This window comes from Heterodontus francisci, chromosome 34 (genome assembly GCF_036365525.1).
Source record: "Heterodontus francisci isolate sHetFra1 chromosome 34, sHetFra1.hap1, whole genome shotgun sequence".
Lineage (NCBI taxonomy): Eukaryota > Metazoa > Chordata > Chondrichthyes > Heterodontiformes > Heterodontidae > Heterodontus > Heterodontus francisci.
Window position 1 is genome coordinate 4,330,280 of NC_090404.1, and position 72,089 is coordinate 4,402,368.

Sequence of the window (72,089 nt, forward strand, 5' to 3'; positions counted from 1 at the left end):
GAAAGATGCTGTTCTACAACCACATCATTGTGATTGACTATTCCTAACAGGAAGCCGCCTCTTTATATCATTTGCATTACTTTGACGCCTTCCAGTTCTTCCTGATTTTCTGGATCATTTCAATCCCTCGGATATCCAGAAGTAACGAGATCAATTCACAAAAAGCCTGGTGATATCCCTGCGGTATCTCTACTAATGGGGCACATTTATCACAAAGATATAAAGGGAGAATATGACTGGGTTATGAAGGGACGATTGTAATATTTCTGAACATGTGGTCCTTTCATGTACATCAAAGCACTCAACTCGAATTACTTCAAACACATCAGCAATATAGAAAATCATTGGATACATTTTCCACTTCTCTCTGTAAATACTTATTCCTCTGATATACTCGTCCATTCACGCCATTCTAAAGAACACAGATAAAAGGAGAATAAACTGTAACTTTCTTCACCGCCATATATTCATTGTAAGTCATTGGCCACAGTGAAATATAACATGTGGGTAGAGCACACTGTGGTCCCAAATTCAAATGTCCTTAACTCCTTCAGCCACATTTCCCAGAGCCTCTCCATTTAGTCCATTCATGCACTATTGTTCACGAGTTCAGTACATCAGTGAGATTTACTGAGGCTGATGGTATCGGGTCACTGTGATAAGAACATAAGAAATAGAGGCAGGAGTAGGCCATTCAGCTCCTCAAGTCTGTTCCGCCATTTAAGAAGATCATGGCTGATCTTGTTGTGGCCTTAACACCACTTTCTTGCTTGCCCCGAAACCCTGCCCCACCAATCCCCGATAACCCTTGATTCCCTTGTCGATCAAAAATGGGTGACCATGATATCATTGTCGATTGTTGTGAAGACCCATCTGATGCACTATTGTCATTTAGGGAAGGAAATGTGCTGTCCTTATCTGGTCTGGACTACATGTGACTCCAGACCCACGCCGATGTGGTTGACTCTTAACTGTCCTCTGAAATGGACCAGACAGCCACTCAGTTCAAGGGCAATTAGGGATGGGCAATAAATACTGGCCTATCCAGCGACGCCCACATCACAGGAACAAATTAAAAATTGGTTGAATATTACAGTGCAATTCCCAGAATGGCAGAGTTATTCTCGTGTTGGATTCAAGGTCACACCCACAGACAGTGACTGTACTAACTATAACAAAAACAAAAAGTGCTGGAAAAGCTCAGCAGATCTGGCAGCATCTGTGGAGAGAGAAGCAAAGTTCACGTTTCAGGTCTGTGACCTTTCATCAAAACTGGCAAAGTTTAGAAAAGAATTTCCTCCTGCACTATGTACTGACTACCTGCCGTTCTGTCCCATATGGGGGAATGACCTGAGAGGTCCGGACTCTGCCTGACTTCACACAGTATCTATAATGGAAGTTTAACTGTTGAATGCCTGGAGTTCCATTTACTTATTGATTTTTATTTATCTATATCTATATTTTAATGAGCAATGACCCTTGATCATCAGCCGTGGCTTTGTTGGTACCACTCTCCGCTCTGAGTTTGCAGGTCCAAGTTTCATGTTCTACTCTTGGACCTGAGCACAAAAATTACACTGGAACTACAGTGGAATGCTGCACTGTCAGAGGTATCGTCTTTCGGATGGGACAAGAACCCAAGGCGCTGTCTGCTCTCTCAGGTGTGAAGAATCCCATGGCACTATTTTGAACAAGTGCCGGCGAGTTCTACCAGGTGTTCTGATCAGTATTTCTCCCTCAACCGACCTCACAAAAACAGATTATCTGGTCATTATCGTATTGCTGTTATTGGAGGGGCCGAGTGGCCTGCTGCTGCTCCCAATTCGCATGTTCGTATGTTTGCTGTGTGCAAATTGACTGCTGCATTTCCTACATTCCATCAGTGACGGTAGTTCACAAGTAGTTCATTAGTTGCAACGTTTTTCAGACGTCCTGTGGTCGTGAAAGGCCCGAGAGAAATGCAACAATTTTTGGTCTTTTTTACTAATGATAGTTGTAAAAAGGAGTGATGGATTGAGCAAGTAAATCATGCACTGCTCGAATGATAAAGCTGAGAAGGAGGCTATTCAGCCTTTCAGGACTGCACCAGCTCTTTGACAAACTATCCAATTATTCCACTCCCCCCTGTTATTTCGCCAAAACCGTGCATTCTTTTTCCATTTGAAATATCTATGAAATTCCCTTTCAAAAGTTATTGTTCAATCTACTTCCCCCCTTTCAGGAACTGCATTCCAGATCATAACAATTTCCTCTGTCATTTGTCTTCCCCCTCATATCGCCGAGAGTCATAGAATTAGAGAGTCATTTACGGCACAGACGGAGGCCATTCGGCCCATTGAGTACATGCTGGCTCTCCACAGAGCTTTTCAGTCAGTGCCCCACTGCCCCACTCGATCCTCGTAGCCCTGCAAGTCTATTTCCTTCAAATGACCATCCAATTTCCTTTTGAAGTCATTTATTGTCTCTGCTTCCACCACCTTTGTGGACAGCAATTTCCAAGTCATTACCACCCGCTGTGTTACAGCGTTCCTCTTCATATTCCCCTTGCATCTATTGCCCAAAGCCTTCATTCTGTGTCCCCTAGTCCTTGTACCATTAGTTAATGTGAATGACTTTTCCGCCTCTAATATAAAATAAAACAAGAAATGCTGGAAATACTCAGCAGTATTTATACTCAGAACGGTATGTTAATGCCTTTGTTCCATGACCTTCTGGTCAGTTGTTCTCTGTGATCCTATCTTATCAACACCTTCACCTTTGTTATCTCTTGCCCCACCCCCGCTTTACTTGCTTAAAACCTTTTACATTTCTAATATTTGTTAGTTCTGATGAAGGGTCACTGACCTGAAACAATAACTCTGTTTATCTCTGCACAGATGCTGCCAGACCTGCTGAGTACATCCAGCATTTCTCGTTTTTATTTCAGATTTCCAGCATCTGCAGTATTTTGCTTTTATTTTCCACCTCTAACTTGCCGAAATCTGTCATAATCTTGTACATGTCTATTAATCTCCCCTCAACCTCTTTTGTTTGAAGAAGAATAAGCTCAGTTTTTCCAACTTATCCTTGTCATGAAAATCCTCCATCCCCAGAACTATTCTAATAAATCTCTCTCAAGGACTCTCACATGCTTCCAAAAGTGTGGTGACCAGAACTGGACGCAATACTCCAGTATTGGCCTGACCAGAGCCTGACCAGGGCGGCATAGTAGCGCAGTGGTTTGCACCGCAGCCTCACAGCTCCAGGAACCCGGGTTCGATTCCGAGTACTGCCTGTGTGGAGTTTGCAAGTTTTCCGTGTGTCTGCGTGGGTTTTTTCCGGGTGCTCCGGTTTCCTCCCACAAGCCAAAAGACTTGCAGGTTGATCGGTAAATTGGCCATTATAAATTGTCACTAGTATAGGTAGGTGGTAGGGAAATATTGGAACAGGTGGGTATGTTTGCTAGGAATATGGTATTAGTGCAGGATTAGTATAAATGGGTGGCTGATGTTCGGCACAGACTCGGTGGGCTGCAGGGCCTGTTTCAGTGCTGTTTCTCTCATCTAATCTTACAAATGTTCAGCTTAACGTCCCTGCTTTTGTATTCAATACCTGTGTTTATGAAACCCAAGATCCCATATGCTTGCCTCACCACTCTCTCAAGATGTTGTGCCACCTTCAAAGATCAATGCACATGCATCCCAATGTCCCCCTGTTCCTGTACACTCTTTAGAACTATGCCATTAAGTAAATTCTGCCTCTCCCTTTTCCTTCTGCCAAAATGCATCACCCGCGACTTGTCTGTCCACACTGCTGACCTTCTATGACCTGTTGCAGTGGTTATATATCATCCTCACTATTTGCCATACCTCCAAGATTGGTGTCATCTGCAAATTTGGAGATTCTACTCCATATTCCAAGATCCAAGTCCACGTAGCTTTTGGTTATTTTGCTATTTACCTTGAATTTTTGTCCTCTCGTTATCAACCGTTCTACCACTGGAAATATTTTCAATTTACATATTCGATCAAACGCACCAAGGCTCCTCAGACAGCACCTTCCAAACCCACAACCTCTACCACCTCGAAGGACAAGAGTACTAGATGGTACTAAGGCAGCTTCACAGCTCCAGTGACCCGGCTTCAATTCAAGGTACTGCCAGTGTGGAGTTTGCAAGTTCTCCCACATCCAAAAGTCTTGCAGGTTAATAGGTAAATTGGCCATTATAAATTGCCCCTAGTATAGGTAAGTGGTAGGGGAATACAGAGATAGGTGAGGATGTGGTAGGAATATGGGATTAGTGTTGGAATGGTAGAAATGGGTGGTAAATGGTCGGCACAGACTTGGTGGGCCGAAAGGCCTGTTTCAGTGCTGTATATCAAAATCAAATCACCACCTGCAAGTTCCCATACAAATCACACACCATCCTGACTTGGAACTATATCGCTGTTCCTTCACTGTCGCTGGGTCAAAATCCTGGAACTCCCTTCCTAACAGCACTGTGGGTGCAGCTACCTCACATGAACTGCAGTGGTTCAAGAAGGCAGCTCATCACCACCTTTTCAATGGCAATTAGGGATGGGCAATAAATGCTGGCCAAGCCAGGGATGCCCACATCACATGAATAAAAGAAAATCAAAACACCTCTATGAAATCTCCTTTTAACCTTTTCTTCTCTCAGCAGAACAAACTTTGCTGCTTCAGTCTCTCCATCTAACAGAAATCTTTATCCTTGGTACCATTTTAGAACATTTTTCTGGACCATCTCCAAGGCCTTGATGTCTTTCTGAAAAAGTGGTACCCAGAAATGAACACAATACTCCAGCTGAAGCCTACTGGTGTTTTGTAAAAGTTTAGCATAATCATAATTTTTCTGCTGGAGTCGTCTATGACTTGGTGCAATGAGAACTGAGGTAAGGGCTAATGTAATATAAACAGATGGATGGTGCGGTGTAGTAATAACTGAGACAGGATCTAGTGCAATATAAATTGACACATTGTGCAATGCAAGAATAAAAGAGATATTGTCCAGCGTAATATAGATGGATATGTGACATTGAGTAATATAAACAGCGGAATCATTTTGTGTAATAGGTTTAGAGCCATGCTTAAATATATTACATGATCTGCAATTACGTTTTGAATAGAAGGAAATAAAATGCTAAAATATAATTTGTGAAGGTAATTATCCATCTTTGTTGAATCCATTGAGAAGTATTAATAATGATGTGCTTTCTACACAAACGCACACATTTTACATATACACATATACAATTACACATACATGTACACTTACATGTGTGTTTGTGTGTGCTCGATTAGTTTTCAGTTGTCCCCATCTAGCAGCTGAGAGCTATGGAATTAGGTTAAAGTTACACTAGACTCTGCCTCCTTCGTTACTGCACTAGACACTGCTGCAGTTCATATTACAGTAGACATTATCTCAGTTGGCATTGCATTAGACATCTCTTTGTTTATTTTGCACACGACTCATTCTAGTTTACTGCTGCACTAGACCATGCTTCGACTTATATTACACAAGGCCATGCCTCAGTTGTTTCTGCAATGCACCATATTTCTGTTTATATTACACTGGACTCTGTCCCAGCATACTACATTAGACCATGTGCAGTTATTACTGCAGGAGACCATTTGTCTGTTTATAATACATAGGCTTTGCTCAGATGTTACTACTACACAGTGGCACAGTGGTGAGCACTGCAGCCTCACAGCTCCAGGGACCCGGGTTCGATTCCGGGTACTGCCTGTGTGGAGTTTGCAAGTTCTCCCGGTTTCTGCGTGGGTTTTCTCCGGGTGCTCCGGTTTCCTCCCACAAGCCAAAAGACTTGCAGGTTGATCGGTAAATTGGCCATTATAAATTGTCACTAGTATAGGTAGGTGGCAGGGAAATATAGGGACAGGTGGGGATGTTTGGTAGGAATATGGGATTAGTATAAATGGGTGGTTGATGTTCGGCACAGACTCGGTGGGCCGAAGGGCCTGTTTCAGTGCTGTATCTCTAATCTAATCTAGATCATGTCCCACTTCTATTACACGAAATCCCATCCCACCAATATTATACTAGACCATGTTGCTTTTGATATTATGCTCGGTCTTGTCCCAGTTATTAATGCGGCAGCCCATAGGGTTGTGTTGTGTGGTCACGGTTCCAGACTCTGTCTGACACCGTCATTAGGTCAGACGAAACCTAAGTAGAAAATCCTGCAGGGGAAACAATTCTTAACAATAGAAAGGAATTGTGAAAATTATCACATTACAACACAAGTGATGGATTCGTAAACTTCAATACAACAGAATTTGTCAGTAAGCAGTGTAAATTGCTTAATTTTAGTCCTATCCCTCAACCCAGTTCATCTCTGGGAGATTGTTACAAGATTCGCCCCATCCTTTCAACAATAATATTGGTCATGTCTCACCAACTTAATAGAATTCTTTGAGGAAGTGACAAAGTTGATTGATGAGGGAAGGGCTGTCGATGTCATTTACATGGACTTCAGTAAGGCGTTTGATAAGGTTCCCCATGGTCGGCAGATGGAGAAAGTGAAGTCGCATGGGGTCCAGTGTGTACTAGCTAGATGGATAAAGAACTGGCTGGGCAACAGGAGACAGAGAGTCGGAGTGGAAGGGAGTTTCTCAAAATGGAGACGTGTGACCAGTGGTGTTCCACACTGATCCGTGCTGGGACCACTGTTGTTTGTGATATACATAAATGATTTGGAGGAAAGTATAGGTGGTCTGATTAGCAAGTTTGCAGACGACACTAAGATTGGTGGAGTTGCAGATAGTGAAGGGGACTGTCAGATAATACAGCACAATATAGATAGATTGGAGACTTGGGCAGAGAAATGGCAGATGGAGTTCAATCAAGGCAAATGCGAGGTGATGCATTTTGGAAGATCCAATTCAACAGTGAACTATACAGTAAATGGAAAAGTGCTGGGGAACATTGATGTACAGAGAGATTTGGGTGTTCAGGTCCATTGTTCCCTGAAGGTGGCAACGCAGGTCAATAGAGTGGTCAAGAAGGCATACGGCATGCTTTCCTTCATCGGACGGGGTATTGAGTACAAGAGTTGGCAGGTCATGTTGCAGTTGTATAAGACTTTGGTTCGGCCACATTTGGAATACTGCGTGCAGTTCTGGTCGCCACATTACCAAAAGGATGTGGATGCTTTGGAGAGGGTGCAGAGGAGGTTCACCAGGATGTTGCCTGGTATGGAGGGCACTCGCTATGAAGAGAGGTTGAGTAGATTAGGATTATTTTCATTAGAAAGACGGAGGTTGAGGGGGGACCTGATTGAGGTGTACAAAATCATAAGAGGTATAAACAGGGTGGATAGCAAGAAGCTTTTTCCCAGAGTGGGGGATTCAATTATTAGGGGTCGCGAGTTCAAAGTGAGAGGGGAAAAGTATAGGGGGGATATGCGTGGAAAGTTCTTTATGCAGGGGGTGGTGGGTGCCTGGAACGCGTTGCCAGCGGAGGTGGTAGACGCGGGCATGAAAGCTTCTTTTATGATGTATCGAGACGGATACATGAAGGAGCAGGAAGCAAAGAGATACTGACCCTTAGAAAATAGGCTTTAGATAGAGGATCTGGATCGGCGCAGGCTTGGATGGCCGAAGGGCCTGTCCCTGTGCTGTAATTTTCCTTGTTCTTTCTTTGTTCTTTGTATTACCCACAGAATACCAGAGCAATTAGAAATTGCACACCACTGCTTATCGCTTTGAATAAGATTAAACGTATTCTTACAACCAAAAATGATTGCACCACACACAGACATATATTTTCATTTATATTCCTATCCATCTATCTATATAACAGTTAAATGGTCTGGTGCCATAAAATAACCGAGACACGGCCTCGTATAAACAAAAGACAAAGACATGGTTTAATGTAATTAAACAGAGTTATGGTTTAATGCGATATTCAATTCAATTCAATACCATTTTATTGATGATAAGTTGAATTGGAGAGAACAGTGTGGAGATGTGCTGGCCAAGTGACATACACCAATATACTACTCAGAAAATTAAAATCCTTTCGAGCAGAACCCGTAATCATGAAACTCTTCTATACAGTTGTTGTTTTGGGTGCTGTCCTTTTTGAATGTCTTTCCTGGTACTGTTGTCTTCGGAATGTAGATACTTTCAGGGTACAGAGATTTCTGAACCAAGCAGGAATGGTAGTGATGAGCAGATATTTCTTGACAACATCTGCTCTCAAAGAATTTGTACAAAAGAACATTATGAACAGTAAGAATCGCCCCTTGTCTCAATATTACTTTTCAAAGCGTTCAGGGAAAAGGCTACAATCCCTTAAATGTAGGACAAATCGGTTCTTGAACTCGTTCGTGCTTTTCTCTGAAATAACTTTTAACGGGAGATTGATAAATGGATGACCATATCCATTCATTAAGGGACTCATTGATTATTTTCATGCATTGAAATTAGTTTTAAACATCTATTTTAATCAACTTTGACTTTGTGTGATCGGGTAATTTTCTTTCTTTTTATTGCTATTGTCCATATGCAATTTTAAAGTGTGCAATGTTATTCCGATCGAGCAGCTGAGAGTTATGGCATTAGCTGGATTTTAGCATCCTGCACCAGCCCATCTGGCGGTGCTGTGTGGTCACGGTTCCAGACCCTGGCTGACACAGTCAGTTGGTCAGATGAAAGCTAAACAGAATATCCTGCAGGAAAAACATCCCTCAGCAATAAAAGGAATTTGTGAGCAATTTTCACAGTACAACACAACAGTGAATTCGTAAACTTTAACACAAAGTTTATCACGAAGTAGTGCAAAGTTCATTACACCTTTAGTCTGTTCCCTCAATCCCAGTTGATCGCTGGGAGATGGTTACATTACGCCAGTTGACGCTGACCATTGTTTGTAAAATTTAGCGACATCATTATTTTTCTACTCGTCATCTACGGCCTCGTGAAATGAGAACTGAAACATGGCCTATTTTAAATATAAACAGATACATGGTCCGGTAGTACACATTACATGACACTCGGCCCTGTTTACATTACATTTGGCCCTATTTCTGTTGATGTTACTGTGGTCTTGTCTCAGTTTTAAATGCAGAAACGTTTGCCTCTTAGTATAGCAAACAAGATTCTGTTTCAGTCATTGCAGCACGAGGCCAACTCCCTCTCTCTCTCCCTCTCTGTTTATAATGCACCACCTCCTCTCCCAGTTACGAAACCATGTCTCTATTTCCATTGCACCAGACCCTGTCTCTGTTATTACTCAACTAAATTAATTCTGCTGATATTTCACTGTCCCAGTTTATGTTACTAGAGATGCTGCCTCCTTTATTGGTGCACTAGACTACGCTTCTACTCACATTTCACAAGGCCCTGTCTCACATATTACTACACTGGGCCATATCTCTGTTTCTATTAAGCAAAGCCCTGTCTCAGCTTACAACATAAGACCATGTGCTGTTATTAGTGCAGGAGACCAATTCTCTGTTTATAATACATTCGGCCTTGCTCCGTTATCACTGCACTAAATCATGTCCCACCTTTATTACATTTCCTTTGTTCTGAGGAGAATACCTCAAGTCTTAAATTATATTTTAGAATTTTATTTCCTTCCACCCAAAACGTAATTGCAGATCATTTAATACAATTGGCCAAGGCTCGAGATTTATTGAACACATCGATTTCGTTGTTTATATTACATTAGACCATGTTGTTTGTTTCTATTCTGCTCGGCTGCCTCAGATGTTGCGGCGCGAGGCCATATCTCTATTCATTCCACTAAACGATGTCACATTCTATAATGTTGTAGTTTGTGCCTCAGTTATTAGTGAAGTAACCAGAAAAAATATTGGAAGATGTCGGAGAGGAAATGGTGACGGTAAAACGTTAAAATGAATTTTATGGAAGCAGAAATGGTGCGAAATTCACAGAAAGCAGCAAGTGTTTCATTCCTTTACAAACAATGGAAATAATAAATCAGTCATTTATAGATTTATTAGCTTCACATCATGTACAGGTAGTTTCATTTTTACCATCACTTACACAAATCATCACACACGCGAGGTGTTTTACCATCAGCTTCTGTGTGATGGTGAGGTGATCACTTAACAATAAAGCACAGAGACTGGAGAGTCGCTGCTCATTACCCCTCGGTCTGCAATCACATCTTGAATTAAATAAATGCTTTAAAAATTGGTGAAGATAATTACTTATATTTATGGAGTTGTAAATAATATGGTGTGCTTTGCACAGATACAAATGGGGTGACTTTGGTGAGAGAGTGAAACCAGGGGCTAAATGGGGACTGTGCTGATGAAAAGACCCTGTTTGAATGACTGCATTTAGCACCCAATTTCCATCTAATTGCTGATTGCCATAAAATTGAACTTGTCTGGAAATGTTAAACCAGAGACCAGCAGGTTCAACACTCAGGTGCTGAGTAACCACAATATTCTTGAATCAATATATGTGGGCTCCATGCACGCACTTCTACTATAAGTGTGAGGTTGGCGGCCTGACACACGGTAACAAGTTTCAGGATGGCTCAGGAACCAACTGAGTGGCTGCACAGATTCTCAGAAAGCCTTGTCGGTCCTGGTGGAGGAGATCCAGGAGAGGAGGGATGTCCTGTACCCGCAATGTACCCTTCTGTCTCACTATCCTGCAGCAGCTGGTGCTACTCTGCCTGGCCTCATGTCCTCCTCCCATTCGTACACCAGGATGCCGATGACCTCGCTGTGAAGGCCATTCCTTGAGAGGCAGGTTCTGCCACAAGTGGCGGAACCCCTTCAACCAAGATCAACAAATTAAACTAACAAACGTTCAGCCATTTTGCTCTATTACAAATTTCTCTGTGCAGAAATCGGCAACATTCATCTGGAATTAGTTGCACTTCAAATTTTGGGACCTCCTAGAGAAGGTGATGGGCTGGGACTTCAACGCAAGTTGTTTCTTGGTGTATTAATATCAGAAGCAGTAACTGACATCGACATTTTCACAAGAGGAGCAATGGCCAAACACAACCACAAGGTGTCAGTGAAAGCCCGATTGTTTACATTACTTGAAACAGGTGCTGCCTTCATTATTACTGCTCCAGATCCTGTTTCTGTTTATATTACACTAGATGCTGTCTCTGTTTATATTAAGCTAGAACTTGCTTTTGTCTATATTATACTAGATGTTGTCTCTGTTTATATTATACCAGGTCATTTTCCGATTCGTATTCCAACAAATATTGTCTCTGAACATATAAAAACAGTCCATTGCTCAGCTATTCCGACATTGGCCCAATCTCAGGTGTTAATACTCTGGACCATGTTTCTGTTTGCACCACACAATACCCTGTCTAGGTCATTCCTGTACGAGATCACATTTCTGTTTCCATCACACAAAGCCCTGTCTCGGTTATTACTGTAATGAACCATCTCTCTGTTACTACTACACGGAATTCTGTCTCACCTGGTGCTGAACTTGTCCATGTCTCAGATCATTGAAATCGAGGTTCTGTATCAATAATTACTGCACTGGACCTTGTCTCGGTTTTTCTTCTAATGGACCCTGTCTCACGTATGACTACATTCTATCATGTCCCTGTTCTCATTACACAAGACACTGTCCCAATTATTATTGCACTCGACAGATTTCAGATTACACTTGATCATGTATCTGTTTAAATTACACCAGAACATGACTGTTAATACTAAACGAGACACAATCTCAGTTTTTACTGAGCTGGACCCAATGTTGGTTCATATTACCGTAGATCTTGTATCAATAATTGGTGCACTGGAGCCTGTCTCAGTATTCCTGCACCAGGCCCTGTACCTGTTTATATTACCACAGTGCCTGTCTCTGATCCTATTGCACCAGTCCCTCTCTCAGTTATTACTGCTCTAGACCCTATCCCAGCTGCTACTACACAGGACTATGTCTCTGTTTATATTAAGTTCGGCAAAGTCTCTGTTATTGCTGCACCAAACCCTGTGTCTGTTTATAGTACACTAAACCCAGTCTCAATTAGTGCCGGACCATTCAATGTCTCCGTTCATATTACACTGGAACATGTCCCTGTTTATACTCCACTTGAACATGTCCCTATTCGTATTAAAATAAGCCTTGTCCTTTCATTACTAATGTGTTTACATTGCAGTTGGAACACTCTCTGTTTATATTACACAGGACCCTGTCTCTTTTTATATGACACTTGACCCTGTCTCTTTTTATATTCCATTTGACCCTTTCTCTGTTTATATTACACTAGAACATGACTCAGTTACGACTGGACTTCGTTGCATCTCTGTTTATATTACATTCGACCCTATCTCTGTTCTTACTGCACCAGGCCTTGGCCATGTTTACATTACACTCGACCTTATCTCTGGTCTTTCTGCACCAAGCCCTGTCACTGTTTATATTACTCTCGACCCTGTTTCTGATTGTATTACACTCTGCCGTGCCTCTGTTATTATTAAACTAGGCCCTGTCTCTGTTTATATTACTTTGGACGCTGACTCTGTTTATATTACAGTTGACCCTGTCTCTGTTTATATTTCACGAGACCCATTTCGGCAAAAGTGACCATAACGCTGGAAGGTTTAAGGTAGTTATGGAAAAGGACAAAGATAGACCAGAAATAAAGGTACTGAATTGGGGGAAGGACGATTTCAATACGATAAAACAGGATCTGGCCGTAGTGGACTGGGAGCCGCTACTTGGAGGAAAGTCTACACCAGACCAGTGGGAGTCATTCAAGGAGGAAACAGTGAGAGTTCAAAGACAACATGTACCCGTTAAGGTGAAGGGAACCCTGGATGTCAAGGGAGAGAGGATTGGATCAGGAAAAATGGAAGCTTTTGGCAGATTCACAGCGCTGAAAGCAGTGGAGGTACTAGATGAGTATCGAAAGTGTAGCGGGGGGGGGGGGGTACTTAAAAAAGTAATTAGGAGAGAGAAGAGTAGATAAGAAAAAACACTGGCAGGCTAGATAAAGGAAAATTCTAAAGCTTTTTCTAAGTATATTAAGGGTAAGAGGATAACCAGGGAAAGAGTAGGACCCATTAGGGACCAAAGGTGCAATCTCTTTGTGGAGCCGGAGGGCATTGGTGAGGTTTTAAATTATTACTTTTAATCTGAGTTCACCATAGAGAAGGTCAATGTTGGTGTAGAGATCAGGGAAGAGGATCGTGATATACTTGAACATATTAGCATTGAAAGGGAGGAAGTATTAGCGGTTCTGGTGGACTTAAAAGTGGATGAATCCCCAGGCCCAGATGAGATGTATCCCAGGCGGTTATGTGAGGCAAGGGAAGAGATAGCATGGACTCTGACACAAATTTTCAAATCTGCTCTGGCCACAGGAGAGGTACCAGAGGATCGGAGGACAGCGAATGTGGTACCATTATTCAAGAAGGGTAGTAGGGATAGACCAGGGAATTACAGGCCGGTGAGTCTAACATTAGTGGGAGGGAAACTATTGGAAAAATCTCTGAGGGATAGGATTAATTTCCACTTGGAGAGGCAGGGGTTAATCAGGGAGAGGGAGCATGGCTTTGTCAGGGGGAGATCGTGTCTAACTAACTAGATTGAATGTTACAAGGCGGTGACTCAATGTATAGATGAGGATAAAGCAGTTGATATTCTACATGGACTTCAGTCAGGTTTTTGATAATGTCCCACACGGGAGATTGTTTAAAAAGATAAGATCTCATGGGATCCGGTGCAATTTGGCAAATTGGATCCAAAATTGGCTCAGGAGCAGGAGGCAGAGGGTGATGGTTGAGGGTTGTTTTTGCAAGTGGAAGCCTTTGACCAGTGGTGTACCGCAGAGATTGGTGCTGGGACCCATACTGTTTGTAGTGTACATTAATGATTTAGGCGTGAATATAGGAGGTGTGATCAGTAAGTTCTCAGATGACATGAAAATTGGTGGTGTCGTAAATAGTGAGGAGGATGGCCTTACATTACAGGACGATATCGATGGGCTGGGAAGATGGGCGCAACAGTGGCAAATAGAATTTAATCCTGAGAACTGTGAGGTGATACATTTTTGGAGTACTAATCAGGCAAGGGAATATATCGTGGATGGTAGGACCCTATGAAGTACAGAAGGTCAGAGGGACCTTGGTGTACTTGTCCATAGATCACTGAAAGCAGCAGCACAGGTTGATAAGATGGTTAGCAGGGCATATGAAAATTATTAGAGGCATTTATGGGATAGATAGGAAGAAACATTTTCCCTCATGCAGATAGGTCAATAACGAGGGGACATAGATTTAAGATAAGGGGCAGGAGTTTTAGAGGGGAGTGGAGGAAAGAAAATTCACCCAGAGGTTGAATGGAATCTGGAACACACTGCCTGAAGAGGTTGTAGAGGCAGGAACACACACGACATTTAAGAAGTATTTAGATGAGCACTTGAAATGCCATAGTATACAAGACTATGGGTCAAGTGCGGGCAAGTGGGATTAGTTTTGGACAGGTGCTTGATGGTCAGCGCAGGGGCGCTGGGACGAAGGGCATGCTTCTGTGCTGTAAAACTCTATGACTCTATAGGATTCTTGCATTTATGAGCCGAGGCATTGAATATAAGAGCAGGGAGGTTATGATGGAGCTGTATAAAACGCTAGTTAGGCCACAGCTGGAGTACTGTGAACAGTTCTGGGCACCACACTATAGGAAGGATGTGATTGCACTGGAGAGGGTGCAGAGGAGATTCAGCAGGATGTTGCCTGGGCTGGAGCATTTCAGCTCTGCAGAGAGACTGAAAAGGCTAGGGTTGTTTTACTTAGAGCAGAGAAGGCTGAGGGGGAACATGATTGAGGTATACAAAATTGTGAGGGGCAGTGATAGGTTAGATAGGAAGAAAATGTTTCGCTCAGCGGAGGCGTCAATAACAAGGGAGCATAGATTTAAGGTAAGGGGCAGGAGGTTTAGAGGGGTTTTCAGGAATTTGTTTTTCACTCTGAGGATGGTTGGAATCTGGAATGCACTGCATGAAGAGGTGGTGGAGGCAGGAACCTTCACAACATTTACACGATATTACACTAGACCATGTTTCAGTTATGACTGGACTTCGTTGCATCTCGGTTTATCTTACACTAACCCGATCTCTGTTCTTACTGCACCAGTCCATGTCTCTGTTTATATTACACTGGACCCTCTCTCGGTTTATATTACACTGGGCCATGTTGGTTTTTCACTGCACTAGGCCATGTTTTCAGCAGATGAAGAGATATTATTATAAATAAAGATGTTAGACTGGAAATTGGTATCAGGTTACGGCCGAATGGACGCTTTTGGCTCGGCCGCCCTTTCTACCCAGGGCCTGCTGCTCAATTTCATTGCAGTCAACGGAGTTGCTGTCTCTCCCGGGCGGTCAATCCGATCGTGACTCTTTCTGTGCCACTGCCTCAAACCAATCTCCATCTTATGTGTTTGTGTGTTGGGCGGGTGCAATCATTTTCTGCATGGAAGAATACCTTTAATCTTGTTAATACCTATCAGTAGCTTATGTGAAATTTCTAATTGCTCTGGTATTATGTGGGTAATATTTGTGTTGAAAGGATGGGCTGAATCCTGCAACAAGCTCCCAGAGACGGACTGGGTGGGATTGAAGGACAGGACTAAAGGTCAGTAATAGTGCACTGCACTTTACAACACTTGGTAACAAACTCTGTTGTGTTAAAGTGTACTAATTCACACTTGTGTTGTACTGTGACAATTCCTCACTTTTTAATGTTCAGGATATTTTTGTCGCTGCGGGATTTTCAATTTCGACTTCACCTGACCTCGTGATTGTGTCAGAAACAGCCTGGAACAGTGACCCCGCAGCCCCAACCGACAGGCTGCCGCCGGGTCCTAATGTCCACCAAGTTCAATCATCTGATCAACAGGGACAACTGAAATGAAAACACACAATGTTATATATAGGCGAGTGTGTGTGTGTGTGTGTGTGCCAAATAAATCATACTTAATGATTGCATGGTGGTTCCACAGAGTTATATAACCTATTTCACTAGATTGTTTCTGCATTTCATTTCCTTTTATTCAAACTGTAATTGCAGATTGTTTAATACCGTGTGATATAAACAGAGATATGGCCCCGTGCAATGATAACAGAGAGACAGGACATCAAGAACCATGTCTTGATGTAATCGTAATTGAAACAATACTTCGTACAATAATAACAGCAAATACTTTGCCTAACACCTCATAACAGAGTCAATGTCCACTGCAGTTTGAATGGGATGGGCTTAGTGTAATAACGCAGGCACTGTCTGGTGTAATGGGAGCTGGGAAAAGATCATGTCAGCATTGACACTCTCAGCCTCAGTCAGAAGGTGTGGGATCAAGCCCCACTCCAGACACTCGACTGCATAATCTAGGCCGATGCTCCCGTTGCCAATATAAATGCAAGTCGTTCTGTTCTTTTGCCCACTATTTTGTTAGACTCAGAAGGAGTGAGGGGAATGGCAGATGGAGCAATTCTAGGCAATTTCTCCATCCAGCGAGGCAGGGGTTCTGGTGACATAATTGCAAGTTTGACGTGACTGCCCACTCCTAAAAGACCTCTTCCCCCTCTCCCACTAATAATCACAGAGGCCGGCTCAAGGGTATCAATAACAGAGGCTGCTTTTACTGCAGGAACTCTTATCTTGAGAGAGGCAGGGGGTCTAATAAACACCCGATTGCAATAGGAAGACAAAGAGCAGGTAAGCACTGACGTCTTGGGCCGAGTACAGGCTTCTGTGTTCTGGTGAGTGAAACAGGGAGTAGTGTGAAAAAATAGGAATGGAAACATCATGACAGGCACATGTGGCTGACTCCACCTGACTAAGCTGATGCACAAAAGGGGGTGACCATGAGGACAGGGCGTACTCCAGAGATTTCTGATATCTGAGGTGACAATGGTGCATGTCTCAGAGGAACTGAAAAGAAACTGTTTCTTCTCATCTGTCAGCTGTGCCTCAGTTTTTACAACGCTCACCTTTGAGTCATTAGCTTCCAGGTTCAAGACCCAATCCGGGGCTTGAGAGCAAAAATCAAGGCTGATACAGTAGTGCAGTATTGAGGGAGCACAGCACTGCCAGAGGTGCCGTCTTTCAGATGAGATGTCAAACCGAGGCCCAAATCTACTTGCTCGGGTGGATGTAAAAGCTCTCTGGTACTATTTGGAAGAAGAACAAAGGAGTTATCCCCAGTGTCCTGGTAAAGGTTTATCCCTCAATCAACATCACAAAAACAGATTATCTTGTCTTTATCGCATTGCTGCTTGTGAGAGTTTGCTGTTTGTAAACTGGCTGATATGTTTCCTGCATTACAACAGTGACAACACTTCAAAAGTACTTCATGGATTCTAAAGCATTTTGAGATGTCCGGTGGTTGTGAAAAGCGTGATATAAATGCAAATCTTTCCTTTCCTTTTTGCAGTCGCTGTGTTGCACAGGAACATCGGGGCCAGTTCGTAGAAACCAATGTTTTAAATCTTTTGCTGAAGCCAATTAAATTCAAAGTTCAAACCTCACCAGAGGAAAGTTCAGAGTTGTGCAAAAATGAGTGAGCTGTCCAATTAATCCCATTGTTCATATCGCTGCCAATTTGCACCCCCCACCCCCACTCCACCACAACCATCAATATGGCAACAAAACCAAAAGGGGAGATGAGAAGAATTTTGTTTTAATACAGAGATTTTCTGTGATCTGGAATGCACACCGTGAAAGGGTGCTTGAAGCAGTTTGAACAGTAACTTTCAAAGGGAACTGGATAAATACCTGAGGGGAGGGGGGAGATTGTTGCAGGATTCACCCCATCCTTTCAACACAAATATTACCCACATAATACCAGAGCAATTAGAAATTTCAAACAGCTACTGATAGCTATTAACAAGGTTAAAGATATTCTTCCATACAGAAAATGATTACACCCGCCCTATTTTGAACACTTCTATTAAATAGTAACACACGCAGGTGGAGAGAGAAAAACAGACACTTTTAAAATGGCAGAAACACGAGGTGGTGAGAGATAAAAGCTGAGAAATAGAGAAAACAAGGAACACACAGAGAGAATGGCATAAAATTAAAGGGAGCAAACTGCCAGCTGCCGGTTTCAGAGAGCAGAGGGAGCTCAGTGACTGATCCACAGACATGGTCAGTTATGTCCGGAAATGGAGACTCGAAACAGAAACAACAGGTTCATTTGTAAATGTCACCACAATGTGATCTGTGTGACTCTGCACCGACTCTGTGGATAGATATAGGCCGCCTTGGCAGATGTTTCCACCAGATTGTGGCCCCTGGATTTATTTTCTGCTCAGAAGTGAGATGTGTGGTTTGGAACCGGCAGAAGAGAAACAGGAAGTTGTGTTGCCTGAGAATGAAATAGCAGGTGTCAATTTCAGGTTGTCACCATGAACAGTCTTCCTGCCTGTGAGGGTGGATTCAATCTGACAGCACCAAGAACAAGCTCACAAATTGCTTCTGGTCTCAACATCGCATTCACCTCCATTCACATTTAATTCACATTTGATTCAGTGAGTTCAGTCTGCGAGAGAGGAGAGAGGTTCATTGAGTTCAGTCTGAGAGAGGAGAGAGGTTCAGTGAGTTTAGTCTGAGGGAGAGGAGAGAGGTTCAGTGAGTTCAGTCTGAGAGAGAGGAGAGAGGTTCAGTGAGTTCATTCTGAGAGAGAGGCGAGTGATTCCGTGCGTTCAGTCTGAGAGGAGAGAAATTCAATGAGTTCAGTCTGAGACAGAGTAGAGAGTTTCAGTGAGTTCAGTCTGAGAGAGAGGAGATTGATTCAGTGAGTTCAGTCTGAGAGAGAGGAGAGAGGTTCAGTGAGTTCAGTCTGAGAGAGAGGGGATAGGTCCAGTGAGTTCAGTCTGAGCGAGAGAAGAGAGATTCAGTGAGTTCAGTCTTAAAGAGAGGAGAGAGGTTCAGTGAGTTCAGTCTGAGAGAGAGAAGAGAGATTCGGTGAGTTCAGTCTGAGAGAGGAGAGACCTTCAGTGACTTCATTGCATCTGAGAGAGAGGTTCAATGAGTTCAGTGACAGACGTGTTCGCCTGGGCAATGGAAGAGTCTGTGTGAGATCACTTTCTCAACAAGACCACACAACAGAATGTGTTGTGAATAGGTGTTATCGTTATTGAATGATACGTAATACTATTACATTTTGAATAAATTGAAATTGAATAAAATGTTGTACAACGCTTCATGCACATAATCACTTATGTTAGTGCAATGCATTGCATGCATTAAGAAGTATGTGTTCTGGGCACGCCGTATCCACACACAACACACACACACACACACACACACACACACACACACACACACACACACACACACACACACACACACATGTGCCTCAAACACGGTCACCCACAAACCACACACCCACACCCACAGAGCATACCACACACATGCACATACGCACAAACAGAAACATTTTTTTTGGCTGGTTTCAGTTGCACCACTGAACTAGTTGATGAAAATCTAATCAGTTGGACATTAGGACCCTATGGCAGCCCATCTGGTGGTGCTGGGAGGACACGGCTCCAGACTCTGTCCAACACAATCTGTGGGTCAGGCGAAAGTTAAACAGAAATTCTTGCAGAAAAAAAAATCCTTAACATGAAAAAAAAACTATCAGCAATGGAGACAGTACAACACAAATATCATAGAGTTATGCAGGACACAAACAGGCCCTTCGGCCCATTGTGTCTTTCCCGTTCATCAAGCACCTAACTATTCTAATCCCATTTTCCAGCCATTGGCTCAGAGCTTTGTATAATATGGCGTTTCAGGTGCTCATCTATATACTTCTTGTTGTGAGGGTTCCTGCCTCTACCACCTCTTCAGGCAGTGCATTCTCGATTCCAACCACTCTCTGGGTGAAAATGTTTTCCTCAAATCCACTCTAAACCTCCTGCACCTTACCTTAAATCTATGCCCCCTGGTTATTGACCGCTCGGCTAAGGGAAAATGTTTCTTCCTATCTAACCTATCAATACCCCTCATAATTTTGTCTCCCTCAATCATATCTCCCCTCACCCTTCTCTGCTCCAAGGAAAACAACCGTCGCCTTTTCAGTCTCTCTGCATAGCTGAAATGCTCCAGCCCAAGCAGCATCCTGGTGAATCTTCTCAGCACCCTCTCCAGTGCAATCACATCCTTCCTATAGTGTGGTGCCCAGAACTGTGCACAGTACTCTAGCTGTGGCCTAACTGGCACTTTATACAGCTGCATCATAACCTCCCTGCTCTGAAATTCTATGCCTTGGCTCATGAAGGCAAGTATCCCATATGCTTTCCTAACCACCTTATCTACCTGTGCTGCTGCCTTAAGTGATCTATGGACAAGTATACCAAGGTCCCTCTGACCCTCTGTATTTCCTAGGGTCCTACCATCCGTTGTATATTCCCCTGCCTTGTTAGTCCTCTCAAAATGCATCACATCACACTTCTCAGGATTAAATTCCATTTGCCAAAGCTCCACCCATCTTACCAGCCCATCAACATCGGCCTGTAATCTGAGGCTTTCCTCCTCAGTATTTATGACACCACCAATTTTCGTGTCATCTGCGAACCTACTTACCATACCTCCTATGTTCACGTCTAAATCAATAATGTACACTAAAAACAGCAAGGGTCGCAGCAACAATCCCTGTGGTACACTACTGGTCACAGGCTTCCACTCAGAAAAACAACCCTCGACCATGACACTCTGCCTCCTGCCACTGAGCCCATTTTGGATCCAATTTGCCAAATTGCTTCTTGACCAATCTCCCATGTGGGACCTTATCAAAAGCCTTACTGAAGTCCATAAATACTACATCAACTGCTTCATTCTCATCTACAAAATGTCATCACCGCCTCAAAAAATTCAATCAAGCTAGTCAGACACGATCTCCCACTGAGAAAGCAATGCTGACTATCCCTGATTAATCCCTGCCTCTCCTATTGGAGATTAATCCTGTCCCTCAGAGATTTTTCCAATAGTTTCCCAACCAATGATATTAGACTCACTGGCCTGTAATTACCTGGTTTATCCCTGCTACCCTTCTTAAATAATGGTACCACATTCGCGGTCCTCCAATTCTCTGGTACTTCTCCTGTGGCCAGAGAGGATTTGAAACTTTGAGTCAGAGCCCCTGCTACCTCCTCCCTTGCCTCACATAACAGCCTGTGTTACATCTCATCTGGGCGTGGGGACTTGTACAGTTTTAAGCCCGATATAACTGCTAATTCTTCTTCCCTTTCAATGCTAATATGTTCAAGTATATCACAATCCCCCTCCCTGATCTCTACACCTACATCGTCCTTCTCCATAGTGAACACAGATGAAAAGTAATCATTTAAAACCTCACCTATGTTCTCCGGCTCCACACACAGAATGCCACTTTGGTCCCTAATGGGTCCTACTCTTTCCCTGGTTATCCTCTTGCCTTTAATATACTTGCAAAACGCCTTAGGATTTTCCTTTATCTTGCCTGCCAGTGTTTTTTCATGTCCCATCTTCGCTCTCCTAATTACTAATTTAAGTGCCCCCCTACAATTTCTATACTCCTCTAGTGCCTCCACTGTTTTCCGCACACTGAATATGCCATAAGTTTCCGTTTTTTTACTGATCCAATCCTCTATATCCCTTAACATCCAGGGTTCCCTGAACTTGTTGGTTCTACCCTTCACCTTACTGGGTACATGTTGGCTCTGAACTCTCACTATTTCCTCTTTGAATGACTCCCACTGATCTGATGTCGACTTTCCTACAAGTAGCTGCTCTCAGTCCACTTTGGCCAGATCATGTTTTATCATCCGAAAATCGGTCTTCTCCCAATTCAGTACCTTTATTTTCCGTCCATCTTTGTCCTTTTCCATAACTACCTTAAATCTTGCAGAGTTATGGACACTAACCCCGAAATGTTCCCCCACTGACACTTCTCCCACTTGTCCGGCTTCATTCCCCAGGATTAGGTCCAGTACTGTCCCTTCTCTTGTTTGGACTATCTACGTACTGGCTCAAAAAGCTCTCCTGTATGCATTTTAAGAATTCTGCCCCCTTTAAGCTATTTGCACTGAGTCGATCCCAGTTGAAATTCCCTGCTATTATTACCCTATTATTTTTACATCTCTCTGAGATTTGCCTACATATCTGCTCCTCTATCTCTCCCTAACTATTTGGAGGCCTGTAGTACACTCCCAGCCAAGTGATTGCCCGATTTGTGTTTTTAAGTTCTACCCATTTGAGGAACCTTCTAAGATATCATCCCTCCTCATTGCAATAATTGACTTCTTGATCAACAATGCAAGGCCAACTCCTCTTTTACACCCTCCCCTATCATGCCTGAAGATTCTATTCCCTGGGATACTGAGCTGCCAGCACTGCCCTTCCCTCAACAATGACCCTGCGACAGTAATAATACCATATTCCCATGTGTTAATCAACACCCTCAATTCATCTGCCTTACTTGTAAGTCTCCTTGCATTAAAATAGATGCAATCCAGCCTTGCATTTTGCACTTGTGCCTGAACAGGTCTATATTTGCTCTGCCTTCCAGATTGACTCAGTTTATGTCGACGACTGTGCATCACCCTCTACTATACCTGCACTCAGTATCCCATCCCCCTGCCAAGTTAGTTTAAACCACACACCCCCACACCCAGCAACAGCACTAACAAACCTCCCAGCAAGGATGTTGGCCCGTTCAGGTTCAGGTGCAACCCGTCCAACTTGTTCAGGTCCCAAATTTGCTGGAAACAGACCCAGTGATCAAGGAAACTAAAGCCTTCCCTCCTGCACCACCTCCTCAGCCACGCATTCATCTGCTCTGTCCTTCTAATCCTATAGTCACTAGCACGTGGCACCGAGAGTAATCCAGGGATTACAACCTTTGAGATCCTGCTTGTTAATCTTCTTCCTAGCTCACTAAATTCTTGTTACAGAACCTCATCCCTCTTTTCACCTGTGTCGTTGGTGCCAAAGTGTACTACGACTTCTGACTGTTCCCCTCCCCTTTCAGAATATGTATTAGTAAACTTTGACACAACAGAGTGTGTCACTAAGTAATGTAAAGCGCAGTGCACTATTGCTCACCTTTAGTCCTGTCCCTCAATTCCAGTTCATCTCTGGGAGACTGTTGCAGGATTCAACCCATCCTTTCAACACCAATATTACCCACATAATAAAGAGCAATTAGAAATTGAACACAGCTGCTGATAATTATTCACAAAACTAAACGTATATTTCGTACGAAAAATGAATAATTCCTCACACACAAATGTTTATCTTTATATGTATTAATATGTATGACTGTCACTGTCGTCCCATCTAGCTATATGTCTGTCTATCTCCCAATCTATCTGTCTGTCTGTCGCGCTGTGTGGCTAGCTCGCTATCAAGCTATTTGTGTGGCTATTTGTCTATCTATCTATCTATCTATCTATCTATCTGTCTATCTATCTATCAGAATATAAGAAATAGGAGCAGGAGTCGGTCATTCAGCCCCTCGAGTTAGCTTTGTTGTTCAATCAGATTATGGGCTGATCTGCTCATGACCTTAACTCCACTTTCCTGCCTGTCCACCATAACCCTTGACTCTCTTATAAATCAAAAATTTGTCCAACTCACCTTTGAATATATACAATGACCCAGCTTCCACTGCCCTCTGGGGAAGAGAATTCCAACCACTAACGACCCTCTGAGAGAAGAAATTCCTCTTCCTCCGTCTTAAATGGGAGACCCCTTATTTAGAGACTGTGCCCCCGAGTTCTAGATTCCCCCATGAGGGGAAACATCCTCTCTGCAGCTACCCTTTCAAACCCCCTCAGAATCTTATATGTTTCAATAAGGTCATCTCTTATTCTTCTAAACTCCAATGAGTATAGGCCCAACCTACTGAACCATTTCTCATACGACAGCCCTTCATCCCAGTCACTGGACTAGTAATCCAGATGCCCAGGCTACTGCTCTGGGGACATGGGTTAGAATCCCACCACGGCAGATGGTGAAATTTGAATTCAATTAATAAACCTGGAATTGTGAATACTAGTCTAATGTTGACCATGAAACCATGTCGATTGTTATAAAAACCCATCTGGTTCACTCATGTCCTTTCGAGAATGAAATCTGCCGTCCTTGCCTTGTTTGGCCGACATGTGACTGCAGACCCAGAGCAATGTGGTTGACTCTTAAAATGCCCTCTGAAATGGCCTCGCAAGCCATTCAGTTCAAGGCCAAATAAAGATGGGCAATAAATGTTCCATTAGCCAGCGATGCCCATATCCCATGAACAAATAAAAGAAAGGGAATCGGCCGAGTGAAACTTCTCTGAACTGCTTCCAATGCAAGTACATCCCTCCTTATGTAAGAAGACCAAAACTGTACCAATGCCCTGTACAGTTGTAGCGAAAGTTCCCTACTTTTATACACAACCTTCCTTGCAATAAACACCAACATTCCATTTGCCTTCCTTATTACTTGCTGTTTCTGCATGCTAACTTTTTGTGATGCCTGTACAAGGATACCCAGATCCCTCTGTACCACAGCATTCTGCAGTCTCTCTCCCTGTAAATATTATTCTGCTTTTCTATCCTCCTGCATTATACTCCATCTGCCAAATTCTTGCCCAGTCTCTTAACCTATCTATATGTCTTTGCAGACAGTTGTGTCTTCCTTACAACTTGCTTTCCGAACAATTGTCCACAAATTTGGCTACATACACTCGGTCCTTTCATCCAAGTCATAAATATAGATTGTAAATAGTTGAGGCCCAAGCACTGATCCCTGTGGCAGTCCACTAGTTATGGTTTGCCAACCTGAAAATGTGCCACTTACCCTGTCTCTCTGTTTCCTGTTAATTATCCAATCCTCTATGTATGCGAACATATTACCCCCAACACCATGAGCTCTTATCTTGTGTAATAAACTTTTTTGTGGCAGCTTATCGAACGCCTTTTGGAAATCCAAAAACACAACATCTGTTGGTTCCATATTATCCACCCTGCTTGCTACATCGTCAAAGCACTGTAATAAATTTGCCAAATACAATTTCCTTTTCATAAACCATGTTGACTCGACCTGGCTGCATGATAGAGTCATAGAGTCATAACGGTACAGGAGGAGGCCATTCAGCCCACCGAGTCCATGCTGGCTCTCTGGAGAGCAATCCAATCAATCCTGTTCACCAGCTCCATCCCTGTTGCCCTGAAAATGTATTTCTCTCAAGTGCTCATCCAATTTCCTATTGAAATCATTCATCATCTCTGCTTCCACACTCTCGTGGGCAACAAGTTCCAGGTCATTACCACTCGATGTATAAAGCAGTTCTTCCTCATATAACCACTGCATCTGTAGCCAAAAACCTTAAAATTGTATCCTCTAATCCTTGCACCATCAGCGAATGGGAACAGATTTGCTTTATCTACTCTATCCAAACCTGTCATAATCTTGCATACCTCTATCAACTCTCTCCTCAGTCGCCTTTGCTCCAAGAAGAACAACACCAGATTCTCCAACCTAACCTTGTAGCTAACATTCCTCATCTCTGGGGCCATTCTTATAAATCTCCTCTGCACCCTCACATCCTTCCTCAGTGTGGTGACCAGTACTAGATGCAATACTTTAGTTGTGGCCTAACCCGAGCTTTACAGAGGCTCAGCATAACATCCCTGCCTTTGTGCTCAATGCTTCTATTTTTGAAGCCCAAGATCGCATATGCTTTGTTAACTCCTCTCTTACTATGTCCTGCTACCTTTAAAGATCTATACACATGAACCTTCAGTTCCCTCTGCCCCTGGACACTCTTTGGAACTGAAACATTTGGTCCATACTGCCTCGGCTTACCCCTTTTGTCAAAATGCATCGCCTCATATATCTCTGTATTAACTTCCATCTGCCACTTGCCTGTCTGTTATACTTGCCTATCTATGTACTTTTGTAGTTGATTTGCATCATCCTCATTGTCTGCCAAATGATTTTCTAAATGACCTGTTTCTATTTCCTTAATCATGAATTCTGGCATTTTTCCAATGACACATGTTCGGCTAACCTGGCTATAGTTCCCTGCTTTCTGTCACCTTCTTTCTTGAATCGAGGTGTTACATTTGCGTTTTCCCTCTATCTATCTATCTATCTATCCATCAATCTGGCTGTCTATCTATCAATCTTTGTAAGAGATGTTTTACAGTGCAGCAATAAATAAGATAGGACCTGGTGTAATACAAAAAGAGACAGGAGAGAATGCAGTCTTTACTGAGACAGGGCTGTGGGTAATATAATTTGAGACTGGGCCTTGTGCAGTAATAACTGAGACATTGCCGAGTGTAAAATAACCAGATACATGGTCTAGCCGAGTAATAATCTGGACATGTTCTAGTGTAATATAAGCAAGGACTGGGGGTGGCCTAGTGGAATATAAACAACAAGAAGGTCATTTAAATAAAAAGTATGTGAGGGCCTTGTGTAATGTAACCAGAGAAATGTTCTCGAGTCATAGAGACATAAACAGTCAATTTTATTGTAAACAGAAGCACCAGTTAATATAGCAAGAAATGAGAGAGTGCCAAGTGATGCTAATAAAGCTGCATGACCTCAAATAAAATAAACGAAGAGAGATTTTTACTTCAATATCCTTCCTAATAGCATTGTGGGTGTACCTACTCCACAGGGACTGCAGCGGTTCAAGAAAGCAGCTCACTATCACCTTCTCAAAGGCAATTATGGAACGGCAATTAATGTTGGCCTGGCCAACGACACCCACAACCCATTAAACCAGTACATAAAATAGACTTTCACTGCCATCCGCTGGCCAGACATTGCCATTGCTCCTACTGTGAAAACGTCAATGTCGCTTACTGTTTCTGCAGTAATGGATCAAGAAACAACTCAACTAATTCCAGATGAACGTGGCCGATTTGTGCCTCGATACATCAGGAACAGTGCAAAGCGGTTGAATTCCAGTTTATGCATTTTTGTTGATCTTGGTTCAAGGGAGGAGTGTTGACCAGGACACAGTGTGGAACTATGGGACTTTTAATGTCCACCTCAACAAAAAAGGAGTGGGGGAGAGATTATTGTTTCAAAATGTCCCTGGAATGATATTGCCCTTTCATTAATGGACCCATTGGAAGCCTGGTTAATATACTCAGTTTCTGAAGCTGACATGGAATCCACAAATTACTGATTCTGAAATCAGAGTCAAGTTGTGTTACCCAAGTTGCTGCTGAAATGTTTCCTGTGTCCAGGTGACATTTTATATCCACATTGGTGAATACGATTGCTGTTACGCTTCCGTATACTGATATCACAAATAGCAACTTCTGGATTACAATTACAAAACTTTTGATTGATACAATTGAAATTCATTAATTCATGGAATCTGACAGCACAGAAGGAGGCCATTCGGCCCATCGTGGCGGCTGCTTGAAAGAGCTATCCAATCAGTTCCATTCTCCTGGTCTTTCTCCAAAGTCCTGAAAATCTTTCCTTTTCATGTAATTATACAATACACTTTTGAAAGTTACAATTTTAAGTGGTTACACCAACCTTTCAGGTAATTCATTCCAGCTGATAACAACTCGCTGAACTTTAAAAAAAAACTCCTCATCTTCTCCCTTCTTCATTTACCATTGAATCGAAATCTGTGTCCTCTCGTTATCAACATTCCTGCCAGCGGAAACTTTGTCATGGATATGTTTCCGTGCGATTTGTGTGGTTTGGAACAGGGAAATGTTTGTTCGAATGAGTGAGTTCAGAGGATTCAGTCTTTCACCTTCTTCCTCAGCACCTGAGGCCAAGAAGTTAGATGTGGATGTAGTGTAGCTGATATCAGCATTACCTGACACGGGAAAGGTCCCTGGTCACTTGGGAAACATTTCATTCAGTTTGTGACAGGATGTTGCTGCTTTACTAACAGTAATGTAAACTATTATCATTCGCCTGACAGATGAACTGTTTTGTGATAAAAGCAGAAAGCGCTGCAATTACTCAGCGGGTCTGGAAGCATCTGTGGAGAGAGTAGCAGAGCTAAATTTTCAGGTCTGTGGCCTTAACTCAGAACACAGATCAGCATTTTCTATTTTCATTTCAGACTTCCATCATCGGCAGTTTTTCCTTTTATTGAACGCTTGCTTCCCTGGTCAGGAAACAAACCCGGCCGTGGCGGCAGGAACTCCCAATTCTAACCACTAGACCATCAAGGAACAGGACCTGCGAGCTCCGGAGCCATTGTTGATATAATTGAAGGTATCGGTGTTAATTTCTTAATTTAATTTGTGCTGGATGCAAAACCATTTCATAACGCTGCTGCTTCCAGATCTATTTAAATGTGTCTGTATATTTCGTTCACGTTTCGAGTCAGTCTGTCTTCAATCTGAAAATAATTTCTGCCTGTTTATTTCCCTCTTACTTTTCATTTACACCTAAATATTATCACGGTCTTGTGTTTTATTTCTCTCTTTGGGAAATATTGTGCTGTTCCTTTAAGACTGTAAAATATCAGTGCAACTTTCAGGCAGTAAGTTCCGGAGGGTCAGTGAGCCAGGGTGCATTCTGATTGCCAAACAGCAGCCACAGAGAAAGAGAGGACACGAGATTCAATGTTACAGGTTAGACTTTTAAAATTAGCCGAACAACTGTCAGAAGCGGAGCTCTGAGACAATTTAAAATGAAAAAAACTGTGTTATTTCTCTCTCAAAATTCTACAAAGCGTCAAGCCGAATTAATTCTATAAAAAATAAGAAAAGGCTTCTTCTTTCACAACAAGTTATTGATATCTGCTGTGTTCATTGCTGGAAAAAAAGAAGAGGTTAATGCAACAACTGCCGAACTGCTGAACCTTTATATTTGAGGTATCCTTTTTCTCATGGGACCATGGAAGACTGCAAGTGAATTTTGACTGCAGTGTATTGGAAGTCGTAAGAATCGTAACTTACAGAGACTTGTTTATTTGTTCTATTTCTGAGAGGAAGATACACTTACAAATCAACAATCTTTTAAAACCGAGTTTCTGGAATCATAGAGTGATAGAGCACAGAAGCAGGCTCTTCGGCCCATCCTGTCCACGTCGGCCATCAAGCACCTATCCATTCTAATCCTATTTCCCACCATATGACCCATAGCCTTGTATGCTATGGCGTTTCAAGTGCTCATCAAAATACACACTGCAACCTCACAGCTCTAGGGACCTGGGTTCGATTCTGAGTACTGCCTGTGTGTAGTTTGCAAGTTCTCCCTGTGTCTGCGTGGGTTTCCTCTGGGTGCCCCGGTTTCCTCCCACATGCCAAAGCCTTGCAGGTTGATAGGTTAATTGGCCATTATAAGTTTCCCTTAGTATAGGTACGTGGCAGGGAAATATATAGGGACAGGTGGGGATGTGGTAGGAATATGGGATTAGTGCAGGATTAGTAAAAATGGGTGGTTGATGGTCGGCACAGACTCGGTGGGCCGAAGAGCCTGTTTCAGTGCTGTATCTCTAAACTAAACTAAACTTCGCAAATGTTGTGAGGGTTCATGCCTCCACCAAAATTTCAGGCAGTGTGTTCCAGATTCCAACCGCACTCTGGGTGGTTTGTTTTCCTCAAATCCCATCTAAGCCTCCTTCCCCTTATCTTTAATCAATGCCCACTGGTTATTGACACCTCTGCTGAGGGAAATCGTTTCTTCCTATCTACCCAAACTATGCCCCTCATAACTTTCTACCCCTCAATCAGGTCCCCCCTCAGACTTCCCTGCGCTTAGGAAAACAACCCTAGCCTATCCACTCTCTCTTCACTGCTCAAATGCTCCAGCCCAGGCAACATCCTGGTGAGGCTCCTCTGCACCCTCTCCAGAGCAATCACATCCTTCTGATAGTGTAGCGACCAGAAGTGTACAGAGTACTCCAGCTGTGGCCTAAATAGTGTTTTATACAACTCCATCATAACTTCCCTGCTCTTATATTCTATGCCTCGCATAATATAGGCAAATATCCCAAATGCCTTCCTAACCACCTTATCTACCTGTGCTGCTGCCTTCAGTCTTCAGTGATACATGGACAATTCCGCCAAGGCCCTTGTGACTCTCTGTACTTCCTAGGGACCTACAACACATTGCATATTCTCCTGCCTTGTTAGTCCTCCCAAAATGCATCTCAGGATTAAATTATATTTGCCACTGCTCTGCTGATCTTATCAGCCCATATATATCGTCCTGTAATCTAATGCTATCCTCCTCACTATTTACAACAGCACCAATTTTCGTGTCATCTACAAATTTACTGATCATACCTCCTATATTCACGTCGAAATCATTAATGTACACCACAAACAGCAAGGGTCCCAGCCCCGATTCCTGTGGTACACCACTGGTCACAGGCTCCCAATCTCAAAAACCACCAACCACAACCCTCTGCCTCTTGTCACTGAGCCAATCTTGGATCCAATTTGCCAAATTATCCTGGATCCCATGGGCTCTTATCTTCTTTCCCAATCTCCCTTGCGGGACCTTATCAAAAGCCTTACTGAAGCCCATGTAGACTACATCAACTGCTTTAACCTCATCGACACACCTAGTGACCTCCTAGAAAAATTCCATCAAATTTGTTAGACACGATCTCCCTCTGACAAATCCATGCTGACTATCCCTTATTAATCACTGCCTCTCCAAGTGTAGTTTAATCCTGTACATCAGAACACTTTCCAAACGTTTCCCAACGACTGGTGATGGACTCACTTTCCTGCAAGGACCGAGTTTATCCCTACTTCCCTTCTTGAATAATGATACCTCATTCACTGTCCCCCAGTCCTCTGGCACTTCTCTTGTGGCCAGAGATGTTTTGAAAATTTGTGTCAGAGCCCCAGTAATCTCCTCGCTTGTCTCACAAATCAGCCTGGGTTACATCTCATCTGGGTCTGGGGATTTATCCACTTTAAAACCCACTAAAACCGTTCATACCTCCTCCCTTTCAATGCTAATTTGTTCAAGTATATCACAATCCCCCTCCCTGATCTTTTCACCTTCATCGTCCTTTTCCAATGTGAACACAGATGGAAAGTAATCATTTAAAACCTCACCTACATCTTCCAGCTCCACACACAGATTGCTGCTTCGGTCCTTAATGGGCACTACTTGTTCCCTGATTATTCTCTTGCCATAAATATACTTATAAAACGCTTTGGGATATTCCTTTATCTTGCCCACCCGTGTGTTTTTCATGCCACCTCTTCCCTCTCCAATTTTTTTTTAACTGCACCCCGACACTTCCTCTCCTCCTCGAGGGCCTCCACAGCTTTCAGCTCTCTGAATATGCCGTTGGGCTCCTTTTGTTTTCCTTATTCAATCCTCTATATCACTTGACATCTTGGGATCCCTAGAATTATTGGTCCTACCCTTTACCTTTACTAGAATATGTTGGCTCTGAACTCTCACTATTTCCTTTTTGAATGACTCTGATATATTCTTTTCTGAAAGTAGCTGATCCCAGTCCAATTTGACCAGGTCCTGTTTTATAATATTTGAAAGCGGCCTTCCCCCAGTTCAGTACCATTATTTCCGGTCCATCTTTGTCCTTTTCCATAACTACCTTAAATCTTACAGAGTCCTATCCCCGACATGCTTCCCCACTGACGCTTCTACCAATTTGGTGGCTTCATTTTCGAAGCGCAGATCCTGCATGGCCCCTTCTCTTGAAGGACGTTCTACGTGCTGGCGAACAAAGATCTCACAGATGCACTTTAAGAATTACGCCCCCTTTAAACCTTTTTCACTGAGACTATCTCAGCTAATATTGTGGAAGTTGAAATACCCTACAATTATTACCCTATTATTTTTACACCTCTCTGAGATTTGCTGACATATCTGCTCCTTTATCTCTCCGTGGCTGTTTGGAGGCCTGGAGTGCACTTGGGGGTACTCATTCAAGGAATGCACAAAATTAATATGCAAGTGCAGCAGGCGATTAGGAAGGCAAATGGAATGTTGGCCTTTATTACAAGGGGGTGGAAATACAGGAAGAAAGAAGTCTTACTGAAACACTGTCTGCATTTTTGGTCTCCACGTTTAAGAAAGGAATTTTTTATTCGTTACATGGGATGTGGGCGACGCTGGTCAGGCCAGCATTTATTGCCCATCCCTAATTGCCCTTGAGAAGGTGGTGGTGAGATGCCTTCTTCAACCGCTGCAGTCCATGTGCGGGTCGGTACGAACAGTGCTATTAGGAAGGGAGTTCCAGGTTTTGATGCAGCGACAGTGAAGGAACAGCGATCTCGTTCGAAGTCAGGGTGGTGTATGGCTTGGAGGGGATCTTGCAGGTGGTGGTGTTCCCAACCATTGCTGCCCTTGTCCTTCTAGGTGGTAGAGGTCGCGGGTTTGGAAGGGTTAGGGTTTTCCCCCTGATTCCCATTGATTCCAGTTTTACTAGGGCTCCTTGGTGTCGTTCTCGGTCAAATGTTGCCTTGATGTCAAGGGCAATCACTCTCACCTCACCTCGAGAGTTCAGCTCTTTTGTCCATGTTTGAACCAAGGCTGTAATGAGGTCTGGAACTGAGTGGCCCTGGTGGAACCCAAACTGAGCGTCACTGAGCAGGTCATTGCTGAGCAAGTGCCGCTTGATGGCACTGTCAATGCACTAGTAATCCAGAAACGCAGGGTATTCCCTTATGGGGAGGAGTTCGAATCCCACCATGGCAGAAAGTGGACTCAAAGCAAAATACTGCGGATGCTCGAAATCTGAAATAAAAACAAGAAATGCTGGAACCACTCAGCAGGTCGGGCAGCATCTGTGGAGAGAGAAGCAGAGTTAACGTTAAGGGACACTGACTATGATGAGAGGTTGAGTAAATTGGCCGATATTCTCTGGAGTTTAGAAGAATGAGAGGTCTTCTAATTGACAGGGTGGAAGCTGAGAGATGGTTTTCACTGGTCAGGGAATGCATAAAACTGGGACACAGCCTTAGGATAAGGGACCAATCATTCAGGCGTCAGATGAGGAGAAATTACTCCACTCAAAGCTTTGTGAATGTTTGGAATTCTCTACCACAGAGGGTTGTGGATGCTCCATTATTGCATACATTTAAGGCTGGGATAGATAGTTGTTTGGCTTCGCAAGGATTCAAAGGGTATGGGGAGTGGCAGGAAAGTGGCGTTGAAGTCCAAGATCAGCCATGATCGTTTTAAATGGCGGAGCAGTCTCGATGGACCATATGATCTACTTCTGCTCCTGTTGCTTGTGTTCTTGTGGGAGCTCCCTTGGGCAGTGGTATTTGGCAAATAACCCTCTGGCTGGTTTAATGCAACTGATGCATTTAAAACTTGCCTCCTCCCAACTGAATAGAATTCCGCAAATGTTGTTGTCGAGAGTTGTCGTCATTTGCAATTTCAGTGAGATCTTTGTTTCACAGCAGAGGCTGTTTATCGGTGTGACAGCGCCCTCTGGTGAGCACTAATCGGAACTCTCATTCTGGAGTTTTTGACGAGAACATCGGAGCAGGAGCAGTCCATGCAGCCAATCGAGCCGACTCCGCCATTCAACACGATCTTGGCAGATCATCCACTTCAACGGCTTTTCCCACGCTATCTCCCCTTTATGCCATTGACGTCTAGAAATCATGTTAATGATTGCTTTAAATATCCTCATTGACTGAGTTTCCACAAACCTATGGGGTAGAGAATTCCAAAGATTCACAACCCTCTGAGTAATGACATTTCTCCTCATCTCTGCCTGAAGTGGTTTCACCCTTATTTTGAAATTGTGCCCCCTGGTTCTAGATCCCCCAACAAGGGGAAACATCTTACCTGCATCTACCCTGTCTATCCCCTTAAGTATTTTGTAGGTTCCAATGAGATCATCTCTCATTCTTCGAAACTCTAGAGAATACAGGCCCAAGTTCCCCACTCTCTTTTCATAAGGCAGTCCTGCCATCCCGGGAGCAAGCCTGGTGAGCCTCGTTGCACTCTCTCTTTGGTAATAATATCCTTCCTCAGTAAGGGAACCAAAACGGCACACAATCCTGCAGGTGCTGTTGAACCGAGGTTCTATACAATTGAAGCCAGACTTCACTAGTCCCGTACTCAAAACCTCTTGCTAAAAAATGATGAGAGATACAGCACTGAAACAGGCCCTTCGGCCCACCGAGTCTGTGCCGACCATCAACCACCCATTGATGCTAATGCTACTCTAATCCCATATTTCTACCACATCCCCACCTGTCCCTATATTTCCCGACCACCTACCTACACTAGGGGCAATTGCTAATGGCCAATTTACCTGTCAACCTGCAAGTCTTTGGCATGTGGGAGGAAACCGGAGCACCCGGAGGAAACCCACGCAAACACAGGGAGAACATGCAAACTCCGCACAGGCAGTACCCAGAATTGAACCCGGGTCGCGGGAGCGGTGAGGCTGCGGTGCTAACCACTGCATTATTTAATCTCTTACTATTTAAGAAATAGTGTGCACATCTATTCCTCCTAGCAAAGTGGATAACCTCACATTTTTCCACATTATGTCCATCTGCCACGTTCTTGCCCACTCACTAGGTCTCTCCAAATCCCCTTGAAGCCGCTTTGCATCTTCCTCACAACAGACATTCCCGTCCAGTTTTGTGTCATCCATGAACTTTGAAATATTACATTTGGTTCCCATATCTAAATCATTGACATATATTGTGAACAGCTGGAGCCTAAATACTGATCCTCGCGGTACCTCACTAGTCACAGCCTGCTAATGCGAGAATTACCCATTTATTACTACTCTCTGCTTTCAGCCTGTTAACAAATCCTTAAACTACTCCAGTATATATTACCTCCTATCGCATGTGCTTTCATTTTGCTGACCAACCTCCTGTGGGGGACTTTATCAAAACGTTCTGAAAATCCAAGTATACTATGTCCATTGACTCTCCTTCATCACTTCTGTTAGTAATATCTTCAAAAAAACTTCTAAAGGTTCGTCAAACATGATTTCCCATTCATAAAACCATGTTTACTATGCACAGTCTGATCATTATTATCCAAGTGTCCACTTATTACATCCGTTACAATACATTCTAGCATTTCCCTGGCACTGATGTAAGACTAACAGGTCCGTACTTCCCTGTTTTCTCTCTCCCTCCCTTCTTCAATTGTGGGGTGACATTTCTCACCTTCCAATTTGCCGGAACCGTTCCAGAATCTATAGAATTTTGGAATATGATCACCAACACTTCCACTATCTCATTGTTTCCGCTTTTAAAACACTGAGATACGAACATAGGAATTCGGAGCAGGAGTGGGCCACTCAGCCCCTCGAACCTGCTACACCATTCAATAAGTTCATGGCTGTACTGATTATTGCACATTACCACCTACCCCCGATCATCTTTCACCCCCTTGCTTATCAAGAAGCTATCTACCTCCGACTTAAACATATTAAAAGACTCTGCTTCCATTGCCTTCTGAGGAAGAGAGTTCCAAAGACTCACGACCCTCTGAGAGTACTGGGATGAGAGAGGGATATACAATATCAGGTCCCATAGACTTATCAGCATTTAGCCCTATTAATTTCTCCAATACAACCTTCTTACTAACACCAAATTCCTTCAATTACTCATTCTCCCTAGTCCCTTGAATCTCTAAAGCTGGGAGATTTATTATACCTTCCTCAGTGAAGACTGACACAAAGTAAACATTTAGCTTCTCTACCATTTCTCTATTCCCCATTTTAAATTCACTTGAATCTGCCTGTAATGGACCCACATTTGCCTTAGCCTAACGAGTACGATGCATTCCTGAAGTAGTGCGGGGCTCATGGCGCAGAAATGCAAGGTGATGTTGGAGATCAGGGCATTGCCAATCGCTAGCTCAGTAATCTTGGCATCTTTGGTCAACATAGAAACAAACCAATTAATGATGTCGGTGTTCCTGTGTACATTCCCTCCATTAAGATGAAGCATATACTGTGCCGGCTGCCCAGCGTGCTGACTGCACCAGTGCATTTAAGTGTTAGAATCGTTTCTCTTTTCAAGCTACACAGTCGTGTGATGTTACTTTTCTCTCCAATTGTCATTTCAAGGACAGTCTGTTCAATTGTGTCTTGGTGATTCAATTATAAGAGAATATCATAGTAATAGTCATGATTAGAAGCATTATCATCACCACCATCTCAATGAACATAATTATCATCATTTGACCAATAATGAAACCTAGGTTGCAGCTGGGAAAATGCATTTTTGTGTGAAAGGAAACATGACAGTAAAGTAATTTAATGATGATTAACAGTGGGAGCCTGTTCCATATGATGCTTTCTGAGTCTGTAACTCTGCAGTCTGGAAAATCCGCTGTCTGAGCGAACGCATTTCCTAACCCACTGACCTTCTAACTCAGCCAGTGCCAAACAGGGAACAGCGACAGCAATCTCTCCATAAACACAGGGGAAGCAAGGCGGCTCAGAGCCAGAGCAACTGAAGGTTTGAGGGCGGGGCTGCCGCGGGGGCAGTGTTGACACACGGAGGATTCATTTGTGAGGAACTGAATTCATTCATAATGTCGCAATCTGAAATTGTATAACTCTGCCTGTCTCTAAGAGTTGTTTTACTTGCGTAATTATTGCACATTCGCTACAAGCAGGCTTGCGATATGAAAGACAGAATTATTATATTATTTACAAGTTACCGAAATCTTCATCAGTGAAGTGCGTTAAAACTCGGGTGGGAATGTAACGGTGGGAAATGGAATGAAATGGTAATAAAAGCAAAATACTGCAGATGTTGGAAATATAATAGGACAAGGTCACAGAAAATAACTGAGCAGCAGGTCATGGACCAAAGGCAGCGGTATGTTAATGGTGTGGTCACATACAAGCGTTAGTGCAGAGATGGTGCACATTGACAGAAAATGAACAGCCCTGACCCCAAGCACAAGCATGAAAAAAACTGAGTAGGCACAATAGAAACAAATGAAGCAAATTAAAATAAAGGAAAAGAAACAAATAACAAAGAAAAAAGAAAAAATAACTAAGAATAAAAATTAAAAGGTGGGTCCGTCATGCACTGAAATTTTTGAACTCTATGTTCAGTCCGGCAGGCTGAAGTGTGCCGAATCGGTAAATGAGATGCTGTTCCTCGAGCTTGCGTTGATGTTCACTGGAACACTGCAGCCATCCCAGGACAGAGATGTGGGCATGAGAACAGGGGGTGAATTGAAATGGACAGCAACCGGAATCTCGGGGTCATGCTTTGGGACTGAGTGGAGGTGTTCCGCAAAGCGGTCACCCAATCTGCGTTCAGTCTCCTCGACATTGGGGACGGAAGTGGCTGTTCAGAGAGGTAGAAATGGACGGGAGAAGAAATTCCAGCCGTTCTAATAACAACTCGGCGCTGTTTCTTCCTTTCCAGGTTCTTTAAGGTCGCAGTCTCTGTTTCTGAAGTTAGGACTGGAACCGCCGAGATTAAACTCTGCCTGACACCGCTTATTGTCCTGATCACAGGTCGGTACCATTATCGACTCCCTGCAACATTCGCCAATCATCATTAAATTTCCCATCTCCAGCTGCGGGTCACTTTCACTTTATTATACTTCATCTAACATGCTGTGTGTCCGCTGTTTATTTTCAGAGATGGGTAACAGAGACTCAGGGCTCCAGTAAGAACAAGGAGTTGGATCAGTAAATTTAGCAATAATCTATAGTTGTTCTGCATGGTTTCACTTGCCAGCTGTAATCTGTTCTGGTATCACCAGTATCCACACCAAGCTCCTTAGTATCTGTTCAGAACCGATAGTCACGAAAATAAGGAAACGGCTCCCGGTTTTGAACACTTCAGCGGTAATCTCAACCGGATGCAAGGCACTTTTCTCCTGCCTATGAAAGGCTTGAGGATCACAGACAACGACTATTATTACTGCACCATAAGACCCACAGTGAATAAGATTCCTCGAGCAGAACACAGGTCGGCATTAAGGGTGGGCGCCAAGTAAATACAAGGGATTGAATCCCAGAGAGTTTGCACAGAAAATGAAGGGAATATGCACTTTTTCCGAGCTGTTTTCTCAGTCAGTGCTCTCACCGTTGTGAAATGTAACATTTTTGCAGCATTTGAATCTAGGGTCAAATTCAGATATTCCCAGCTACCTGTTAACAATGACTTGCAGATCTCTGGGATGAATAACAGGATCGATCTGTCCAAGTAACATATCCGTCAGGCCACATCTTGCAAAGTTTCTGGAATTGCATTGGTAACAAAAGCGGCTGAATGAAATCATCACTTTACTGGTACAAGTTGAACATAAGTGATACCGCACACCGATTTGAAGAGGAGTGGCTACTTATAATGTCCCTGATAGCCTTAGGACTGTAGCAATGATGTTCATGGTCGGGAGGGTATTCATTCATACCAGGGCTTGAGAGCAAATCGAATTATTTCACCTTAATTAGAGAGAGATCTATTTCTCATATAACATAAAGATATCCAGTTAGACAACAATGGAGACAAAGTGAGAAAGAAGCAGAAAGACTGACAACGAGATAAAGAACAAGCGACTGAGACAGGGAGAAAGACGCACAAACGTATTCAGGGAAGAAAGTATTGGTGAGACACAGCAGTAATTAGTCCTCAACGAACCTGATTGGTTCACAGTTGACATAATATCTGAGCCACCAGCCAACGTAACCCAGAGAAACACCCGTCCGTTTTCCAATAAGTGAATTCTGCCTCGATCAAAGGTCATTCTTCAATATCGGATTGGAAAATTAACAATTAAAGCATTCTGCTATTTTCAGTCGAACGCTAAACCAGACAGCATGTGCTTCCTACGTTTCTTACTGATGATACTGGTCTTGTTGTCGGGTGAACCTATGTTTAAAAGAAAAGTGTGTCCTCCATTGGTTATATTCAGTCTTCTAATTTCGACTTCTGTGTATTGTTACAGGAATGAGTGGTGACGATTCAGTGTCCCTGGACCCACTTGAATTAACGGTTCAGGAAAGACGGGCGGTAATTCTGAACTTTAGTTACACGACAGCGTAGCCTGACTTAAATCTTTTCTTGTACATGCAGTATCTGAGGGAAGCTCCGAGATTTTACTGAGAACATGCAGCATGGTCCAGGGGGATAAATCTCCAGATTTTCCAGATTCTGGTGAATTGGACAAAGAAAAGAAAACAGTTCCTTCAAAAGTCGACGGGGCTCTTGTCTCTGACTCTGCGGTGCGTTACTGTGTCCTCCGCCTCACACTGTCAGAGGAGCGCAGTCTGTCAGTACAAACATGTCAAAGGACTCTCACCTCCTCTCACTGAATCTGGATTGTTATCTGATAATGGAACACAAACCAAACTATGGAGATAAACACATGGGTCAATTTATAGATGGGTAGTTCATTAAACAGTTAGAAAGATAAATGGACAGTCTCCTCGCCTTCACTTTCTCCTTCAATGATCTCTTCCTCCTTTGTTTGAAAGTATCCTGCTGCTGCAGACAAGCGCCTGTGAATTCCGGCTGTGGGGTCTGTGAGTATAAAGCTCAGTGTGTTTCACAGCTCAGTAACGGGTTGGTTCTTGTTCGTTTGGGATCTGAATGATGAGATAGTTGGACATTAGCACTTCAGTCATCACTCCGATTGCCCGACTGCAACATAACCAAGAGGTGGATCGGATCATGAAGAATATAAAACAGTTAACTCTGGATATAACTTTAAATTAAACTGCGGAATTATAGCTTAGGGACAGGGGTTCAAACTATGAAAGGTCATTTCAGGACCGGTATCAGGAAATTCTTCAGCAATCAATGCGTGGAATCAAGTTCCAGATGCAACAGAAGATGGTCAAACCTGGGAATAATTTCATAAAATGATGGATATTCCAAAGGCGAAGGTTGGAGCAGGATGGGGTTGGAGGCATGTTGGTGTTAAACAGTCTATCCTAAGAGTGGCAGAATTCCAAATCCCGCCTTGCATGATCCTGTGATCTTGTGATCAATCGCAGGAGTCGGCAATTTGTTTTGGACATGCAGTCGCTTGTAGTCACCAGCAGAGGGCACTAAATGTCTTCACTGTGTTGGTGTCAATGTGGCAGCGACTGCAGCTTCAGTATTGAGTAACTTTACTGAAGAAGCGGATTGAAGAAAAGTTTCGGTAACAGAAACATTCATTTCAAATGGAAGTTGTTTTTATCAATGTCATGATGAAGGAATAAAATATTATTACTAATGGCGATATTCTGCATTTTGTAAGAAGCCGATCACCACAGAATCACTCAGTCCATTTGTTGCGACACTCCGCCACTCTCCTCAAAGCTGTCAATTATTCCCTATTGCATTCAAGTAAAAGGTGCTGGCTGTCTCGTTTATCTGCAGAACAACTGCAAACTTGTTATGCTGGCTGTGGGAAATTCTAATGAGCAGTGCACAGCTCTTCTCGTGGAATTCAATGGCACAGATGCCAGGACAACATGAATTATTTTCCTCATGCACCAGCCTCACAGACTGGCTCTGTTAAAGGGCCAACATTGAGTTTTAACCCCGTCCAGTTCCCTGTTGTGAGAACAATTTCCCTGTTCACTGCTCTGATGTCATCAATTCTGGATGAAAGGACCGAAGAGCTGATTGGATGAATTGCAGTACTAATGCACTGAGTGCTGATTGGATGAACTGGAGAATAAAGGATTTGTGATCTGATTGGACGAATTAAACAACAAAGGACCCGTGAGTTGACTGGATGTCACATGCTGTCCAGGCCAGCAATGGACCTATCGGGAGAAAGGCTGGATATCGAACAGCATCTTCCAAAGGCCTGATGAAAACAATTCCAGCTTCAATCAGTTCAGTTCATATCAGCCCACAACTGTCTGAAAACGTGTTGGATGTTACTTTTTATTTATTCCTCACAGCTGCAGCTCTCTTAACTGGTAAGTTCACAATTTACACAAGGCCGCCTTTCACATCTTGATCATATAGTTCATCGGTCTGTTCCCTGAAAACAAGGGTAACAATCGATTGATCGGAAGTGAACAAAGCAATCCGGATCTACCTTGAGTCAACACTGAACACTGTTTGAGCAAACTCGACAAGCTCCCCCAATAAGAGAAATTGGAAGAGTTGAGCTGAGATTACAGGGGAATGGCAGACAGACATGGCCCTCCCCACCAGGGCTAATGACAGACACCGATAGACACACGAGTCTGACACCCACAGGCCGTTTGTCGGCTTCCCTTCACAATCGATCTCAGCACCTACCTGTTGCAGCTTCTGAACTGTGGAAAGTGTATTTGTGTTTACCTGTCCTGATTTCTCAGTTAAGTATTGGGGGTGACGGGCTGATTCTGGGAGATCGACGTTGGTTAATTTGATATTGCTCTGTTCTTGCAGGATATTGTCGAGGAGACTCCGTTTCACAGACACCGGCTGTAATCACAGTAAGTGAAGGAGACGATGTTCGGTTGCACTGTGATTATACAACTACAAGCAGCAGCAATCCTTACCTATTCTGGTACCGTTAGTATCCCAGTGGATACATGGAATATCTGCTGCAAAGAAACAAATACAGTGAGGACCGAGAAAGATTTCCAGAGGACCGTTTTTCAGCGGAGCTCGATGATTCGATCCGAACCATCCCGCTGAAAGAATCTAAAACAGAACTGACAGACTCTGCGGTGTACTACTGCGCACTGAGACCCACAGAGACACAGAGCTGGGCTGATCCTGAACAAAAACTGTCAGAGAGTCTCTCAACATCACAGCAAGTTAGGGAAACATTGTGATTGGAGGCGAGTGTCTGCATTAGTGATTAGAACTTGTACTGTTAATGTTAATATACAGTTATCCTTTTTCCTGCAATGTTTCACTTTTCAAATAATGATCTAATTTCCTTTTAAAAGTAACGATTGAATCTACCTCCACCAACATTTGCAGGCAGTGTCTTATGGAGCATAACATCTCGCTGAATAAAGGCAAAATTCTCTTCCTTTTTCCTCTGTTTCTTTTCGCAAGTATCTATGTGTTTTTGCAGATTGGCAACACCGGACAGCCCGCTTCTACCTCCTTCCGAAAATTCACAAACAAGACTGTCCTGGCAGACCCATCGTTTCAGCCTGTTCCTGCCCCACTGAACTTATTTCTTTCTATCTTGACTCTATCTTTTCTCAACTGGTCCAGTCTCTTCCCACCTGCATCCGTGACTCTTCTGAAGCCCTACATCGTATTTGACAATTTCCAGTTTCCTGGCCCACACCACCTCCTCTTCACGATGGACGTCCAATGTTTCTACACCTCCATCCCCCACCAGGAAAGTCTGAGGGCTCACCGCTTCTTCCTTGAACAGAGGTCTTCGCTATGCCTGCCTTTTTGTGGGATATGTCGAACATACCTTGTTCCAGTCCAACTAAGGCCCCCTGACCCAACTCGTTTTCTGGTATATTGATGATTGTATCGGTGCCGTTTCCTGCACCCGCCCCGAACTGGAAATCATTGTCAACTTTGCTTCTAATTTCCACCCTTCTCTCACCTTCACATGGTCCATCTCCAACACATCCCTTCCCTTCCTTGACGTCATTGTCTCCATCTCTCGGGATAGGCTGTCTCATATAAGCCCACAGACTCCCATAACTACCTCGACTACACTTCTTCACACCCTACCTCCTGTAAGGACTTTATTTTATTATCCCAGTTTCTCGGTCTCCAAGGCATCAGTTCTGATGATGCAACCTTCGGCAACAGCGCTTCTGACCTGTTTTCCTCTTTCCTCAACACAGCATTCCCCGTACCATCCCACACCACCTCCCCCGCTCCACCCCCACAGCCACACTGTTGTTGACGGGGCCCTTCAACCGTGTCTGGCCTATTTCCCACACTTCTGCCCGCACCCCTTCCCCTCCATCCCAGAACCGCGACAGGGTTCCCCTTGTCCTCACTTTCCACCTCACCAGCCTCCATATCCAAAGGATCATCCTCCACCATTTCTGCCACGTCCATCGTGATGCCAATACCAAATGCAGCTTCCCCTCCTCTCCCATGTCAGCATTCCGAAGGGATCATTCCCTCCGCGGCACCCTAGTCCACTCCTCCATTACCCCCAAAGGCCGTCTCCTTCCTATGGCTCCTTCCCATGCAATCACTGGAGGTGCAATACCTGCCCCTTTACCTCCTCTCTCCTCACTATCCACGGTCCGAAACACTCCATTCAGAAGAAGCAGAGGTTTGCTTGTACTTCCTTCAATGCAGTATACTGTATTCGCTGCTCGCAATGCAGTCACCTCTGCACTCGGGAGACCAAAGGCAGATTGGGTGACCGCTTTCGGGAACAGCTCTGCTCAGTCTAAAAACATGCCCCGAGCTTCTTGTCGCTTGTCATTTCAATACCCGCACCCGCTCCCACCCATACAAAGTCCCGCCCCCTCCCACCCTCCAACTCCCCCCCTCCCCCCAACTCTGCTCTCTTGACGACTTCTCTGTCCTGGGCTTGCAGCAGTGTTACGTGTGCTGTGGACAGAGTGGAACCAGTGGATGGAGCTTACTTAGGTTTCCAGAAGGCATTTGATAAGGTGCCACATCAAAGATTATTGCAGAAAATAAAAGCTCATGGTGTAGGGGGTAACATATTGACATGGACAGAAGATTGGTTAGCTAACAGCAACAGAGAGTCGGCATAAATAGGTCAGTTTCTGAATGGCAAGATGTAACGAATGGTGTGTCACAGGGCTCTGTGCTGGGGCCTCAACTTTTTACAATTTATATAAATGACTTCGATGAAGGGACCGAAGGTATGGTTGCTCAATTTGCTGATGACACAAAAATGGCTGGAAAGTAACTTGCAAAGAGGACATAAGAAGGCTACAAAGGGATGTAGATAGGTTAAGTGAGTGGGATAAGATCTGGAAAAGTGTGCATAATGTGGGAAAGTGTGAGATTGTCCACTTTGGCAGGAAGAATATAAATGAAACATGTTATCTAAATGGTGAGAGATTTCCGAGCTGTGAGATGCAGAGGGATCTTGGTGCCCTAGTGCATGAATCGCAAAAGGTTAGTATGCAGATACAGGACATAATTAGGAAAGCTAATAGAATGTTATCGTTTAATTGAATACAAAAGTAAGCAGGTTATGCTTCAGCTATAAAGGACGTTGTCGTGACCACATCTGGATTACTGTGTACAGTACTGGTTCCTCATTTAAGGAAGGATGTAAATACGTTGGAGGCAGGACAGAGATGGTTTCCGAGATGAATACCTGGAATGGATGGGCTTTCTTACCAGGAAAGGTCCTGGGGAAAATTGATAGACAGAGAGATTTGGGTGTTCAGGTCCATTGTTCCCTGAAGGTGGCAACGCAGGTCAATAGAGTGGTCAAGAAGGCATACGGCATGCTTTCCTTCATCGGACGGGGTATTGAGTACAAGAGTTGGCAGGTCATGTTACAGTTGTATAAGACTTTGGTTCGGCCACATTTGGAATGCTGCGTGCAGTTCTGGTCGCCACATTACCAAAAGGATGTGGATGCTTTGGAGAGGGTGCAGAGGAGGTTCACCAGGATGTTGCCTGGTATGGAGGGCGCTGGGTATGAAGAGAAGTTGAGTAGATTGGGATTATTTTCATTCAAAAGACGGAGATGGAGGGGGGACCTGATTGAGGTGTACAAAATCATGAGAGGTTAGATAGCAAGAAGCTTTTTCCCAGAGTGGGGGATTCAATTACTAGGGGTCATGAGTTCAAAGTGAGAGGGGAAAAGTTTAGGGGGGATATGCGTGGAAAGTTCTTGACGCAGAGGGTGGTGGGTGCCTGGAACGCGTTGCCAGCGGAGGTGGTAGACGCGGGCATGATAGCATCTTTTAAGATGTATCTAGACAGATACATGAATGGGCAGGAAGCAAAGAGATACAGACCCTTAGAAAATAGGCGACATGTTTAGATAGAGGATCTGGATCGGCGCAGGCTTGGAGGGCCGAAGGGCCTGTTCCTGTGCAGTAATTTTCTTTGTTCTTTGTTCTTTGAAAGATAGGATGAGGTTGGCTTGCATCAGCTGGAACTTAGAGGAGTAAGAGGCGACTTGATTGAAACATATAATATCTTGAGGGGGCTTGACAGGGTGGATGTGGAAAGGATGGTTCCCCTTGTGGGAGAATCTCAAACTGTTACTGTTTAAAATTAAGGTGTCGCCCATTTAAGACCGAGATGAGGAGAATTTTTTTCTCTCAGAGGGTCGGCAGTCTTTGGATTCCTCTTCCTCAAAAGGCAGTGGAAGCAGAATCTTTGAATATTATTAAGGTAGAGTTAGATATTTTATTTATTTTCATCATTCGTTTTTTAACTATGTGTCTCCCCACTTTTTGTTCGTGTTTGTGCTTTTGGCTTGGGCTGTTAATTATTCTGTCATTTAACATCCTCTATGCACTAATGCTTCGTCCTTCACCACACGATTGGCACTCTCTTTGCCTTTGCCCCATGACCTCCTTGTCTGTTAATCGCTGACCATCTGTCCTATCAACACTTTCCCTTTTGTTCCCTTTACCCCCAACCCCGCTTTATTTGTATCTAAGCTATTACATTTCTAAACTTTGCCAATTCTGATGAAAGGTCAGTCACATGAAACGTTAACTCTGCTTCTCTCTCCTCAGATGCTGAGTGTTTCCATCACGTTTTATTTTTATTAATGTTTTTGTGTCCAGCTGTTACTGACCCTCCCTCACACGGGCAACAGTTTCTCTTTATTCACTCCATCAAAATCTATTTTTTCTTCATATGTCACTCAGTGATCTTTTATTCTTTATATTGTATCCTGCTTTTGTTGGGATTTACTATTCACACATTCTCTAAATGTTTCTCTCTCTATCCTGCAGAGAGCGGCCTTGAAGGCATCACTCATCAACGAAAAGAAGATGTGACAGCTCGGGGAGGAGTGATCTCCACCATGACCAGCTCCTATACTGAGGTGACGAGAGTTTGCCTGGAATGGTAGCGGGATGGTCTCTCCGTGGATCCGGAGAAATTCTCATCCACTGCACCGACGGGTTCATTGACAATTCGTCTTTTGCAACCCGGCGCTTCACCACATCTTTGGTCAAAAAATACACGGCCGTCAGTGAAACAGTTTCACAGGTGGCAGCTGCCGATACCAGGAAATACTTCTGAGTCTTAACACCGCACACAGCCGTGTAGGTTGGGAAAGAGCCTATACATAAACTGAAGATGTTATGACAAGAATACTGTGTCAGTGAACTCGCGGTATCATTGTATTTCATGATCGCTACTGAGTGCAATGGTTTAATGGAGAAGCGTAACAATTCTTTCATCCATTTTTCCCTCAGTGTATCATAAACGGACAGATTGACAATTTTATCGAACATTGTGCACCCAAAGGATTTTATTTTTGTTGACCACAAATTACCGATATCTCGAAAACACTTGGACTCCCAAATTCCTTCATTCCTCCACAAGAGTCAGCGTCAGAATCAATGACACCATTTCTGGCACAGAATTCCACATTCATACTTCTTACTTTGTGATAAACTTCCTTTTATTTAAAAGTCAATCTTCTGCTGTTTGAAAGCTCACACTATTGGCTATCTTTATTGTCGCTGTTTCCACAGGGACCAGCAGAGTTTCTTCTTTGCTTTGCATTGTTACAGTCCATTTTACCAGATTGTGTTGATGAGCGGTCACCTCTTCCTGGGAATGCCCCGCCCACCCACCCCCAACACCTTGGATTCAGTCTCCAATCCTCTCAGTGATCCTCTCCGCTCAAGAGGACACCTGTCGGGACCCAGGAACCTCCCGGCAGAAAGGAGGTTCTGTTTGGAATGACTCCGTGATTGACTGGGCAGAGGAGGGCTGAAGCTCCCACAATTCACAGCAGCTATCAAACGCCTGGGATGTCGCTGACAGTGACGTTTCAGTCAATGATATTGCATTTGCGAATGTGTGGGTCGTGAGCCATCTGACATCAGCAAACAAGACCTTCAAGTTTTTGAAAGCAAGAAATGCTGGAAATACTCAGTAGGTCTGGCAGCATCTGTGGAGAAGAAGCAGAGTTAATGTTCATTGAAACGGACAGAGATGTGAGCTTGAGAGCGGGGGGACTGTTGAAATCGCAAGCAACCGGAAGCTCGGGGTCATGCTTTCAGGCTTGGCGGAGGTGTTCCACAACGCGGTCACCCAGTTTGCGTTTGGTCTCCCCAATGGAGAGGAGACCATATTGTGAGCAGCGAATACAGTATACTACAGTGAAAGAAGTATGAGTAAATCGTTGGTTCACCTGAAATGAGTGTTTGGGGCATTGGATAGTGAGGAAAGAGGAGGTAAAGGGGCAGGTATTACACCTTCTGCGATTGCAGGGGAAGGTGCCTTGGGAAGGGGACGAGGTGGAGTGGGTAATGGAGGAGTGGACCAGGGTGTCGCGGAGGGAATGATCCCTTCAGAATGCAGACATGGGAAGGGAGGGGAAGATGCATTTGGTATTGGCATCACGCTGGACGTGGCGTAAATGGCGCTGGATGATCCCTTTGAATATGGAGACTGATGGGGTGGAAACTGAGGACAAGGGGAACCCTGTCGCGGTTCTGAGAGGGGGGAAGGAGTGAGGGTAGGGGTGCGGGGAATGGGCCAGACATGGTTGAGGGTCCTGTCAACCACAAAAGGGGGAATTCCTTGGTTGAGGAAAAGGGGAAGTCATATCAGAAGCGCTGTCATGGAAGGTAGCATCATCAGAGCAGATCCATCGGAGACAGAGAAACTGGGAGATTGGAATGGAGTCCTTACAGGAGGCTGGGTGTGATGAAGTGTAGTCAAGGTGGCTGTGGGAGTCGGTGGGATTATAATGGATATTAGCAGATAGCCTATCCCCAAAGATGGAGACAGAGAAGTCGAGGAAGGGAAGGGCAGTGTCGGAGATGGACGGTTTCCCATGATATTTCCTGAATCTGTAACTCTTCAATGCAGGAGCATCTCTGACGGAGCAGAAATACAAATCCCACTCCCCCAACACTGCTGATCCAACCAATGACAAGAATGGACCCGCGGCAGCACTCCCTCCAATAACACAATCGGTTCAGAGCAAGAGCAGCAAACGGAAGTTGTGGGCGAGGATGCCGCAGACTCAAAATTTGAGTGAAGTGTGAGGCGACACTCTGCTGCACTCGGAACTGATTGAGCGGGAATAGTGTCTGTTGAATCTCCAGAATTCTGTGGCTATTCTCCACCTGCTTACTGTTCAGTTGACTGGGAAATTTAGAGTGGAAGGAGAATGAAGGTACCAGAATAATAGAATCTGAGAGCACAGAGTGAGGCCATTCGGCCTATACTCCCTATGCCTCTTTGGAAGAGTTCACTAATTCATACCTCACCCCCTACATTTTTCGCATTGTCCTGTTTTGTTGTTCATTTTCAAGTATATATAGAAATCCCTTTCGGAAATTACTGTTCAATCTGCTTCCACCACCCTTTCAAGCAGTACATTCCAAATCTTAACAAATCACCGTGTATTAAATATAACTCAATTTTCCCTGTCATTTTTCTGCAACTCTTTTAATTTGGAGTCCTTGGGATACACAATTTTATGCCAGTGGAAACAGTTACGTGCAATCTACTCTATACTGATATATGGAGAACAATCCCAGCTTTCTCTCGTCCCTCTGCATAAACGTTCATCATTTTACTTATTCTTTAATCGGGGGTGGGCATCTCTGGTGAGGTCAGTATTTAATACCTGTCTCTACTTGCCTTTGATAAGGTGGCGGTGAGCTGACTTCTTGAACTACCGCAGTCCTGGGGGTGCAGGTTCACCCACAGTGCTATTAGGAAGGCAGCTCCAGGATTTTGACCCAGCAACAGTGAAGGAACGGCGCTTTCGTTTCAAGTCAGGATGGTGTGTGGTTTGGAGGGGAACTTGCAGCTGCTGGCATTCCTACGTTTCTACCGTCCTTGTCCTTCTAGGTGTTAGAGATCACGGGAATGGAAGGTACTGTCCAAGGCGTCTTGGTGCGTTGCTGCAGTGCATCTTGTAGATGGTACACACTGCTGCTACTGTGTATGGGTGGTGGAGTGAGTGAATGCTGAAGGTTGTGGATGTGGTGCCGATCAAGCGGGCTGCATTCTCCTGGATGGTGTCGAGCTTCCTGTCTGTTGTTGGAGCTGCACGCATACAGGCAAATGGAGGGTATTCCATCACACTCCAGACTTATGCATGTAGGTGGAGGACAGGCTTTGTGGAGACAGTAAGTTAGTTACTCGCTGCAGAATTCCTAGCCTCTGACCTGCTCTAGTAGCCATAGTACTTTTATGGCTGGACCAATTCAGTTTCTGGTCAATGATAACCTGCAGAATTAGGTCCGTGGGGGGTTCAGCAATGGCAATGGTATTGTACATCAAGGGAAGATGGTTCGATTCTCTTTTGTTTGAGATGGTCATTGCCTGGCTCCTGCGTTGTGTGAAGTTTACCTGCCACTTATCAGCCCAAGCCTGGATGTTGTCCAGTTCTTGCTGCATCTGGATACGGACTGCCGCGAATGGTGCTGAACATTGTGCAATCCTCAGCGAATATACCAATTCTGACCTTATTATTGAAGGAAGGTCATTGACGAAGCAGCTGAGGATGGTCTTTCCTAGGACACTACCCTGAGGAACTCATGCAGTGAAGTCCTGGGACTGAGATGATTGACCTCCAACAACCACAACCATCTTCATTTGTCCAGGCATGACTCCAACCAGCGGAAATGTTCCCCCTTGATTCTCATGGGCACCCGTTTTGCTCAGGCTCCTTGATGCTCTACTCCTGCTACCATTTTGGTTTACTTCCTCTGCACACGCACCAATGTCTTGAGATTCTTTTTCAATAGTGGGGACAGCTGTTAAGCTAACAGGCATATAATTTCCTGCTGTCTGTCACACCCCTTTTTGCGAGTTTTCAATCCTCTCGGAGGTTTCCAGAATCTAGGGTATTTTGGGAGATTGCAACCAATACATCCACTATCTCTACAGCGACTTATTTTAAAGGGAGATGGAGTGGAGCAATGTGAGGGGATCCCTCGGCTGGTGTTCAGTGAGTTCAGGAAGATGGTATCAGAGGGAATGGAGCATGGAGAGAAGATTCCTGGGGTGATCTTCGGTGAGTTCAAGGAGATGGTGTAAGAGGGAATAGAGCAGAACAAAGAGGAAGTTCAACTGAGGCGGGGGGGGGGGGAGGCAGGGGGGTGCGGAGGGCAAATAACGAGGTATAGTAGAAATGATGGAGGCAGTGATTCAACATGTGCATAACAGAAAAGTGGACACTGTGTGTGTATCTGACAGAACAGGTGGACAGTGTGGTTTGTGTATATATCAGTAAATTTGAAGTTAGAGTCTATGTGTCAGATAGACCTCAGAATCCGGGGCTCATTCCTACCGTTTGTCCTCCCTCTTGTGTCTACCAGACTCTGGCAGTCATCCCAGCAATTAAATTGATTCAAATTCATTGAAACCCTAATTAACTATTTAATTAATAAATAGAGGAGCAACTAATCCGGAGGGAGGAGATTACTGCATTTAATATTTATAGTAGAAGGCTAGCGCTAGGGACCATATAGTTAATTGTAACTTTATTTAGTAAGGATTTAATAAGTATTTCTTTTAAATTAATGTATTAATTAGTGCTAGAAATGTCTGTTAGAGGGGTAAAGTGCTTCACCTGTGAGATGTGGGAGGTCCATGACACTTCCAGCATTGCGGACAACGTCATCTGCAAGAAGTGTACCCAATTGCAGCTCGTCACAGACCGCATGGATCGGTTGGAGCAGCAATTGGATGCGCTTAGGAGCATGCAGGTGGTGGAAAGCATCATAGACAGGAGTTTTAGAGATGTGGGTACACCCAAGGTGCAGGCAGATGGATGGGTGACCGCTAGAAGGGGCAGGCAGTTAGTGCAGGAATCCCCTGTGGCTGTCCACCTCTCTAACAAGTATATCGTTTTGGATACTGTTGGGAGGGATGGCCTATCTGGGGAAAACAACAGCAGCAGCCACAACAGTGGCACCACGGCTGGTTCTGTTGTTCAACAGGGAGAGACAAAGCGCAGAAGAGCATTAGTTCTTGGGTAGTCACTCGGGAGGGTTTAAACTCGTGTGGCAGGGGGGAGGGAACAAGAGCAGTTGGTCAGCAGGTGAAGCAACTGAGGGGGAACTGGTAAATAAGGCCAGTAAGACTGAGAGGAAGAGCAGGCAGGGAGATGTTGCTGTGCACTGCGGGACTGGTGGTCTGAAGTGCATTTGTTTCAGTGCGAGAAGTATAACAGGTAAGGCAGATGAAATTAGAGCTTGGATTAGTACTTGATGTTGTTGCTATTACAGAGATTTGGTTGAGGGAAGGGCAGGATTGCCAACTAAATGTTCCAGGATTTAGAAGCTTCAGGCGGGATAGAGGGGGGTGCAAAAGGGGTGGGGGAGTTACATTACTGGTTAAGGAGAATATCACAGCTGTACTGCGGGAGGATACCTCGGAAATCTCATGCAGCGAGGCATTATGCAGAGCTCAGGAATAGGACGGGTGCAGTCACAATGTTGGGGCCTCCCAACAGCCAGCGGGAGAGAGAGAAGCATATATGTAGATAGATTTTGGAAAGATGTAAAAGCAACAGGTTTGTTGTGGTCGGTAATTTAAACTTCCCCTATATTGACTGGGACTCAATTAGTGTTAGGGGCTTGGATGGGGCAGAATTTGGAAGGAGCATCCAGGGGGGCTTCTTGAAACAATGTGTAGATTGTCCAACTAGGGAAGGGGCCGTACTGACCCTGGTATTGGGGAATGAGCCCAGCCAGGTTGTCGAAGTTTCTGTAAGGGAGCATTTCCGGAACGGTAGCCATAATTCCGTAAGTTTTAAGGTTCTTGTGGATAAGGATAAGAGTAGTCCTCCGGTGAAGGTGCTAAATTGGAGGAAGGCTAATTATAACAATATTAGGCAGGAACTGAAGAATTTAGATTGGGGGCGGCTGTTTGAGGGTCAATCAACATCTGACATGTGGGAGTCTTTCAAACGTCAGTTGATTAGAATCCAGGACCGGCATGTTCCTGTGAGGATGAAAGATAAGTTTGGCAAGTTTTGGGTACCTTGGATAACGAGGGATATTGTGAGCCTAGTGAAAAAGTAAAAGGAAGCATTCGTAAGGGCGAGAAGGCTGGGAACATACGAAGCCCTTGAGGAATATAACGAAAGTAGAAAGCAACTTAAGCAAGGAGTCAGGAGGGTTAAAAGCGGTCATGAAAAGTCTTTGACAAACAGGATTAAGGAGAATCCCACGGCTTTATATACGTATATAAAGAACAAGAGGGTAGCAAGGGTAAGGGTTGGCCCACTCAAGGACAGAGGAGGAAATCTATGCGTGGAGCCTGAGGAAGTGTGCGAGGTACTAAATGAGTACTTTGTATCAGTATTCACCCAAGAGAAGGACTTGGTGGATGATGAGGCCGGGGAAGGGAGTGTAGATAGTCTGGGTCATGTCGATATCAAAAAGGAGGAGGTGTTGGGTGTCTTGAAAAACATTAAGATCGAGATGTCCCCAGGGCGTGATGGGATCTACTACCCCAGAATACTGAGGGAGGCAAGGGAGGAAATTGCTGGAGCCTTGACTGAAGTCTTTGTATCCTCATTGGCGACAGGTGAGATCCCAGAGGAGAGGAAAATAGCCAATGTTGTTCCTTTGTTTAAGAAGGGTGGTAAGGATAATCCAGGAAATTAGAGGCCGGTGAGCCTTCCGTCAGTGGTAGGGAAATTATAAGAGAGGATTCTTCGGGACAGAATTTATTCCCATTTGGAAACAAATGGACTTATTAGCAAGAGGCAGCTTGGTTTTGTGAAAGAGAGGTCGTGTCTCACTAACTTGATCGTGTTGTTTGAGGAAGTGACGAAGATGATTGATGAAGGAAGGGCAGTGGAAGTTGTCTACATGGACTTAAGTAAAGCCTTTGACAAGGTCCTTCATGGCAGATTGGTACAAAAGGTGAAGTTGCACGGGATCAGAGGTGAGCTGGCAAGATGGATGCAGAACTGGCTCGGTCATAGAAGGCAGAGGGTAGCAGTGGAAGGGTGCTTTTCTGAATGGAGGACTGTGACTAATGGTGTTTTGCAGGGATCAGCGCTGGGACCTTTGCTGTTTGCAGTATATGTAAATGATTTGGAGGGAAATGTAGCAGGTCTGATTAGTAAGTTTGCGGATGACACAAAGGTTGGTGGAGTTGAGAATAGTGATGAGGATTGTCAGAGGATGCAGCAGGATATAGATCGGTTGGAGACATAGGCAGAGAAATGGCAGTTGGAGGTTAATCCGGACAAATGTGAGGTAATGCATTTTGGAAGGTCTAATACAAGTGGGAAGTATACAGTAATGGCAGAACCCTTAGGAGTATTGACAGGCAGAGAGATCTGGGCGTACAGGTCCAAAGATCACTGAAAGTGGCAACGCAGGTGGATAAGGTAGTCAAGAAGGCATATGGCATGCTTGCCTTCATCGGTTGGGGCATAGAGTATAAAAATTGGCAAGTCATGCTGCAGCTGTACAGAACCTTAGTTAGGCCACACTTGGAATATTGCATACAATTCTGGTCGCCATACCACCAGAAGCATATGGAGGCTTTGGAGAGGGTACAGAAGAGGTTTACCAGGATGTGGCCTGGTCAGGAGGGTATTAGCTGCCAGGAGAGGTTGGATAAACTCGAATTGCTTTCACTGGAACGACAAGGTGGAAGGGTGACATGATAGAGGTTTACAAAGTTATGAGTTGCATGGACAGAGTGCTTAGTCGGAAGGTTTTTCCCAGGGTGGAAGAGTCAGTTACTAGACGACATAGGTTTAAGGTGCGAGGGGCAAAGTTTAAAGGGGATGTGCGAGGCAAACTCTTTACACAGAGGGTGGTGAGTGCCTGGAACCTGCTGCCGGGGGAGGTGGTGGAAGCAGGTACGATAGTGACGTTTAAGAGGCATCTTGACAAATGCACTAATAGGATGGGAATAGAGGGATACGGTCCCCGGATGTGCAGAAGGTTTTAGTTTAGACAAGCATTGTTCATTTTTCTTTGAATTGTGCCTCCTTCTTTGTCTAATAGGCTTCAGGATCAGGAAGTCATTCCCAGGGGTTGTCCTCTCTGATGTATTCGATAGTCCCTTGAATGTGGGCTCCCTGTTGTGGAAAATGGACCCCAGGCTCTTGGGATAATTCCCAGCATTTATTCTTAATGGTCTATCGTTCCAGATATTCATTAGTCTTGAGGAATCATTCCCAGGGTTTATTGTCTCTCGTGTCTGTGTTATATTTCTAACCTGGTCAGTGCCTGCCCTGGGAGCGTTTGCTGGTGCAGTGTCGAGGGAGCTTTACTGTGTATCTAACCCGGGCTGTGCCTGCCCTGAGAGTGTGTTTTGCGGCAGTGTGAAGGGAGCTGTCCTCTGCATTATCCCGTAAACTACCTATCCTGGGAGTGTTTGATGGACAGTATTCTTTCATATACTACACTGCTCTTTAATGCAACCTGGCACCTGACTGTGACAGACCATGGAAGGTGCTCCTCTTCGCTGTGCGGCCATTCCGACCCTGGGCATTGGCATTTTGAGGCAGAAGGAAAGGTGGCTATATTCTGATGAGCCACTGGATGGCGCAGCAGCACCATCACCGAAAGACTTTTGGTTCAAACACAAACCAGACAGGACTGGTGGAAAACAGCTGTCAGGAAAAGGGAAAATGTGCAATCGGTAAAATGGAGCGTGTGAATGGGCCTTGGAGCAGGGAATTGAGCAAAGTCAAGTTAGTCCATTTGTTACTCAAGATTTATTCACAATTTCAAAAAAAACATTTTACAGAAACATTTTTAAAGGGTCCAAAGTGAATTTAGCACCTGTGAGTCACATTGAGGACAAAACACATGCGATCTGAGCTGTAGACTACTTCTAAAATTGTTACAGATCAGAGAGAAAACAGGGGCTCAACATAAAGAGAAGGAAACAGTTGCAAATAAGGGATAGTTATTTATTTACAGATGAAATTCAAACTATTGTGAAACTCGAAGGTGCATAGACATTATCGGTAAGATTATCTGACACAATTCAAAGAGAAAAACGGAAACAATGTTTATGATCTTCTCAGCTACAGATTCTGAACCATAAACTGACGGCAATTTACTTTTACAGTTTGTTTGATAATGCAGAGATGTTAAAAAATAAGGAAAATCCAGGGCGGCCGAAATTCGATCGATCACTTAACCTGTAAAAGAGGGATAAAAGAATGAAGCAGAGATTTCGTGGTCTTGGACATTCATCTCAGAACTATGAAATTTTAGAGATTTGTTAAACAGCTTCATTTAATTTGAAATGTGAGTGGATTGAATATTCTCACCTTCACCAGAGTGACGGCAGCGCTGTAGAAAATGCTCAGGAAGAACAGGATGATGAATGTGGAAGCGGTTGTCCAGATGTTGCCGCTCTCTTCCTCATTGTCTTCAATCCAGATGTGGCCTGAGTAATCTTCGGGTTTTTAGAGGAGAAATATATTTAGATCGTTCATTAATCCAGGATATAAGATTGTCAATTTGCACTCGCAGAGTTCTTCCTTAAGCCATTATTTTGCTCTCTAATTTAATTTTCAGTTTGTATCCATTGTGAAGTTAATCACTCTCAGCAATCTACCTCTGTTACTAACCCCACAGCCATTCTTCCCATATGATCCTCGTCCAGGCCCTGTTGGAAAATATGATATTTCTTTCTTCAGGGTCAGGCGCTATTCTCGTCTGGATCAATCTTGTTCTATCATTCGGGATATAGATGGAATTTTACTGATCAATATCGATAGTTTTGAGATTTTCATTGGTGCTGGGTAAGAGATTGGATGCAAGTTCTAATCTTGTTTATTTGTGATGGAAGTTGTTGGTCAATCATTAACTGACCTCACTTTCTAAGTGAAAACTTTGCTTCACTGTGTTTGTAGGTCCAACATGTATGAGGGAATATGTTGGAAAAGGTGCCCATTCAAACAGTGCATTTGAATGCAACTTTCACATATAGCCTGGTGCTTTTGTTTGTACGCTTTAATACATGTGTATGTGTGCATAAGTATCTGTTACTTTGCATCACTCAGTGCGTGTCCATGGCTTGTGTGTGTGAGATTTAATGTATGTTTTAATGCATTTCTTTGTGCACCCGCCTGTGAATGTCTCAATGTGCGTATTTATATCTTGATGCCTGTGTGTTGTGTCCCTGTATGTTAGTATGTGCTTATGTGCCAATGTGTATCAATGTGTGTTTTCAAGTGGCCGCGTGTGTGTGTATGTGCATGTGCGTGTGTATAAAATATATCATCCTTAATGTTTTGTCTTCATTCATCCATGTGTGTGCATGAGCATGATAATGTTTGTTTTTGTGTGTGGTTTGGTCCCCATGCGTGCTTCATGTTGTGAGCTTTTGTGTTGACAGATGTCTTTATGTTTTCCTGTGTGTCAATGTGTGTTTATGTTTCCATGTGTGCGTATGAGTTTGTTAATGTTTGTTTTTGTGTGCTTCTGTCCCCATAAGTGTGATAATGCGTCTGCTTTTGTGTTGATGTCTACGTTTATGCATTAATATGTGTGATTATGTGCACATGTGTGCTAATGTGTGTGTTATGTGCATGTTTTTGCATCCATGTATGTGTCATAATGTTAATGTTGGTGTCTATTTGTGTGTGAGTGATCGTGTTAATGTGTCTGTCTAAATGTTTGTGTGCAGATGTGTTAGTCTGTTAATGTGAGAGTATGTTTCCATCTAGCTGTGTTTATGTCTATGATAATGAAAGCTTTTCCGTCTCTGTTTCTGTGTTTGTGAGACTGTACTAATGTGTACATTTATGTTTATTTTTGCGTGGGTGACTGTGAAGTGTTTATATCTGCGTTTGAGTCTGTTTGTGTGTGTAGGTGTAATTGTGTGGTTGTGCATTTGAGTGTGTTTATGTGTGTTGTTTTGTCTGTGTGCCTGCGCATCTTTATTCTTGTTCAAAGTTTTACAGAGAATAAATAACCGGGTCTGACGCTGATGGTGTGCATTATGGAGAATATTCTTCACTGTTCTGTGTATAAATGTATTCTGTGCGAGATGTCATCTGACATCATCTGAATGACTGTAACAATGCAACTGATGGATAAAAACAGAAGTTCTGGAAATACTCAGCAGGTCAGACAGCAGCTGTGGACAGAGAAGCAGAATTAACGTTTCAGGTCGGTGCCCTTTTCACACACCTGAAATGTTAACTCTGCTTCTCTCTCCACAGATGGTGCCTGACCAGCTGAGTATTTAAGCATTTTCCGTTTTTATTTCAGATTTCCCCCATGTGCAATATTTTGCTTTTATTTCCATGAAACTGATGGGCCTCAGAATCATCAGGAACAGGAGATGATTAAATCTTCAGCTAGATTTAGATGATTAGATTATTAGAATTTAACAGGGAAACCGTGAACGATATTACGTTACATAAATAATTATTTTACAATATGATTCCCATGTGGAAAGTTTAAAATCTTCGCACACTGCGCTCGAAGCCGACTTTGTACTGATGGCATTTGAGTCCGTTTAATAGAGAGCGGGGGAGTGGGAGTATAAGGTTTACAAATTTCCTTGCCCCTTTTTCTGTTGGAGGAAATGTGGCGAGGAGCTACAGTCGGTTCACAATTCTCTTTACCGTCTGTCTGTTGCAGAAGTACCGTTGCAGTGGATTCACAAGTACCCTTTCCTCTTCACTGTTTGGGAAGTGGGGTACAGTGTTTTAGTAAATTCCTCTTCCCCCTCTTTCTGATGGGGGATTTTGGGAAGATTTCGTATTCGTGTGTGGCCATCACTTCAGTTCCCAGTGCGCATGATGCTGCAACTAAAAACTGACCCTATTCTGAAGGGATGGCCAACACGAGAAGCAGGTACACCGAGATCTAAATGCACTGCGTATTTTTGTTGGTAAGGAGAAATGTCCAGGTTCTCCATCTCCTCCTCCCCGGCCCCCCACCCCTGTCCCCCTCTAATGCTCCCCACCGCCTCCCCCTCCTCCAACAGGAGGAAAGTTGCTGAAATACTTCCACAGAATCCAATAATGAATCAGGTTTACTCTGTGAATTATTATGTGCTGGAAACACTGGTTGTACAAGACTTGGGCCCGAGACCTGCAAATATCATGCTTTGATGAAAAGACCTACACTTAGCAAATGTGGGAAGCACAATTAATTGAGCTGTTGTGTATTTAAATCGCGATTGGAAGAAAAGGTCTTTGTTGTGTTTTTTTATTTAAGAATTGAAATGCAATCGAGAAATTCTCATTGACATGAATTAACGGTGTCCAACAGTGCAAGGGAAATGTTCACAAAACTCGGTTTACCGCTGGATTTATTAACTGTTCTGTTGATGATCTTCAAGGGGATCGCTTCATGTCCCACCACACAGGAGTAAGAAGCGCCGCTGGCCCACTCCTCCGCTGCAATGGATAACAGGCTGTAGATGAAGAAGGAGCTATTGTCGTTCTCCGCCATCACCTCGGTGTTCTTGTAGTTGCCGGGATTCACCGACTTGTCATTGACAGTCCACTTGACGAAGATCTCTCGGGGGGAGAAACCTCTCACTAAGCAGGTGAGGGAGAGGAACCTCTCAGCGGAGATTTCTTCTGCTGGGGGCAGGAGAACAGACACAGATGGTTCCCGCAGATCTTTCCATGCTGAAAAATTAAAATAAATGTCAATAAACGAGACAATTTCAGAGACAATGACACCGGTGGTTAAATGTGAGAGAAATTGAGAAGGTTTTCCTTTTCCTCTCTGGGGCCTGTGCTGTTTTCCAGCTGGCGCAGAGGCGCTGCAATCCTGCTCGCCGAGAACATAAAGGATTAGACTGGAAAATTACATAGAACTTGCAGCACAGGAGCAGGCCATTAGGAGGAGCTAGCCTATGCTGGTGTTCATGCTGCACACGGACCTCCTCCCACCTTACTTCAGCTCTTTCTATTCCTTTCTCCATAATCTACGTATCCAGCGTCGCCTGAAATGCATCACCTCTGGTCCCAGGGAGGTTCATTAGTGAATTACAATTAAATTATCAGCGTAATCCATTCAACCACTTAATTGGGCCTTGCACAAACACCGGCAATAAGCACAACCTCTGACTTATTGCTTCAATCACATTGCTCACCTTCCTTGTGGATGGAATCTCTGAGAGGAGTCGGCAGATCCTGATGGCTCACCACACAGTAGAACACAGCCTCACTCAGCCAGGCTTGTGTCGAGATGTCTACGGTGCTGATCACGCTGTCGGGATCCTCTCCGGGTTGGACGGCAATCTCTGATTTCAAAGGCTTCTGTTCTTGTGTCCAGGACACGTTGACACCATAAGGAGCATTAGACACGACGCAGGTTAAGGTGACCGTGGCCTCCAGTAAGACCTGTTCTATTGATGGTGGCAGTAGTTTAATTACTGGATGATTGCACTCGGAAGAATCTGTAGAACAGAAATGAGAGTCGAAGAAATCTCCATCTTCAGGATCAGGACGCGAGTATTTAACTATCACTTTCTTCAGGAGGGGAAAAACACCTTTCACTTCAACACTGTCGTTCATGGGAAGGGCAACGATTTGTAAAATCTGGGACATCCAAGCGGATTACACCTCTGCTGAATATAATGGCTCTGTCACCCCAGGACATGAGCTACACATGTAATTCATACTGGCTCAAAACGAATGAAATTACGAATTTTAGGACCAACTGGAAACAAAGTTATTGTTCTGGTGCCTTGTCAGTATATTTGGGGAGATGAAAATGTTCAGCAACCAGTCAGAGGAGGGGCGAAAGGTTGGTAAAATGCAGTCCCAAGGTTTTTGTTTTTGTGTGGTGAGGAATAATTCGCAATACCGGATGAGATAGTTTTCTAATATCTGCCACGAGTGAGTATTTATGTGTCGGCCTGGAGTTAGAAGGCGATCTGACCACAGGACTGTAATAAGAACATAAGAATAAGAGGAGGCCATTCAGCCCCTCGAGCACGTTCCGCCATTCAATTACACGATGGCTGAATTGTATCTTAATTCTGTTTACCCATATATAACCCTTAATACCCTTACCTGTCATAAATCTATCACTCGCAACATTAAAGTTTTCAATGGATGTCAAGCTTCTAAAGCGAGTTGGGGGAGAGAATTCCAGATTACCGCTATCTACTGTGTGAATATTCCCTTCCTGATATCATTCCTGAATGACCATGGTCTAATCTGAAGGTTATGCCCCCTTGTTCTGAAGTTCCTCACCAGAGGAAATATTTTTCTCCATTGACTCCATCAATTCCAGTAAACATCTTAACCACCTCAATTAGATCACCCTTTAATCTTCTATACTCAAAGCAATACCAGTTTGGCCTGTGAAACCTGTCCTCATAACTTAACCCGATCAGCCCCGTTATCATTATGGTCAATTCTTGTTGCACCACTCCCAAGACCAATACATTCTTCCTGTGCTCTGCAGTCCAGAATTGAACACAGTTTTCTAAATAGGGTAGATGCTCTTTCTGGCACCTGATTCCGAGGCCGTTACCAAGAAAGGGTTCCAGATGCCGATTGCTGCTCCGTGTATGATTAGCCCATTCAGGATAAAGCTGATTTACAGGCCACCTCACTCACTACATGACATCACAGTAGAGCTAATCATTCTTTCATGATGTGATGACATGTTGAACCGTGAGCAATCCTAATTTCTAATTTCTAAATCCTAAACTCACAGCGAAATAACACATAAGAACTGCACGATGGCGATTTAGAAATTGTTCTTTGTACTAATTCCAATAAATTCCTGTCTTTCAGTAACATGGAGTACAGAAAGATGTGGAGCTTCCTGGGACTGTGCATCTTACCTGGAGATCCGGTGATGTTTTGGCTTTGGGTGGCCGCTTGATGGGAGACCTGGCAGGTATAGACCGTGTTGGTGAACCATTCCCGAGCGGGAACTGTCAGCCGACTGGTTGCTGAGAAGTTCCCGTTCGTTTCACAGGCGGGAGAGGTGACGAAGCCCGATTCCATGGGATGTCCATCCTTCAACCAACTCACGGTTATTGCTTCTGGATGGAAATCGATGATTGAACACACGACAGTTGCAAATCTGCTGCTTGTGATTTCTTCACTGGAAGTCTGGGTGAGGATAACAGTTGGATGGACGATGTCACCTTTACAATCTTTAAGAAAAAACACGTTAGACATTTCTAGAAGAAATTAATAACTAATACAAACTGTTCTTATATTTTAACAGGTTATTTGCATCAAGCAGGCACTAACTGATGTTTCCAGGGGTCTGAACTGTGCACAACACTCTAAATGTGGAATAGCCAAAGTTCTACACAAGATCCTTCTAGCTTTTCTGTTTTTCCACAGTTTCCACAACACTAACCTGGAATTTCCTTGATCCAGAGCGACTCTCCGCGTCGAACCTCGCAGTAGATTTTGCTGCTTCCCACCTCTGAATCGGTGATGGTTAATTGGCTGCTCAGGGTGTAGGTTCCCTTCTTGTTCAGCACTGACGGGTAAGTCTTCAAACCAGTGGTGATCGGTTCTTTACCTTTCTTCCAGGAAACGCTGGTGATTTGGGGCATGTAGTCCATCGCCAAACAGCCGTAGGCCATGGAGCCGTCGGTGTTGGGTTGTTCACAGGAGCACAGGCCGTAAAGGGTTGGGGGAGACGGTGTCGCTAGGAAAGAATGGCAAATTGAACAAGTTAGACTGTGATTCCTGCTTATTAAATAACCAGACAACTCGCAATTCGACTCCAGCTGGAAACTGATTCCAATATTTTCTGATTAAAACCTTCATCCGCATTTGAGCTGCGATCAGTTACATCATTTGGTGATCATCACCTGTCGGTCTCCTGGTCAGGAACACACCTCTCTTTCAGGACCTGTCACATTACTAAAGTAAGAGCCTTTTGAAGTTATCTCAATAAGGTATTTTTCATTGGATTAAACTGAAAGAGGAGTTTCCCACTTTGTTCGGCCAATATTTATTTCTAAATCAACAACACTTGGTCAAAAAACACGCGGCATTTAGTTTTTGGAAATTTCTTCTCTGCAAATTGACTGCTGGGTTTCCCCGCACCTCCACCTCCTCCCAGCGCCCCTCCCCACCACCAGCAGACCACCCCGCACCACCCCCCCACCAACCCCCACTCCCCCTCCAAATAAATAGCAACTAGCCTGAAAAAGTGCCATTGGAATGCGTGCTTATAAAATGAACTTAATACTGTAAACTTGAATACCAGGCAAATTCATTCCATTATTTTCCCATAAAAACCTACAAAACATCCGATCATGCTTATGACCCAGGGTGATAAATTCATAGACATGATAGCTGAGAAGAAGGCCATTCGGTCCATCAGGCCTGTGAAAGATCACTCCAGCGATCCCGCTGACCTTCCAATTCCTAATCTTCTTTTCAAAATTTCATTTTATCCAGCTCTTTTAGATTCTATTTACAGCCCTCTTTCTGACAGGACATTCCAGATCCGAGCAACCCCCTGTGTAGAAGAGTAGATTCATACCCTCTTCCTTCATTCTTTTGACGCTGATTTTAAATCAGTGCCCTCGACAGACCAACTCACTGATCTGGGCAAATTGGTTTCTGAATTTCTGTGTAAAACATTCATTATTCAAAACACCTCTAGCAGACTTCATTTTAATCTTCTATGTTCCCATAATAATGAAGAACTTTTACAATAAATAGTTGAAGTCTACTTTAAAATATGGACTGAATCATTTAGTACACAGATGTCAGAGGGGAATTTTTACACAGCCTAGTTTCTGGAATTAAAGTTTTTAATGACTCGGCAATGACTCTAAGCTATCACTTTCCTTTTAAGTACTTGAAGATTGTGACTTCTGTTCTATATTATTCGACTGAATGGATTCTCTGGAGTTTGCTTCTCCCTCCAACTCAAATAATAAACCGAATTAAATCCGATCCCTAAAAATCGGTCATTTGGACTGATGCGCTTTAAAGTTAATTTTCCAAAGTATCTTCCCACCCCTCACCAGTGAGAACTGGTGTTGCTGACTGTGTCGTGACAGACACTTCTTCTTGCTGCTTGCACCGACCATAATGTGAACACCAGGACAGGTTTCTTCTACAAATATCTGATATTGTCATTACTTACACATTATAAATCGAGTGAATATCAGTCGGTTCCATGGAAGGAAGGACAAAAGTTCCTGAAGTGTTATTGCTGATTTGGTCAACTCTCACTTCTGATTTGTGTGGACAATTCAAACACCTGAGGCCTATCGGTAAGATATTGGAAGCTCGCTCACCAATATGATGCAAAAGAGGTTGCCGGTTATGGTGGCGCAACAGTAGGACATATGGGCTTTCAAATGGCATTAGATAACATGTCACGTAAGAGAACATTCGGAAAATGGAAGCACGTGGATTAAAGGGGTCTCAGTAGCCTGTTCAGGTACAGGAAACAGAGAGTGACGGTGAACCAATGATTTTCTGACTGGAGAGAATTAAGCATTGCGATCCCCCTTGGGTCGGTCATAGGGTCATTATTATTTTTGTTAAATATAATGACGTGGTATTGGGTATGGGGCGTAGAATTTCGAAGGTCAAAGATGATACTAAACAAATTGTGAGCAGGATAGTATCAGAGTTCAGAAGGACATGGGCAGGTGAAATGATCAGAGACAGAGCAAATGCAATTTAATGCGGTTAAATGTGAAGTGCTGGACCTTTTGAGGAACAATACGGAAAATTAATGCAATCTAAATGGTCCTATATTGAAGGGGTAGAAATGCAGAGGGACCTGAGTTGCATTTTCACAATGTTTTTTTTCAAGGTGGTTAAGAAAGCGAATGGAATACTTGGTCTTGTAAAATGGAGTACGAATTACAAAAAACCAGGAAGTCATATTAAAGTATTACAAATCACTAATTAGGCTGGAGTATTTTTGCACAATTCTGGCCATCACACTTTCGAAAGGATGTCAAGGCTTTGGGGGGAGTGTGGAGGGAGTTTACCAGAATGATGCCAGGAATGAGGGAGTACAGTTGTATGGAGTTATTATACGAGCCGAATTGTTCTCGTTAGGCGCTTTCCGATTAGTTATGTTCAAAATTATGGGATGTTTTGATACAGCAGATAAGGAAAAGCTTTTTCGTCTGAAAAGGGGGTCTGTAACAAAATAATTAATTGTCAAAAAAGAGCGTGGGCGGGTGGTGGCTGCGGAAAAAGGTTTCTTTCCTGACAGAGGGTGCTTTTCACAGAAGCACAGAACGATTACACCACAAAAGGAGGCCATTCAGCCCGTCGTGTCTGTGCAGGTTCTCTGCAGGTGCAACCGGCATATCCTCGAAGGACATTAATTTGCGTAGTTATGAGGGGAAAACTGGCTTGAAAGATTAAATTGGAGAGCGCTTTGAGAGCTAACACAGGCATGACGGGCTGAATGGCCACATTCTCTGCGAGAACTTTCTGTCATTCTCCCCGACTCAGTAGTATTTGTTATCCCCAATTTAATGGGACGAAAAGCTTCATAAATTTGAACATCTCTGTGACATATATTTTGTTGCTTTTTATAATGAAAGAGGGTTTTTAAAATAAGAGGTTCTGAGCGATTTTATTCAAATGAGTCAATCAGATACTGTCAGAGACTTAAAGCATATTGTGATTGACATTGATTGCAGGCTAATGATATCACTTCAAAAATTTCACAAGAGCTTACTTCAGTGGCTGTGTGCCCTCTGCTGTGACACAATCCAATGATTGCATCTCCCCAGAGTTTACCACTGACTGTGACCTTTTGAAAATACTTGAACTAAATAATGATTTCAAACATGAGAATATCATGATGGTTATTCGGAGTGGGAGTCTCCACTATCTCCATTTAAAGCGCCAAAATAACTTCCAGTCTCCCATCAGTTCAGAACAGGCGTTGGTCTCTGGAGCGTTACAATCACTTCCTGAAACTGTTTGTTCTGAAAGTGCACTCAAAATCAGGCCAATCTCATTCAATAATTATCTATATGTTTAAATATTATTAATTCATTAAAATTTGGCCAAGAATTATTATTAAAATCAATTCATGTGCGTTGTTTCATCTGGACAATTTAATAATTCATATTCATATATCTGGGTCGAGGACTCACAGCTTATGAGTTAGATGCAGATTGAGATTCCTTGAACACTGTGGGGAAAATATTCTCAGATCAGGTACAGGACAGTTAAGCTGCAAAGTAAAGATCCCTCTACATGGCCCTATCATGAGTTGTAATCTCAGACGTCGCAAGTGTTATATTCCGTAGAAAGCCGCCTCGACACCACACTGTCACTCTGGGTCAGGTACAGCATCAGTTTAATATAAAACAAAAATTCCCTCAACGCTGTCCCATCAAATATATCCAGGACAGGTTCAATCCGGTTTAGATTAGGGGCGGCACAGTGGCGCAGTGGTTAGCACCGCAGCCTCACAGCTCCAGAGACCCGGGTTCGATTCCGGGTACTGCCTGTGTGGAGTTTGCAAGTTCTCCCTGTGTCTGCGTGGGTTTTCTCCGGGTGCTCCGGTTTCCTCTCACAAGCCAAAAGACTTGCAGGTTGATAGGTAAATTGGCCATTATAAATTGTCACTAGTGTAGGTAGGTGGTAGGGAAATATAGGGACAGGTGGGGATGTTTGGTAGGAATGTAGGATTAGTATAAATGGGTGGTTGATGTTCGGCACAGACTCGGTGGGCCGAAGGGCCTGTTTCAGTGCTGTATCTCTAATCTAATCTAAATCTAATCTAATCTAGATACTGAGTAATTCCTCCCTCTACGCTGTCCCCATCAAGTAGTCCCAGAACAGTTACAATATAGATTAAATATACAGTAAAACTTCCTCTACATTGCCGAATCAATCACTCCCAAGGGAGGCACATTACTGATTACAAACTGACCAAATCTCCTTCTACAGTCCGTCTGTTGTGTCTCTGAACTGTTATTTCTGACTGCCACAGACTGGAATTATGATCTCATTGCTGAGGCGCCTCATCAAACTTAAAGTCAAACTTTTAGGTTTCTCGGGGGTACAAGTTTCTTAATTAAATGGATCAAGTTGCACTCCTTGAAATGAAACGAACCAGTCTGTTTGCAACCTGCAGGGAGGATTCCTCGTCCTGACACAGTGAGCAGGTACACAGAAACAGAACAGACACAAACGGTGCAACAATCGGGCTCTCAGCAGATAGATCTGTTCAATTGTCAATTTCAATGAAGCTGTTTTATTCTAGTTCATCAATTATCAAATTGTGACCACTCCAAATCTGTATACTCTTTTGAAATTAAACTGATATTCATTTCAAAAACTCCCTTCGACCTCCAACTGTTTCTCCCTGTCTGTTTACAATCTTAAAAGCATGTAAGAAAGTTTTGCTTTAAATGAGTACATTAGAAGAATACACATTCAGGAAAATTAGATGTCCATAACCAGAACTCAGTGACAGAGTAAGAATTTAGAAAATCAGGAGATATTTATCTTGCAAACTGATTACCCACTGGTTTGATACAATTGCAGAATTCAATTTTACAAAAAAAAATAGTTGAACCACTGCTCAAAGTTAATTCATTAAAATCTGCGGTGACACTTGATTGAGCTGAGAACAGCTGAGTAAGAAATGTATTCTCTAAGTTATTGCTAGACATAATGAAAAAGTTACTCCGATTCTTGAGATTTTGCACTCATTGGAATCCTGGCAAGTATACTATTGAATTGTGGGAGGTCATTTATGTTTAGTAAATTAGTACAATTATATTCTAAGCTAATATTCATGTTATCTGATTTTATACTGTATTTACCATTTATAAATAAATAAAAATAAATAAATTAGTTAATATTACTTCAAGACCAGTTTCTGCCCGGCACCCTGTGAATTAATGGAGTTTTAATTAAGTCATTATGACACTTTATCAATATTAAATAATCAACGTCATAGTAATAGATGAAAACTTTCAGACAAATATATTACTTTTGCTGAAATCGAATCACAGTGCAATAATTTAAAATGAACAATAAGTTCGAGTCCCGCCCTGCTTTCTCTCTGCAAACTTGTAAACTGCACAGGTATCTGAATGCGTTGATATATTATAAGCTCCTACCATTCTCAGCGAGTATTTCACACAATGGATTTAGCCTGGCCGGGGTCACATGTCACTAACTGGGCTGCAACATGGCCTGTTTGTGAAAGCAGCTCTCCCATGTTTAAATATCGTTATAAATCTTAACTATATGAGATAAAATATCAAAAATATCCTGGCACTTTGCGATCAGTAACTGTGCAGCCACTATTTAATCACACGATGTTTTTAGATTTTACTCCCGTAATTCACACAGTCCCTGTAAATTAATTGCTAAATATATTGTGATTTTTATTGAAAGAAGTTCCAAAATGATCACTGCAAAACTGGACGAAAACAACTCTTTCAGATCATCTGTGACATTGAAACCTAATGAGGAAATGTAGCCGAGATTTTGCGGATCAATTTAATATTTATTAAGAATTAAGCATAACTCTCAGGTATAATCTGTTCTTTGTCTATCATTCCATCCTGCGTGCAGCACAACTATGGGAGACAGGATGTTGTTACTGAATTCAAAACTAACATTAAACTTTTGTAATTAATTGAATCTGCTTGAATTTCCAGGTGTTATTTGTTTGTCTTTAGCCTTACGCAGTCTGCAAGTTTCTTCAATTTAAATAAAATCATATGCACAATTCTTTGACTGCCATTGACCTCTTGTCCCAGGAAAATGGTTAATATTAGATTAGTGATAATTATCTCACTATCCAACAACAAATGACATTGAAGAAAGAACATGGAAGAACATGAACTCAAAGAATGCAATAACCGGACAGATATATTACACTGACAAACTGCAATTTACAACGCCTATTTAAGTTGTAAGTAAATACAAGCTGACATTCACCTTTTTTAATCAGGAATATCACAATTAATTTAAAAGCGCTCATTAACCTGAAAACAGCACTGGAATAAGTACACTCTTATTGAAATAATTTCAAGCAAAATTAAAAATAGTCTCCAGCCATAAAGTTTTCCGGTCACGACAATTGTGCGCTTGGCCCGCCAGAAATGTAAAAGATGATTCTTGAATAATGAATCGATCACAACATGAAAGCATATTTGGTTTATATGAGGACATATTGCCGCATTTTAATTGTTTGAATTGTATTAATTTTACTCTCCAATCTGCAAACCTGCTACTTATTCAGTTTGTAATTGCAGTTACATTCCACGTATTGAAGGAGCATTACAAACCATGGCTTAACAGTTCAATCTGCAATTATCATTTAATTTTTTTTAAATGCCTTGAAATATCCTTTTTTTTTATTTCTGATATCTGCCTGTTATCCGGCTTTCGAATCGTCTCTGAAGCAGTTTCAAACAAACAGAATGCATCCATTTGATCAGAAAACCTGCAGCCGCTCGATGTCACCCGGGTTAAACAAAGCAGAAACGCCAAATAGTTTTACAAATTTTACTTTGTAACACAGAGACACACTCTCCTCAGCAGATAAGCTCCAACTCACATCACTGAGGGGCTGAATCCCGCCTCAGTACGTTTCAAGGCGAAGCAGCTTAATTCCACAATCACTTTCAGCAGAATCAAATGTAACATCCCAAAAAAAACATCTCAATACAGAATCCACCGAGCCTGCCTGTCTCTGAATTACCAAATATATAAAATAAAGGCAGCAGATTTGTTAGTACAGAGAGCATGTTTAATAAATTAATATTGATTCTGTAGCATATTTCATTGATATTGCCTGATATCACTGCATTATTAAAAGTGAGGTTATATTAATGCAAATCTGGCCAAAGCTGCAAATTTGTTATTTCTGTAGTTCTTAATTACATCAAAATTTATTGCATTACATATGAGCATTCGTAAGCAGTAGATTGATAGATGGCAATTTAATTACCACAAATAAAAATAGATCAAAATATCAGAAGGCTATTTTTGACCACTGAAGCTTTCTGCATAATTTTATTTCAAACATATTTAAAGACTTATTGTTTCTATTAGATCAGAAAACCTGCAGCAACTAGATGTCACCCAGATTAAACATTGCAGAAACGTCAAACAGTTTAACAACAGTTTGGTATTTAAAGTAGCCCAAACACTCAGTCCCATCAACAAATAAACACCAAATCACATCAATCTGGAGCTGAATCCTTCAACAGCACCGTGTGTAAAGAAACCATTAAGTTCTTTAATCCCTTTGCAGCAGAATCACATAAAACATTGCAACAAATTCGCAATATAGAATCCACCAAATCCACTTTTCAGTGAACGAATGTATCATTACAAAAAACAGAAATATAAAATTAAAAACACAAATAAAACAGTTAATGAATAAATGTATGTTTCTTACCTGCAGTCACCGTCACCATGGTCCCTTGGTCCCAGGAGGCAAGATAGTCACAGTGTTACATTCCCTGGGCTGGGTCACACAATAACCGGCTCTGCACAGAATAATGAGAAATCCATTATTATTTTAAATATTCACACTCCAGAGGCAAAATAAAATCTTGATGGTTCTTTGTAAAATTATAACTGCGTTAATAATTCTTTTCACTCTTTATAAATTTCCCTGATGTTTTATATTTCACACAGTAACATATCAGCAATTATTGAAATCACTAACTGATGAATGAATAATTAATCCGTTTATCCATAATAAACCGTGCTAGGAGGGCAGTGCTGGACACAAATAGTACTTCACTGTATATATAGTTGGATTGTGAAAGCGAGCACTGACCCAGACTCATCAATTAGTGCTGAGGGAGTTTTTGTATTGACAGTAACTGCTGTGCCACCCAGTATATCACAGTGAGACAAACCGTGTCAAATACTGCGGCGGACTGTTAACTGTAAAATACAGAGATTACATTTCACAGCGCTCTCAAAAACATGATTGCGATCCCCCTAAGAGGACATCAGTGAGAAAGTTCAGTTTATACCAGTCATTATATTTATAAAGAGATCGGAATATTTCAGAATCATCTGTGCTGATTTAGCGTGACAGTCAACATTAATAAAGCAGGAGACTTCTATACAATGTTACAAATCTATATTGTATTTCCCCAATTTTTTATTTAATCCTCATTGTTTACGGACCATCGGCCGTGTTAGTGATCGCTGGTTTGAGCAAACTCCCTGTCTGGGGTTTTTGTATGAAGATCTCGCTCTGTACAGCACCGTGACCCACTGCTGTACCCACAGTGACACGAACCTGCACAAATACTGCACTCACTCTCTGTTCAGTACTGCCTCCCAATATTCACTTCAAATAAAAATTCACTTCTGATCTAATTCAGAATATATCCAAAAGTTTACACCATGCAGTAGGAATTGAACCCAGCTCCAAGTAACTCCCTCCAGATATCAGTCCCATTAAAACTAGCATCTTATCCAGATCTGCAATTGCTGACACTGTTAACATTAAAAATCAGCACAGCCAAAATTACTCATCAGTTAGTGTCTGAGATTTGTACCATTGAATTTTCACGGTGCTAGGTCTGTGAGAGACGGGCTATGGCCTGGTTCTGAACTACGCCGTTAATATTGTATTTAATAAAATTACTGACCGTCAGTTTATGATGGAAGTTGTTGAATTCCCTCTCCATGTGTTATTGTACATGTCCAGCCCTGGTTCCTCTCGTTGTGATCTCTTGCACAGTAATAAATGGCGGTGTCTTCAGTCTTCAGTTTCTTCATGTCCAAAGCGAAGATGTTTTTTGAAGTGTCTTTGGACGCAGTAAATCGATCTTTAATCTCCGGGGCGTAGTTGTTGCTGGATGAACTGTAGTAGTAAACTATCCACTCCAGCCCCTGCCCGGGAACCTGTCGGACCCAGTCCATGCCGTAGCTGCCAAGATTGAACCCGCTGGTTTTGCAGGTCAGTCTCAGGGAGCCTCCGGGTTTCCCGGTCTCTGCCTCTGGCTGAGTCAACACGACATCCGAATGGACACCTGTAAAAAAATATCAAAAACCCCGAGGATTAATCCTGGTGAAATGATTCCTGACTCTGTAACATTCCAGAGAGAGACTAACACTGAGACGGTAACAGTGAGAGACTCGGACAGTAAAAACTACTCACGGGATAAGAAAACCAGTAACAGACTGAGAGAAATCGCCGACCTCATCTTTCTGGCAATTTGGGGGCAATGGTTCTGGTAAGAACTCACTGAGCAAACCGACTCCCACACTGTTGTATTGCGGTCCCAGTGACCGGCATTTAAATACCCGGCAGAAGGGGGCGAGGTTACAGGCGCCGCCTATTGCTTCCCTGATAGAGGTGGTTACTGGATCCACGTCCCATCTTCCACATCATCAACAGAATGGACTCATATCATTACACTGAGTTATTATTAAATGTGAACTTTTTATCTGTATCCAGGGATAGTTAGTTGGCTGTGTGGTTTCAATTCAATGTGTTACTTGGTACTAAATGGAACTGTTGCAGTGAAGAATGCGTCAGAAATAAACAAGTGCATTGTGGACTGTGAATTAAATCCCTTTATTTCCTCAACTCATCACAGGGGATGTGAATCACTAAGATTAAATTACGTTACCAAGGTCTAAAGTTACTGATAGTATGTATCAATTCATTTCCCTTCGATCCGTACCAGTGAAGTATCCCCGATAATTTGAATTGTTATCAATTTATGCAATTAAATGCGGGACATAAGTAAAGTGATTTTATTTTCAATTTGAATGGCTGTAGTTATACGATTTAGGATCAGAATGAATAGAAACGCCTCGTATTATACAAGTCTTTCTCTCTGTCTGCATTTCTCGAGCTGCTCCTGACGCCAGTCCTTTTAAAATTACCGAATACAGAAGTCCGCATGCCTTGACACGTAAAATTCATATCAGCTTTTGAAAAAGAGAATCTAGTGAATCAGAATCAATACGGTAATCAGGAAATCTATCCCTGATACCCAGATCATTGCAGCTAACATTACTAACGACAGACTGTTTAACACGCACTGGTATCAGGAACACAGTATATCAGGACTTAAAGCTATGCTACAAAATATCACAAAAAGAAACGCTTTATTTGTTGTGGAAACGGATCACAAAGTGGGCATTTCTCTAACCACTGATATCTCCACTGAGAGGGATGGATATGCAATCCAA

General features: G+C 43.2%; 2 long non-coding RNA genes and 1 pseudogene across 3 annotated transcripts; 2 read left to right on the top strand and 1 right to left on the bottom strand.

Moving 5' to 3' along the window:
- The first annotated feature begins 12,578 nt into the window (after positions 1–12,578).
- Positions 12,579–15,931, top strand: LOC137348468 (uncharacterized). Its single transcript, XR_010969113.1, has 3 exons — positions 12,579–12,631; positions 15,555–15,620; positions 15,735–15,931. It is a non-coding gene; the product is annotated as an uncharacterized lncRNA (long non-coding RNA).
- A 12,184-nt stretch (positions 15,932–28,115) lies between these two features.
- On the top strand, positions 28,116–41,682 carry LOC137348469 (uncharacterized). The gene is made up of 3 exons (XR_010969114.1): positions 28,116–28,226; positions 37,331–37,422; positions 41,294–41,682. It is a non-coding gene; the product is annotated as an uncharacterized lncRNA (long non-coding RNA).
- A 16,460-nt stretch (positions 41,683–58,142) lies between these two features.
- On the bottom strand, positions 58,143–71,173 carry LOC137348932 (Ig heavy chain C region-like; annotated as a pseudogene). The gene is made up of 7 exons (XR_010969141.1): positions 71,047–71,173; positions 70,586–70,918; positions 69,319–69,387; positions 61,294–61,590; positions 60,764–61,081; positions 59,057–59,362; positions 58,143–58,586 (listed from the first exon to the last, which is right to left on the bottom strand). The product of XR_010969141.1 is annotated as an Ig heavy chain C region-like (transcript).
- Between the last annotated feature and the right edge of the window lie 916 nt (positions 71,174–72,089).